The sequence below is a fragment of the Impatiens glandulifera genome, chromosome 2, assembly GCF_907164915.1.
Source record: "Impatiens glandulifera chromosome 2, dImpGla2.1, whole genome shotgun sequence".
NCBI lineage: Eukaryota > Viridiplantae > Streptophyta > Magnoliopsida > Ericales > Balsaminaceae > Impatiens > Impatiens glandulifera.
Window position 1 is genome coordinate 45,374,273 of NC_061863.1, and position 72,089 is coordinate 45,446,361.

The 72,089-nt window shown below is 30.6% G+C and overlaps 3 protein-coding genes across 5 annotated transcripts; all 3 read right to left on the reverse strand.

Moving 5' to 3' along the window:
• Window positions 1–36,175: 36,175 nt before the first annotated feature.
• On the reverse strand, window positions 36,176–38,040 carry LOC124926140. 2 transcript variants are annotated; one of them, XM_047466315.1, is made up of 6 exons: window positions 37,822–38,040; window positions 37,593–37,707; window positions 36,982–37,500; window positions 36,803–36,905; window positions 36,648–36,716; window positions 36,176–36,536 (listed from the first exon to the last, which is right to left on the reverse strand). In XM_047466315.1, the coding sequence occupies exons 1-5, from the start codon at window positions 37,902–37,904 to the stop codon at window positions 36,691–36,693; spliced, it is 846 nt and encodes a 281-aa protein (XP_047322271.1). In that variant the 5' UTR covers window positions 37,905–38,040; the 3' UTR covers window positions 36,176–36,536; window positions 36,648–36,690. The 2 variants fall into 2 exon arrangements, with proteins under 2 accessions (XP_047322271.1, XP_047322270.1); XM_047466314.1 differs by having other exon boundaries at window positions 36,176–36,540; window positions 37,822–38,039.
• A 2,157-nt stretch (window positions 38,041–40,197) lies between these two features.
• On the reverse strand, window positions 40,198–46,566 carry LOC124926627 (N-lysine methyltransferase SETD6). Of its 2 annotated transcripts, XM_047466891.1 has the most exons (12): window positions 46,458–46,566; window positions 45,048–45,128; window positions 44,811–44,933; window positions 44,385–44,682; window positions 44,111–44,229; window positions 43,514–43,646; window positions 42,723–42,799; window positions 41,927–42,124; window positions 41,305–41,494; window positions 41,006–41,187; window positions 40,489–40,583; window positions 40,198–40,379 (listed from the first exon to the last, which is right to left on the reverse strand). In XM_047466891.1, exons 1-12 carry the CDS (start codon window positions 46,473–46,475, stop codon window positions 40,241–40,243), a joined length of 1,653 nt encoding a protein of 550 aa, XP_047322847.1. In that variant the 5' UTR covers window positions 46,476–46,566; the 3' UTR covers window positions 40,198–40,240. The 2 variants fall into 2 exon arrangements, with proteins under 2 accessions (XP_047322847.1, XP_047322846.1); XM_047466890.1 differs by lacking the exon at window positions 46,458–46,566 and having other exon boundaries at window positions 45,048–45,500.
• A 7,714-nt stretch (window positions 46,567–54,280) lies between these two features.
• On the reverse strand, window positions 54,281–56,054 carry LOC124927456 (AAA-ATPase At5g57480-like). Its single transcript, XM_047467865.1, has one exon. The coding sequence runs from the start codon at window positions 55,966–55,968 to the stop codon at window positions 54,388–54,390; it is 1,581 nt and encodes a 526-aa protein (XP_047323821.1). The 5' UTR covers window positions 55,969–56,054; the 3' UTR covers window positions 54,281–54,387.
• Window positions 56,055–72,089: the final 16,035 nt, after the last annotated feature.

Here is a 72,089-nt window from a genome sequence, read left to right on the forward strand (position 1 = left end):
AGAGTCTATGACAGGTTGTGCAGTGCTGAGAACGGTTTTAGTCTTTAACCGGACTATCACCAAGTAGTGTGTGTGTTGTAAGCGGCCTCCCTTACTTAAAACCGGAAAAACACCCCCGGTCCTCCAAGGGCGTCCCCGATCCTAACAAGTGGTATCAGAGCGAGGTTCTTAGCACTCAAGTAACCAAAATGGTGGGAAGCATGACTCACAGCGACAAGCCGCCAATGCTAAACAGCGAAGCATTTAGCAGTTGGAAAAAGCAGATGTATCTACATCTGATAACACTAGATGATGAGATGAGCCGAGTCCTGAAAGAAGGACCGATCAAGATTAACAAGGAGGAAAGCCAGTGGACAAGTGAAGATCGGAGAAGAAGCAACCTGGACAACCATTGCATGAGGCACATCTATAAAGCCATAGACAACAACACTTTGAACAAAATATCAGAGTGCGAAAATGCAAAGGAAGCCTGGGAAACGATCATCCAGATCCACGAGGGAAACGAAAGAACCAAGGAAAATAAAATCTTGGTGGCTACGCAGAAGTATGAGAACATAAGGATGAAACCGGGAGAAAATATGAAAGAATTTAGCAACCGGTTCACCAGCGTAGTAAGCGAGCTTCAGACACTCGGAAAGAAGTATGACAACCGAGAAGTGATCATTAAAGCTCTAAGATCCTTGCCGAGCACGTGGGACATCAAGACCATGGTGATGAGGGAGTCAAGCACCCTTGGGCAGATGAAGCTGCATGATGTATTTGAGGACTTGAAAGCCTACGAATTCGAGATCAACTCTCGGATTGAAGATGAAACATCTACATCAACCGCAACAAGAGCTTTGGTCACATCGGTGGAACCGGCGGCTCCAGTATCAACCGCACCGGCTCCAGTCAAAAATACCGATCAAATAACCGATGATGTGATGGCAATGCTAGCCCAGAAATTCGGAAAATTCATGAAGAAGAGCCAGCCACCATCTAATAATGATTTTAATTATAACTATGTAGATAAATCAAACAAAAGATGCTATAACTGTGATGGTTTTGGACATTTCAGGTCGGAATGTAGAAAACCAAGAAGAGATGATAGAAAACCGGAAGGAAATTATCAAGGGAATAATTATCAAGGTAACCGGTATCAAGGAAACAACTATCGGGGAAACAACAACAACCAACGAAACGACTACCGAAGAAATGATGATCAACGTGCTGATGAAGGAAAGGAAATCCAAAAAGCTCTCATTGCATCAGACGGTGGAAGTGAATGGGCATATTCCGACGATGAAAATAGTGAAGAGAAAGTAACATGCTTCATGGCAAACGACGAAGAGGTATTTGATTTCTCTTCTGATGAATTTACTAAAGAAGATCTAGTTTCTGCACTCAACCAAATGGTTGCTGAGTTCAGAAATATATCTGCGTATATGCCAGCATCTGTAGAAACTAAAAACGAACAAATAAATGATGAAAACGATAAAATATATGAGATTAAAACACATGAACCGGATGAACTATTCTCGGATGATGAGAAGACAGTTCAACCGGGAATGGAAACTGATGAGCGAGCAATGTACGTTACGGCTGCGTGGGAGAGATCACGTCAAGCAGTAAAACAAATGTGCAATTATAAACGACATCCGAAATGTAGATATGGTATCGGCTATGATCCAAGTAAACAAAATGAAGTAAAACAATCTAACGGGATGAAACTAACGAAAAATAATCTTCCGTTCATAAAATTTGTCAAAAGTTCACAAACAGAAAATGAACTAAAACCGGAAGAAACGCTTAAGTACGTAGGTCCCAACGAAACTGAAAAATGGCTTCATCCTGAGAGAAAGAAAGCTAACCGGAAACCAAATAAAAATAATAAAAATCGATATCGAAGAAGTCCATCACCACATAAGGCATTCTTGAGCAATGACCAAGAAGTTAAGCCAAACATTATCAAAACAATAACCGGGAAAGTGATCCGACTAATTCAAGTCTGGATCCCAAAGGGACTAATCAACCATGGACCCAACTAAATGTGGGTACCAAAAAGTTGTAAATAATTATTTGCTGCAGGTTAGGAGGAGCAACCGGTTGAAGAATTCTGAATGGTACTTGGACAGTGGATGCTCAAGGCACATGACCGGAAACAAAGAGCTACTAACCGACATCAAATACGAAACAGGAGCATTCATCACATTTGGGGATAACTCAAAAGGTAAAACCGTGGGCAAGGGTAAGATTGTCCATGGTGAACTTTCCATAAATAATGTGCTATTGGTAGAAAAGCTAAGTTTTAATTTATTAAGCATAAGCCAGATGTGTGATGTAGGCTATAAAGTTGAATTTCATAAAAACTCATGCTTAGTCAAGAATCAAAATGATGAAATCTTGTTAACCGGTAATCGGATAGGAAACATTTACAAAGTAAACTGGAAAACAGATTTCGAAAAACCTGTGTGTGTGATAGCCGGAAATGATCCAAACTGGCTTTGGCATAAACGGTTAAACCACTTGAACTTCAAAACGATTAACTTTATCTGTTCCAAGGAACTAGTTCATGGTTTTCCAAATGTTAAATTTTCAAAAGATAAAGTATGTGCTGCATGTCAAATGGGAAAACAAGTGAAATCATCTTTTAAAAGTAAAGGAAACTATCAATCTGAAAGATGTTTGGAACTACTGCATATGGACTTGTTTGGTCCGGTTAGAGTAACAAGCTTAGGAGGCATGCATTACACCATGGTAGTTATTGACGATTACTCTAAATTTACTTGGGTTACTTTCCTAGCTTCTAAAAATCAAGCTGCTTCAAACTTGATTAAACTGATTTTGAGAATACAAAATGAAAAATCTATTCGAGTAAACAAAATTAGAAGTGATAGAGGAACTGAATTCATTAATAACAACTTAACTACTTTTCTTGATGATTCCGGTATTAGGCACGAGTTGTCTAGTGCCAGAACTCCTCAACAAAACGGCCTGGCTGAGAGAAGAAACCGAACTCTCAAGGAAGCCGCAAGGTCAATGATAGCCGATTCGGGTATAGCTCAAAAGTTTTGGGCTGAAGCTATCAACACTGCTTGTTATACACAAAATCGATCTCTTGTGACTAAACGGTTTTCGAAAACTCCTTTTGAAATTTATTTTGATAAAATTCCAAATGTACGGTACTTTCGAATTTTCGGTAGTAAATGCTTTGTTCACAATAACGGCAAGAAGTACTTGACCGCATTTGATGCTAAATCCGATGAGGGAATAATGTTGGGATATTCAGCTGTGAGTAAAGCGTACCGAGTATATAATACTAGGACTTTAACAGTTGAAGAAACCGCACACGTTGTTTTCGATGAATCGGTTGAGCGAAACACTGCATTACCCTTCGATCTTCACAACAGAATGGAAAATTTCAATATCTATTCTGATGATGAAGACGAGGTTCCGGTTTTTAGACGTTTTGTCAAGGACCAAGCGGTTGATGTTGAAATTCAACCTGATCAAGCTGCTTTACCGCAGAAAGTTGACGCTTCAGTTTCCACTGAAGAAATCGGTCGGTCTGACTCTGTTCAACCTACCGATCTGTCTAATCTTGATCAGCCAGCCGAAAGCTTGGTAGACACGTCTCGGATTAACCTCAGAAGGAACAAAAATCATCCTCTTGAACTAGTAATAGGTAACATATCCTCACCCGTCCGAACTAGGCAACAAAATTTGGATCACTATGGAAACTCTGCTTTCATATCACAAATTGAGCCGAAAAAGGTGGATGAAGCACTGTCAGACCCAGATTGGATCTTGGCAATGCAAGAGGAATTAAACGAGTTTGAGAGAAATAAAGTCTGGTATCTAGTTCCTAGACCGAAAAATAAACCGGTTATAGGCACACGATGGGTATTCAGAAATAAACTCGATGAAAACGGTTTAGTTACGAGGAACAAAGCCCGGTTAGTGGCTCAAGGATATAAACAGGAAGAAGGAATTGATTTTGAAGAATCATTCGCACATGTAGCTAGACTTGAGGCCATTAGAATATTTTTAGCATATGCAGCTTTCAAAAAGTTTAAAGTTTATCAAATGGATGTAAAAAGCGCTTTTCTAAACGGTAAAGTAAATGAAGAGGTGTATGTAAATCAACCTCCAGGTTTCAAAAATTCAGAACATGAAAATCACGTTTACCGGCTGAATAAAGCCCTTTACGGTTTGAAACAAGCACCAAGAGCTTGGTACGATACTTTGACTCAATTTCTTTTTGATCACAAATTTACAATCGGTTCAGTAGATAAAACCTTATTTAAATTTGAAAAAAGGAGCAAATTTTACTTGTTCAAATTTATGTTCATGACATCATATTCGGGTCAACCGATTCAAAGCTATGTGACAAATTTTCGAAAATGATGACTGATAGATTTCAAATGAGTATGATGGGGGAAATGAGTTTCTTTCTAGGACTTCAGGTTAAGCAGATGGAAGCCGGAATCTTTATCAGCCAACCGAAGTATACATCCGAATTGCTGAAGAGATTTGGGATGGATACTTGTGCCGAAGCGGCTACGCCAATGAGTCCTTCCGTGAAGCTGGATAAAGATGATGATGGTCAAGCGGTTGACATCACAGCATATCGAGGAATGATCGGTTCGCTGTTATATCTCACAGCTAGCCGACCTGACATTCTGTTTGCGGTTGGAGTATGCGGGAGGTTCCAGGCAAATCCAAAGCAATCTCATTATACGGCGACTAAGAGAATCTTAAAATATCTAAAGGGAACTCAAGAAGTGGGACTCTGGTATCCAAAAGACTCGAGCTTCAATCTAATAAGCTATTCCGATGCCGATTACGCGGGATGCAAAATCGACAGAAAGAGTACAAGTGGAACCTGTCAGTTTCTGGGTGACCGGTTAGTTACCTGGAGCAGCAAGAAACAAACGTCCGTCGCAACGTCAACCGCAGAGGCAGAGTACTTAGCAGCTGGAAGCTGCTGTGCACAACTCCTCTGGATTCAACAGCAACTCAGGGATTTCGGAATAGAGGCAAAGGAATCTCCAATCTTTTGTGACAACACCAGCGCCATAGCGATTACATACAATCCGGTGTTGCACTCAAGAACGAAGCATATCGACATCCGACATCATTTCATCCGGGAGCATGTTCAGGAGAAACACATCCGGCTGGAATATGTGTCAACCGAGCAACAAGTAGCGGACATCTTCACGAAACCACTACAGGAAGCTAAGTTTTCACATTTTCGAAATATTCTGGGTCTTACTAATTTAAATCAATTGACATAATCATGATGCATGTAAAACCGGGATATGTGTTCAGGGAGAAGCTAAAGCTTCTCAGTTTAATAGGCCATTAATAAAATCAAACATGCTAACCGGGAGGAAAACTCCGGTTATGCCCGACTACTTCATTATTTCAAATCAAATGTATGTTTACTTAACGGTTGAAATAGCCAGGTTGAAGTGGATAAGACAAATCCAAAACTGAACAATTGTTGATATCAATCAACTATTTTTCATAAAACGGAATTATCCTACTAAAACCGGTCATGGAAAACCGATTAGTACGCATGCACTCTGATCTGATGAAATGAATTTTTCCGGTTAACCTGAGATGACTAACCGAGTTTTAGTGCATGCTTCGATAAATGAAGCCTGTGATAAAATAAAAAAAAAAAAAAACAAGTTTCCCACAATCGAGATGACGACATGTGTCCATCATCAAGAGAGGGAGACTTACATCTTGTCAATAGATATTTTTCATCATTGCTATCTTAGTACTTATTAGATTTACCTTGGAAATAACCATTAGTTACTTCAACAAGTTAAGTCTATTTAATAGCTGATGACATCATCAGGCATGCTTAACTTCATTTAATACCGAGCCGAATCCACGGGCTATATAAACCATGCTTAATCCTTGTCAAAACATCACAAGTTTACTATTCAAAAGAATCATCCTTGAGATAAAACCACCCTCTCTCTCTCACAAACAAACATGAACTCCAACCCTTTAGCCAAGAAGATCCTACTGGCAAATTTTGAATCAATCTATCAGTATGAGGACCATGAAGTCAAGGAGATGTTCTTAGCCATTGAAAGGAGCGGGCTAAGAAGTTTCCTTGAGAACAGGTTTATCATCGACTACCTTGTAGTCGAAGAACTGTTCGAAACCGTGAAAGAAGTGCATCGAGAGATACTCGTTGCACAGGTTTACGGCCAAAAATTCCTTTTCAGCGAGACGGATTTCGCTGTCTACTGCGGTTTACCCAATGAAGGGGTAACCGACCTAACCTATTCATCGGTGACAATGGAAGAAATGTGTCGCCGGTTTTCTGGATCTAACATCCCGGTTAAGCCCTGGGGTGCTAAAAGTAAACTTTCTCACAAGTACCAGATTCTCTGCGAGATTCTGGGAAAATCTGTGTTATGCAGAGAGAAAAGTTACTACTACACTCAGAGGGTCTTCGAGATGATGATAGCTGTAACGGTTGGGACACCGGTCAACTGGTCCTGGATCATCTTCAGCAACCTGAAGAGGATGATTCTCTCCAACAAAACCGGATACGCTCCTCAGCTGAGCGGTTTCTGCGCAAGTCTGGAGATCCATTCTGGAGCGTTCGTCACTCTGCATCCAAGGCATGTGCTCACCAAAGAACGAGTGCAGGAGATGATCGACCGATGGGAAGCGGTTAAGGCGAGAAGAATTGAAGCGGCTGAGGCTTCAACCGCTCAAACAGCTGAATCATCGAACGTCTAAACCTGTCCTTTCTTTTGTCTTTCTCTTTTCCTTACAAAATCGGTATTCTGTTGTACCACCGGTTTCTGTACTTTAATTAATGAAATAGATTTTTCTTTCTTCCAAATCAAAATCTACAACATTAAATGCGCCGTATCAAAGCAAATCATTCCCTTCTTGGAAACATAAATTCTCAGTATCAAAAGCATGCCTGAATTGATTTGACAATACATACTTTTATTCTCTTGGGAAACCACAAAATTATTAATACCTAAGCATAAACGGCTACAATTTTAAATCCTTGCATTAAATGCTATCATTCATTCCAAGCTATAAAAAGGGGTTCAATCTTCATCTTTCAAACCACGCCTTCAAGCATCCCTCTCTCTAAGAATTCAAAAGCTCAAGAACCCTCCTAAGCCCTCTTCATTGTTCATCACCATGTCTGCTGAATTAAGAAACACTCTTATTATCGATTTTGAGGATATCAAGGAAAGTATTTACTATGAAGGCATTTTTCAGCATGTCATAGTTTCTGGTTTGAAAGGTTTTCTTAAGGGTTCGGACACCATTCTCGAAGAGGAGGTGTACGAATTCTTTAACAACGGTCACGTTCTGGATGATGGTAGCATTCGCACCATCATTGATGGTCAATTCCTCCAGTTCACTGAGGAGGAATTCGCCACCTTCTTCCATCTTCCTACCGAAGGTTTTTCTGACTTTCCTACGCCATTCCTGCCGGCTAAGGAAGACTTCTTCCAGATCTTCTCCTCCTCCAACAATCCGATTAAGGACTGTGGGAAGAAAGAGGATATTGCTCCTCACTACCAAGTCCTGCACGACTTGGTTCAACGGTCTATCATAGGCCGAATGCCAAACCAAAACTACAGCCGGGAGGCATTCGACATCATGATAGCCATCATCCGTAAAACCGACATCAACTGGTCATCATATCTTTTCAATAAGCTGAAGCTGCTTATGACCGGTAAGAGGGGAAAGATCAGCTACGCCCCTCAGATCACCCGGTTTCTTATGTCCAAACGTCGCAATCTCGGAACCGGTGTTCCGGTTGGACCATCCAACACCCTCACCACGATCATGATGCACAGGTGGATATCAAGGATTGAGGAACGATCACCTGAAAACACCTTTGAAAATTGGTATGTGAGGATGCTGGAAGGAGGGTGGTTCACCGAATAAATATCTTTCTTTATTCTCTTTTCCGGTTTCTGGTCATTTTGTTGTACGACCAGAACCGCTATTATGTCTCCTCTTTCCTATATTAATGAAATACTTTAAGTTGTTCGACTTTTCATCCTCATTATTTCATTCCGGTTTCTCAAACTCATACTCAAACTTAAAGTTAACTTAACAATTTCCGGTTAACAAGATGTAACAGAAACCGGAATCTCAAGCAAAAATGAAAATCTGAAAATCATAACCGCCCATGGTTTTACCTCTCAAAATTTACCGCCCATCGAATTTCCGCTTTTACCGCCGAAAGTTACGGCAGTAACTTTTGGAGGGAAAATTAGCGCCAAAAACTCCAAAGTGACGGTTCATCTTCAAAACTGCCTGGAACCGCCATCTATATAAACTCAAGACAGTTCATTTAACACATGCGCTTTCTCTCTCTAAAGATTTCCAGAACTTCAAAGAATCTCTCTCTCCGATCATCATCAATCTTCATCTTCATCTCTTCCTCAAAAATCATCAATGGATCTAGGCAAAGCCCCGTTTCAATGGATGCTGCAAGTTGATTTTGAAGACATCGACCAGCACGCTGAAGACAAGAACAAAGCTGTTCTTCAACTCCTTCGAGATTCTGGGTTGGAGAAGTTCCTCTCTGGTCCGTTCACCCTCTACCCGGCGGCGGTGACGGAGTTCTTGGCGACGGCGACACTGTTAAAAAGAAAAGTATCGGCTACCGTCAACGGGAAGGCGGTTCTTATAACTGAAGAAATTTTCGCGGAGGCTCTCGGTCTACCCAACACAGGTTCGGACCTAAAGTTCGACTTAACCGACGCAGAATCAAATGCTGCCCGGTTGGTTGTATCCCTTTCAGGTCAGGACCTGGTGCTCCACAACAGCCGGAAAATCAAGTTGAAACCGGAATACAAATGGCTAGTGACCATCATCTCCAAATCGCTCCAAGGAAAAGGAGGTAACTTCGACAATCTTACAAAGTTTAAGCTAAGAATGTTGTTAGCCATCGTTCGCAACGATAAAGTGGACTGGGGTTACGTGCTATACGAAGAGTTCTGTCAAATGGTAATCAAGAAAGAAGGCCGGGTGCAGGCCTATGCTATGCAAATCGTAAAGATTCTTGAGTTCCTGAATGTGGAACTAGGTGAAGGCGTACCGCTTCCGATATCCAACATCCTTGACTCTGAATCAGTGGCAGAGAAACCGGAGAAGACGATCAAGCCAAAAATCTCAAAATCAAAGTCATCCAAGGGAGCCAGCTCATCGGTTCCGGTTGAAGAAGAAAAACGACAAAAGAAACCATCCAGAAAAGCGGTTGAGGCAGAAGCTCAACCAGAACCGAAAAGGAGGAAGAAGGTATCAGCAAAGAAGAGCTCGAAGAAACCGGCGGACTCCGAGAGAACGCTCTCCTCAGACAACCCTCCTGAAAGAACCGTAGAGGTATTCCAACCAATCCCCATTAACACCGTTGTTCCAACTCCTATTCCATCTGATTCTCCAAAGCAAACCGAATCTTCGGGGAGCGAGGAGAACAAGTCAAATTCTAAGGAGGAAGCAGAAGAAATTGTTCAATCTGCAACCTCCAAGTCCCCAAGCAAGCAAGCCGATGAAGTATTAGCCGAAGTGGGCTTGAATACTTCTGAAGCTATTCAGAATGTGGTCCAGGAGATCACTAGAGAAACCGAAGAAGACGACGTTTCTAGTCGTCGGAAGCCAGAAAATCAGGTTGAAGTACCTGATCAAACAGAAATCCAACCGGTCGATGAGACGACCAAGTCAACAGAAACAGCACCTCCGGCTCAGGAGGAAAACATTGAAGAAAGGGAACCTTCCGGTTCCGCAGGAGACAAGGCAGCTCCAGAAGGTCCTACTCAGGCAGATAAAGGCAAGGGCATTTTGATTGAAGAACCAACTGAAACCGGAACGGGCACACTGCAGATCGACCCTCAGACTGAAACCACAACCGGAGAAGAATACCCATATACTTTAGAGCAAGAAAATGAGTTGTTCGATGAATTCATCCAAGATATGAACAAAGGTGCAAGTGAGGCACTAGCTCCATATATGCGGTGGGTGAAGCTCCGGACAGAGACCAAATTATCTGACATGCTTCCAGGTTTCAGTGGAAACAAGCAATGGGACGCTCTCGTCCAGCTAGAAGAACAGGCACTCGAGCTGGCTAACACCCAATTGATCCAACCGGCATTTTCCAAAGCTCCGGTACTTCTCGAAAACGTGCGGCTACAGGCAGTTGAGAACGCCTTTCAAGAAATCACAAGAAAGGAGCTGGAACAGATTGAAATGAAGATGGCGGAGCGATTTATTGGAGTACGAGAACGGCTTGTGCAAAGTTTCGAACGCCTTGATAAGAAATGGTGGGATACCTGCAAACGCCAATTCAACAATCCCGAGCAATATCAAAGTAGGCCTCTCTTTCTAAATGGGGAAACATCTGGCACTTCTGAAAACCGAGAACAAGAAGCCTTTCAACCGGCTAAGGCTCTGGACATCGAACAGATCAAACAAGCAGTGGTTGACACAGCTGATTCATGCCTAGGGAACTTCAAAGCGGTAACCGAAGAAAGAATCTCAGCGGCTGAAGATAAAATGGTAAACTCTCTACAAGCTATGATGGATACAACAATGCAAACAACGGTCCAAGCCATGATCTCCGAGTCTGTCAAAATCGCAACCGCTCCACTTTTGGATATGCTGCAAGCCATGGCAATCCAGATCGGTGAATTGTCAAAAGTTCAAGTCGGCTCAACCCAAACCCAAATCGAGAAAGATGCTGAAACCGCACGGAAGCTGCAAGAAGAAGAAATTGAAAGAGAACGGGTTCAGAAGGAACTGGAAGACAAGGATCATGAGCTAGCCCAACAATGTAATGAAGAGGAGCAGGCAAACGCTCATGAATCGGCACAGGGTCAATCATCTCATTCCATGAGCACACGGAACAAAAAGAAACGAAGCGCTGTTAAAGAAGTGATAAGAAGGGCAGAATTGAAGACAGCCGAACCGGTTGGACTGAATGCGGAACCGCTGGATGAAGAAGAGGAAGAAGACTCGGAGGAACTCAACAGACGGAAAAGAAGGTCAACCGGAGAATCCACCGCAACTCCAAGCTGCAGACCCTTGACTGTTCCATCACGTCCACCGCCAAAACCAATTTGTGTCAACTTCAACCTCAGGAAGAAGGTCCCCGGTCATTCAAGTGTATGGGCCGGTTTGGTAATCGATGCTGACAGACGTGCTAGAGAGCACATAGCAAGAATAGAAGAAGCAAGGAAACGTCTGGACAAAGAACTGGAAAAAGAGCAGGACAAGGGGGGATCATCCAAGCCTTAAAACTCTACTTCCATAATTACTTTAAAACAATTATGTCTTTGATGTGTTTCAAAACTTAGTCACTCTTGCTATCTTTTGTGTTTTTCAAAACATATTGTCTACGTTTTTCAAAACATACAAGTTCACCTATCTCTCATATTTTTCAAAACACACACTTATCAAAAATCAAACACATGTTTTTCAAACACATTCCTCTCAAACAAAATCTTAAAACCGGCCACACATTACAATTTTTGAATATTTATTCTAAATAATCAAAAAGGGAGAAATTGATAGAAAAATTAAGTAGATTAATTTTCTTAAAACCGGCCACACATTACAATTTTTGAATATTTATTCTAAATAATCAAAAAGGGAGAAATTGATAGAAAAATTAAGTAGATTAATTTTCTTAAACCGGCCACACATTACAATTTTTGAATATTTATTCTAAATAATCAAAAAGGGAGAAATTGATAGAAAAATTAAGTAGATTAATTTTCTTAAAACCGGCCACACATTACAATTTTTGAATATTTATTCTAAATAATCAAAAAGAGAATATAACGAGAAATTGATAGAAAAATTAAGTAGATTAATTTTGGAACCGGCCAGACAAACTAAACAGAAATTAAACTTCATGTGCAGGTACTGAACAAACCGGAACCGGAAATCGTGCATCAATAACCAGCTGATATCACATCAAAGAAACCGGCTTCAAGTGATCAAGACAAATGATCACAGGAACCGGCTTCACTTTCTCAAGCAACCGGTTAGCAAAGAACAGAAGAATACACTTCAAACCGGATCAAAATGCACAAAGACACAGAAACCGGAAAGTACAGATCAAAAGTCAGAAGATTCAAATCTCAAGAGTGACGCACTGTGACGGAGGAAACGTGTCTCGAAAAGATAAAAGAAGATCGGATTCGATCAGAAGCATGGGAGGAAAGCAATGATGCCTTGGTGATCCGATGCTGACGACCGGAAGCGGATGCTCAACACGTGTATCAATCTGAAAACCGGTTATGTCATCATCTGCTCAGAGTCACCTGCATGAATGCCAGGTGTTGAGGAAGTTGAAGCGTGCAAGAAATCCTCCTGCAGATAGGCGTGCTAATGATCAACCAATCCGCAAGAGAGAGAAGAAAGTAGCCGTTAGCTACTTTCAGCTATAAAAGGAAGATCAAACGTCCTCATTCAAAGCAGCAGTGATACGAGAAATTGAGTAGTTGAAATTGTGAAAGTCATAAAGCATTCAATTCTAGAGAGATAAAGCTCTACATTCTAAAGTCGGCTTACCTAAAACCGGAAATCCTTGTGTGTGATTATTGTGTTGTGTTGTATTACATCAAAGTGTGAGTTTGGTGTAACCGGCGAGTAGCGAAGTTGGGCTCGACCGGAAGTGTAAATTGTAACTCTAAAGAGTTAGTGGAGATCCTTCTCATAACCTGAGAAGAAGGGGTGACGTAGGAGGGTTTGCTCCGAACATCCATAAACAAATTTCTGTGTCTTGTATTCTTTCATTTCGCTTTCTTTTCCCGCTATCTTACCATAAAACCGCAAACCAATCATACTTTCAAAACCGGTCACTCACTCTCGTTATATATCCTCCTTCTTAAAACATCATCTAAAGTCGCAAACGTTGCTTCAACCTGAAATAGACACTTCCGCCCTTGAACACCGGTTCAAGAGTCTGTGACAGGTTGTGCAGTGCTGAGAACGGTTTTAGTCTTTAACCGGACTATCACCAAGTAGTGTGTGTGTTGTAAGCGGCCTCCCTTACTTAAAACCGGAAAAACACCCCCGGTCCTCCAAGGGCGTCCCCGATCCTAACATATTAGATCAACATCCTCAACCAAACCTATACCAAATCCGAAAAGAATATGTTCAAATGACACTCCGATATGTATGATTGCGAAAGAGAAATCAACATTGAACTTCATCAAGAAGTTATGGCTGAAGTGAGTTTGATTCAAAGTCAAATGGTTGATATGCAAGTTCATATGAGTAGAGCTGATGCTGAGCGAATGGAACAAGCTGATTCCTTTGCAAGACAAATTCATGCCGTTGAAGATACTGAAGCTGTTGCTAATAAAGAAAAGAACCTCATTTCTCGTGACAATGATAATATTAAAAAGGGGGAAGGAAGTTCTAGAGGCAGTGGTAGCAGTAGAGGAGGTGTGTCGACCGACACCAGATCTAAGAGAAAACCAACTGATGAAGGATTCAATTATCCGATCGTAAAAATGGAAGATCAATAATCTCTCTTCTTCTAAACTATCTTTTGTTGGCTTCTAAACTTGGTTTTTTAAACTTGGTTTTTGGAATATTGGTTTTTGGACCTATTTCTGTAGTTTGCGAACAAGTATCATTCTTTAATTTGATAGGTGTTTATCTAATTAATTGTGCAAAGTTTAAACATCATCATCAAAAAGGGGGAAATTGTTGGGTCAAATTATTTTAACTAAGGGTCAAATCATTTTGACTAACGGTATTCTGATGATGAACTTGTGTAAAACTTAAATAAGAAGGAAACTAAGTCGTCTAATTGTTTTTGTGCAAGTGCATTAAAACGTGCTAAGTTAGACTTAGCCTGAATCAAGTTCATTAGACGTATTGGTTATTAGACGTACGTAGTTAGACGTGCAGTCTAACAGACGTATTTAGACATGCAGTCTAATAAATGTAGTTAGACGTGCAGTTTAACGGATACGTAGTTAGACGTGTAGTCTAACAGATACGTAGTTAGACGTGCAGTCTAACATATATGTAGTTAGACGTGCAGTCTAACAGACGTAGTTAGACATGCAGTCTAACGGATACGTAGTTAGACGTGTAGTCTAACAGATACGTAGTTAGACGTGTAGTCTAACAGATACGTAGTTAGACGTGCAGTCTAATCGATACGTAGTTAGACGTGCAGTCTAACGGATACGTAGTTAGACGTGCAACCTAACAGATACGTAGTTAGACATGTAGTCTAATAGTTATGTAGTTAGACATGCAGTCTAACAGATACGTAGTTAGATGTGCAGTCTAACGGATTCGTAGTTAGACGTGCAGTCTAACGGATACGTAGTTAGACGTGCAGTCTAACGGATACGTAGTTAGACGTGCAGTCTAACGGATACGTAGTTAGACGTGCAGTCTAACAGACATAGTTAGACGTGCAGTCTAACAGATGTAGTTAGACGTGCAATATAACAGATATAGTTAGACATAGGGAGTCTAACTCCTTCCGACTAGTTTGAAGGGACACGTAGTTAGACGTGTCGTAGACTTGGTTGTCTAATGGATCCTGCTATTAGACGGAGGCGTCTAACTTCATTAGACTTGGTAGTCTAATGGAGCATGTCTAATGCCTCGCTTGAGCAGTTGCTTGATGTTAACATCCGTCTACCCACGATCAACTAGTTGTACGCTACTCCTGCTCCACTAATCCGTGCAGATCAGTACGACAATCAGTTGTATCCAATAAATTAATTCCACGTAAGCAAATATTCTTCTCACTACTTGTTTCTTACATGACAATCCTAGAAGAATATTCGACGCACTACCAGATTGGTACGGCCACGATCTTTGTGCACAATGTATGATGTACATGTGTACTATGGAGGCTGTCCAATGAGTGTTTGTTATGTGTTAATATAGAAGATTCGACCTTTGGTACCTATTCTCTATTTAAAGATCCTCAAGGACAACAGACGAGCTTCCAGTCTGCCGAACTTACAATCGATCTTACGAATTGCTCACTATGTTTGTACATCAAGAGAGAGAGATAATTAAAGTATTGTCTAGCTGAGTGATATTCTTCAATATACTGTAAGTTGAACAGAGTCTGTTCTGTTCAACAGTGAACTAGCATTGAAATTGTATTTGATTCTAAGAAAAGTATAGTGAATCCTTCCGGTGGTTGGAAGAAGGGGTGATGTATGAGAGTTTTGATTCAAACATCTATAAGCAACTCCCTGTGTCTTTTGCATTCCGTCCTTCATTCTTTCATTCGTTTTTAACTTCAAATCCAAGCAAACGTTTACACACTTGAATCGCTTCAAGAGTTTGCAAAGGTTTGTGAAGAATAGAAAGTGATATAAATCCCTAACAATATTTCTATCAAACCGTTTTCCAAAAGTTATCATCAATAGTTAGACACCTGTCTCTATTGGTGCCACCGATCCTTTCATTATCAATGGTCGATCCTGTGAGGAGGAGAATATTCTCTCGGTTGGTTAGGCTCTCGTAAAGCTTCATTCAAGATTCTCTTGTGAATCTTGCGAAGGAGAAATAAGTCGATCTCATACAGATCGACAAGAAGAAGTCCTTGGAGGATTAAGCGATGAATCAATCCATTGTTTATTCATTCATTCATTGTTTCTGAAAAGAAGGCGAAGTCTGGAAGATAAAGTGTTAGGAGGATCGCGGGCGACTTCTTACAACCTAATGGTTTGTTAGAAGTTTGGCCGGCGGTGGAGGAATTTGACAGCGCCGAAGATGCCATTGCGGGGGAGTTCTTAGAAAGCGGCGGGGATAGTGTCTCAATTGAACGAAGATAGTTCATCAGATTCGTCGTCTTCATCGATTCAATTGAGAGAATTCTTGAAGAAAGCGAAGAATGCGAAGAGGAAGGCAAGAAAGCTTCAAACAACCAAAACTGTGAACAATCGTCTCAACGTGGAAAACAACGGTTGGAATTAAACTAATTCCATTAATTAAATGGAAATGATATTTGGGTTAATGAAACTCACACCAAATTCAAATGTGAATTAAGTGTGAAATTAATCCAAATGAAATTCACATGAAATTCAAATGTGAATTAAAGTGAAATTAATCCAAATGAAATTCACATAAAATTCAAATGTGATAAAGTGAAATTAATTCAAATGAAATTTACATGAAATTCAAATGTGAATTAAAATGAAATTAATTCAAATAAAATTCACATCAAATTCAAATGTGAATTAAGGTGAAATTTCATCCAAATGAAATTCACATCAAATTCATTGTGAATTAAATTTGTTAATTGTTACAATTAACATTAATGCCTTAAATGAGGCAATTAACAAATGATGTTAATTGCTATTGTAACTACAAAATACTTATTGTTGGATGTATCTTGCAAATATAATGAAAAAGCAAGCAAGGATAACCGTTGGATGAATGGATGATGAATTAGTGGCCGTTGGATTAAAGAATTGATTATGAGTTTAATTTTAAACTATAAATATCCCCTCACCTTGATTCCTCTCCACACATTATCTTAATACTTCTCACTATAAAATTCTAAAATCTTTCATTGTTCTTGTGAGTATTCTTGTGAGTGTTCTTGTGAGTGTTCTTCGAGTTTCTTGACTCAATCATTTCTGTGCGAAACCCGATGATTGTGATTCAGGTACTTTTGTTTAGTTCGTTGTTATAGTGGTTTTCTATGCTAAATCATTGCAGGTTTCGTTGTACCCACCGACGAAACTCTCCAGCACAAACGGGAGACGGTGAAACTATTTTAAGAGAACTGTGATTCTATAGGCCTCAGAGCAAACGAGAAGATTTTTCTTCATCTCTTAAATAATCTGTTGTATCTGTTTTATTATCATTGTATTATTTTCATATATTATTTACGTGTAATTGTTACGAGATAAGATTACCAACAATCTTAAAACAATATCAAATATTACTTATCTAAAATTCTTACACGTTTCTTGTTTTGTTTCAGAAATGACTACCGAAACACCTACTTTCAACATGAGGATACCAGTTCCCGCTAACCATCTGGATAAGCCAGAAAAGTTTAATGGCTCAAACTTTAAGAGATGGCAGCAGGAGATGTTCTTATACCTCACGACCTTAAGTATGGAGCGATTCCTCACGGAGGATCCTCCCACTCCTAAAATCGATGAGCCAAACGTGGCTTCATCGTCGGATGCAAACGTGCATCCGAAAGTTGATGTGCAAGCGGCTTCGGCCATTGATGCTTGGCATCATTCAAATTTCTTATGTAGAAATTACGTGTTGAATGGTTTGTTAGATTCATTGTACAATGTGTACAGTGAAAAGAATACGACCAAAGAACTATGGAAATCTCTTGAACGTAAGTACAAAACAGAAGATGCGGGTGCAAAAAAGTTTATGGTCGGTCGATTTTTGGACTACAAAATGGTAGATTCAAGACCGATCATTAAACAAGTTCAAGAGATCCAAGTTATTTTGCACGAAATTCATGCCGAGGGCATGAATTTGGGAGAAACTTTCCAAGTGGATGCTATTATTAAGAAGTTGCCACCGTCTTGGAACGATTTCAAGAACTACCTTAAGCACAAGCGAAAGGAGATGAACGTAAAAGAATTGGTGATTCGTCTACGCATTGAAGAGGAAAATAAAAGCGCCTTAAAGAAATACTTTAGTAAACATGTGGCTAAAGCAAATGTGGCTGAGCATGGTAAGGACAAGAAGAAACACAATTCTTTTTCAAAAACCGGAGCCTTAATCCTAAAGGAGGAATCTCTAAGAAGTTCACGAGAAAGTGTTTCAATTGCAATGGCATGGGCCATAGATCTTCCGATTGCAAGAAGCCGACAAGAGTTCGAGAGGATAACTTAACTCAAGGATTATCGGATATGGATCTCTGTGCAATGATATCTGAGGTTAACTTGGTGGGTTTAATCCACGAGAATGATGGGTTGACACAGGAGCTACAAGACTTGTTTGATCCAACAAAGAAGTATTTTCAAGCTTAGAAGAAGTGAAGAATGGTGAAAAGCTATTCATGAGGAATTATGCCACTTTTGACATACAAGGTGAAGGAAAAGTGGTGTTAAGGTTGTCTTCAGGGAAAGATTTAACTTTGACTAATGTGTTGTATGTTCTGGAGATTCGGAAAAATTTGATATCCGGATCTCTTCTAAGTAAGCATGGTTTTAGAATTGTAATTGAGTCGGATAAAATTATTTTATCCAAAGGTGGAATGTTTGTAGGTAGAGGTTATGTTACTGATGGGCTTTTTAAGCTCAATGTAATGAAAGTTAAGCCAAGTATGAATGAAAAGAATAACTCTTCTATTTATTTATTGAAGTTTTCCATTTTATGGCATGGTAAACTAAGTCATATTAATTATGATTCGATGCATCGATTAATAAAATTGAAGAGTATACCTACATTTGAAATAAATAAGAAACCCAAGTGTGAAACTTGTGTTGAAGCAAAATTGACGAGATTATCCTTTCGAAACGTTGAAAGAAGTAATAGACCGCTTGATTTAATTCATACAAACGTGTGATTTAAAAGGAACACCAACACGTGGTGGAGGAAAATACTTCATTACTTTTATTGATGATAACACAAAATATTGTTATGTGTATATTCTTAAAAGTAAAGATGAAGCCATAGAGAAATTCACTCTCTATAAAAATGAGGTTAAAAACCAACTTAGTAAAAAGATTAAGGTGTTAAGAAGTAATAGATGAGGTGAATATGAATCACCTTTTGCTGAGTTATGTGCTCAACATGGTATAATCCATGAGACGATATCACCTTATTCTCCTCAGCAAAACAATACGGTTGAGAGGAAAATAGAACATTAAAAGAAATAATTAATTCACTTCTATTAGTTCTGGTCTACCAAATAACATGTGGGGAGAAACTATTTTGACAACTAATTACCTTTTAAATAAGGTTCCACGTAAGAAGCTAGATAAGAGTCCATATGAGTTATGGCATGAAAGAAAATCATCATATGAATACTTACGAATGTGGGGGTGTCTAGCTAAGGTAGCCATACCATTACCTAAAAAAGTAAAAGTTGGACCAAAAATTGTTGATTGTATATTTATTGGATATGCACATAACAATAGTTCTTATCGTTTTCTTGTGTTTAAATCGGACATTCCGGATATTCATAAGAATACAATAATGGAATCAAGAAATGTATCGTTCTTTGAACATGTACTTCCATATAAGTCTAATGAAGAACAATGTTCTCCAAAAAGATTTCTTGAACTAGATGAACAAGAAAAGGAGAATGAAATTGAGGTTGAAATTAGACGAAGTAAACGAGCTAAAACCGAAAAATCATTTGGTCCAGATTTATTACTTTTATGATGGAAAGTGAACCTCAAACGTATAATGAGGCAATTACCTCATCTGAAGGACCTCAATAGAAAGAGACAATTAATAGTGAGATAAAATCTATCTTGCAAAACCATACATGGGAACTAGTGGATCTACCTCCGGGAAATAAACCACTAGATTGCCGATGGATTTTCAAAAGGAAAATGAAAGATGATGGATCAATTGATAAATATAAGGCAAGACCGGTGGTAAAAGAATATCGCCAACGAAAAAGTCTTGATTATTTTGATACATATTCTCCAGTTATGAGAATAAATTCTTTTAGATTGATTCTTGCGATTGCTTCTTTGCGTAATTTAGAAGTTCATCAAATGGACGTAAAAACAACTTTATTAAATGGAGACTTGGAAGAAGAAATTTACATAAATCAACCTTAAGGGTTTTCTTCTCAAGGGCAAGAAAATAAAAGTTTGTAAATTGGTTAAGTCATTGTATGGCTTAAAACAAGCTCCAAAACAATGGCATGAGAAATTTGATCATGTTATGATCTCAAGTGGATTTAAGATCAATGAATGTGATAAATGTATTTATATTAAAGACACAAAAAATGGTTACGTCATTTTATGTCTTTATGTAGATGACATACTTATCATTGGAAGTAATGATAAAATGGTTAAATCCACTATATCATTGGAAGATATGTTAAATTTAAAATTTGACATGAAAGATATGGGATTTGATGATGTGATTCTTGGAATCAAAGTGATTAGAACATCGGAAGGGATAGTTCTAAGTCAATCACATTATGTGGATAAAATCCTCGAAAAATTTAACAAGGATGATTCTGCATTGGCTAAGACTCTGATAGATACGAGTCAATATCTATCTAAAAATTGCGGAGAGAGTGTTTCTCAATTAGAATATTCTCGAATAATTGGAAGTCTAATGTACTTAATGAGTTGTATAAGACCATATATAGCTTATGCAGTAAGCAAGCTAAGTAGATACACGAGTAATTCGGGTAATAATCATTGGAAAACCATTGTACGATTACTTAGGTATTTAAGAAATACTCGTGATTATGGTATGCACTACACGATACATCCTGCAAAGGGCACACTGATGCCAATTGGATTTCAGATATGAAAGACTCAAATCAACAAGTGGATATGTATTTACACTTAGAGGTGTAGCTATATCTTGGAAATCTTCTAAATAAACTGTTATTGCTAGATCCACAGTGGAATCTGAATTTATAGCTCTTGACAAATGTGGTGAAGAAGCTGAATGGCTACGTCTATTCTTAGAAGATATTCTGATATGGTCTAAGCCCGTACCAACAATTTATATTCATTGTGATAGTCAATCTGCGATTGGACGAGCTAAGAGTCATATGTATAATGGTAAGTCTAGACATATACGTTGTAGACATAATACCATTAGACAATTACTCTCTATTGAAATTATCTCAATTGATTACCTAAAATTAAAAGATAATATTGCGGATCCGCTAACCAAAGGGTTAAATAGAGAGTTGGTGTTAAAGTCCTCACAAGGAATGGAACTTAAGCATACAATAAGTTAATACGAATGGAAACCTAACCTATGATGACTAGAGATCCCAAGAACTAGGTTCAATGGGACAACCTAATTGTACTAAACTTGGTAGATTGCTATGGGTAAAAAATCCTACAATAAAATAGCATTTCGGGAAAGGATAATCACACAGGATTTTAATGATTCTTTATGAATAAAGAGATCACCTATGTGAGAGAGAAGTGTGGTCGCTTCGAAAGAATTGCACGGCTCAATTCTAGACCCTCTCACTAAACCAGACGAGTGTTCATGGCCAAATCGAACACAATCATGAGAACTGACATGTATCAGGAAGAATTCTATGTAAAAGTGTGTAATCGTTTACATAAAAGGCAAAATAGTTCAAGGACATCGAGTCTACTGATCGTTAGTAAAGTTATATACTTTCATAAAGGAAGGTTCAAAGGGTTACACCTACCTATCCTATGTAGAATTCAACTGTTTTCGCTGGATTAATCTTTCAATTTCAATTAATGTGGGGGATTGTTGGAATTAAACTAATTCTATTAATTAAATGGAATGATATTTGGGCTAATGAAATTCACACCAAATTCAAATGTGAATTAAGTGTGAAATTAATCCAAATTAAATTCACATGAAATTTAAATGTGAATTAAAGTGAAATTAATTCAAATAAAATTTACATGAAATTCAAATGTGAATTAAAGTAAAATTAATCCAAATGAAATTCACATGAAATTCAAATGTGAATTAAAGTGAAATTAATCCAAATGAAATTCACATAAAATTCAAATGCGAATTAAGGTAAAATTTTATCTAAATTAAATTTGTTAATTATTACAATTAATATTAATGTCTTGAATGAGGCAATTAACAAATTGTGTTAATTGATATTGTAACTACAAAATACTTATTATTGGATGTAACTTGCAAAGATAATGAAAAGGCAAGCAAGGATAACCGTTAGATGAATGGATGATGGATTAGTGGCTGTTGGATTAAAGAATTGATTATGAGTTTAATTTTAAACTATAAATATCCCCTCACATTGATTCACCTCCACACATTATCTTATCACTTCTCACTATAGAATTCTAAAATCTTTCATTGTTCTTGTGAGTGTTCTTGTGAGTGTTCTTCAAGTTTCTTGACTCGGTCATTTCTGTGCAAAACCCGGTGATTGTGAATCAGGTACTTTTGTTTAGTTCGTTGTTATAGTGGTTTTTCTGTGCTAAATCATTGTAGGTTCCGTTGTACCCTGGGAAGTAGCTACCGACGAAACTCTCCAGCATAAATGGGAGACGGTGAAACTATTTTAAGGGAATTGTGATTCCACGGGCCTTCAGAGCAAACAAGAAGATTTTTATTCATCTCTTAAATAATTTGCTGTATCTGTTTTATTATCATTGTATTATTTACGTGTAATTGTTACGAGATAAGATTACCAACAACAACGACCATCCAGGAATGTCGATTGTCACCACACCATTCACAAGAGAAAATTACTTTAGCTGGAGTCAGAGCATCATAAATGCCCTTATAGAGAAGTCCAAAGAGGGTTTTGTTGATGGTTCGATTGAACGCTCTAGCGATGAAGAGGATCGAGTTAGATGAGTCGAAGAATATTCACTGATGGATATTAATTCTTTGAAGCAAGGAACTCAACCCTAGAAAATGATTTTTCTCAAATGAACAGATTGTGGGATGAGTTTAGTTGCATAAACCCCTACCGAAATGTGACTGCAAAATTCGTGTTAACAAATGTTGCATTATCTATGATCAAGTTGAAGTACAGGATGTGAAGAAACGTCTTGCACAATTCTATATCAGGTTGTCAAAAAAAATGGAGGTTTGTTGATATGATTCGTCAAGACTAAAAAGAATGCTAAATTGGCTTTCTTTGAAAAATAAACGAAAGCTGCAAAGGTTGAAAGTTGGTGGCTAATGAAGAAAAAACAATTCATGATGATTGTTGTGGATTGGACTAACGAAGATTGATCTATCTATATTGGGTAGTTCGGAAAAAAATGGAGCTTGCTGAATTGGGCTTGCTCGACTGTCTATGTTGGGTAGTTGGAAAAAAATGGAGCTTCCTAAATTGGATTGTTAAAAAAAATGAAGCTTGCTGAAGACGATGGTTGCATGATGTTTCATCGACTTTTTTGTTTCTACTACGTTTCTCCTTCAATAATACAATTTCAGTTTATACTTCACAATTGTAAGTGGTGTGAATGCGTATTCATTTAACATTATTTTCACCCCTTGGGTCACAGACCCAAGTTTCCAAGCCCACATATTGTAAGTGGATTATAATCCATTATATACATAACAATATCTTCCTAATATAGCGATGTGGGAAAAAACATAGTTTTACATAAAAAAAAGTAGGTTGAACTAACTAAGTCAAAGTTCAGATAGAACTGAAAAGAATCCCTGGCTAGAAACACTGCAATTCTAGCAAGCTGTAAATATCCATGCCAATCCACTGGTGACCATTCTCAGACAATGTATCTCCACTAAGTCCTGAACCACAACCTACAATAATACAGGAACATTCCAACTGTTATTCCAATTTGCAAAAGCATTATCTAAATGTTAATAATACTTACAGTTTATATCAATCTTCAGCACAAATTTATAAGGAGACATGATTCAGATACATCTGGATGGAGATAGGGATTATGGATTCTCACCGATATCAAACAGTAAACTAGCAATAAAGTCAAATTAGCATGTGATGATTGTTAATTCTAATCTACACTATTGCATTTATAATTCTTATAGGGCTCAAAAGGTTTAAAGGCATGACAAAAAGACATAAAATTATGAGGCATAGAAGGAATGAACACGATATATAATCCACAAGCAAATAAAAATGTTCTGCAAATGTAACATTTCAATAAGTTAAAAGGATAACATTGAAATATAAACCTGATACAAAATTTTTGCAAGAAGATACTTCTAGTTCTCCTGCAGAAGGTTGATCTCTGTAATGATTTCTGCACAAACTCTCTTCCATAGCTGCTTGAATGAAGAAGTAAAATATTAACAACAATCAGAACATCAGATCAATAAAAAAAATATAGAACAGCTGATTACTAAAAAAATATATGATTACAAATATTTTCACATAATCTAAAAAAATATATAATCGTGTATATCCTATCCTAAATCAGACATCTAACCAAGACATTGTATATTTAGATTATCATTTTTTAGATCATAAAATTGAATGATTCTGTATATTTTCCTTCAAGATTTGCATTTTCAATTGAAGTATGCTCAATATCCTATTAATAATAATCTGAATAAAATCTTAAACTCAATATCATGTGACTTAGTTCAATATGGAGTATAAAGATTGGTATATATGCCATATGGACTTAATATCTGCTCTTGTCATTTTCAAAAGAATGTAATATTATTTTCAAAAGAATGCATACCAGCTAATCTGGATTATCAAATGAAAGGGGAATTATTTTCAAATTCTAGTTTATATTTCAGATCTTCAAATTCACCTAAGAAATCAAATGTCTATATTTCAACCAATCCATGTATTATATCAAGGACAAAAACTTAAGAAATCGGTTTATTTGATCAAGGACAGGAACTTAAGAAATCAAATGTCTATATTTCAATCAATCCATGTATTATTTTCAAATGTCTATATTTCAAATTCACCTATTCATGTATTTAATCAAGGACATAAACTTACATGGATGGGATATCGGAAACGGAGCGAGCTTTGGTGATCGGCGAGCTTCTTCTTCTTCTTGGGTCGGAGCCGCTTGAAGATGCCGGAAATAGGAGCTGGAATATCAGAGTCGTCGGTTGAAGCGAGAGGAGATCGAAGATCGAAGAGAAGAAAGATCGGTTAGGAGATCGAAGAGAAAGAAAGAAAGAAAGAAAGAAAGAAAGAAAGAAAGAAAGAGAGAAAGAAAGAAAGAATAAAGGATCGGGCTGCGCTTAGGACAAAATAAATGTTTTTCAATGAGGGCTTTAACGTGATACCCTCGGAGAGATTTTTATTAAAATCACCGAAAGCATAAAAGGAGGGTCCTCGGTGTAAAACTTTATCAACGAGAGCATAACTTTGCTCTCGGTGAGTCTTATAAATAATAGCGAGAGCGGAGTGTTTCTCTCAGTTATATTTTTATTTCCGAGAGATTTCAAACGCTCTCGGTTACTCTCCTCGGTGAATACACCTTTTCTACTAGTGCCTAATTATGAAAATCGTCTTTTAGGTTACATTTTAATGCTCTTTAATTAATTTTTTTATTTGTTCTTATTCTTATGTTTATCTTCATAATTTTTTCTCATTTCAAAATATCTATAATTTTTTTTCATTATAGGGACATCATACACAATATATCACGAATGGATTTGATATAATATCAACTAAAAAAAAGAGTGTTTAGATAGTTAGAGTATAATGACTTAATTAAAAAATTTGCCTCAAAAATTGCAAGAAAATGTATTTTTTTTTTGTTGAATTCGAATACTAGTTAATTGATAAATTATTATGGGTTTACAACTTATTATATTTATATTTTTGATATATATTTTGAAATATTTTTTTACACTAGTTAATATTATTATATATTTAATTTGTATATTTAAATTTTTTTATAAAATTTACCATTATTAAATTTATTTTAATTTCATGGGACCACAAAATTTTATTTTGCATTGGGCCTCCCAAATCTCGGAGCCAGTCCTGGATGGTGTGACTTTAAATTAGTTAGAGTTGGTGGATTTCATGAAGTAATAATTAAAATGGGTAGTTGCTAGCATGAGAAGCCTTCTCGAGGTCATGGATGAATTTCCATCAGCCAAGCCTCCACTTGGGGTTTGTGTGCAGCACTATTGCTTCACGGTTACAACCAAGATATTTTTCGATTTCATCTTCCTCTAAGTGAGTTCAAATTTTCTTTTAATGGTCCTCCAAACAAACTACTAGAAATAATCAGTCCTAAAATATTGTTCCATTTCAGACCGTCACCATTGCGAATCATGTTACTTGTGCTTTAGTTTACAAGACAACATAGACATGTTGTGTTCACAAAGGAGTGTGTTCTACGTGGAATGAAGGTAAATAATCTATTTAAGTATGGTTATTATATGGTGACAGTTTTATATGGTTAAATTAGTCTGTTAATTCAATTTTTGTCCCGTTTTAGAATTGTGTGCCTCTGGCTGAAAGCGGAAAATGCAGCTTGGCTCATATTTTTGTCAGACAATCGAATTTCAAGCTTCCTGCTGATAATAAAGTGCCTATCATCATGATTGGACCTGGTGAGGGGATTTTTGCAGGTTATTACAATCTTCTATCCATCTAAGCATGCTGTTTCTAAGAATCAAGCTAGCACATTCAATACCAGGAAAGGCGGCCTTGAAAGAAGCTAGAGTTGAGATCGGACCTGCCATTCTATTACAAATAAACTACAAACAATTAATTGGTTTAATATTTAAAGTTCATAATTATTTTCAAACTCAAATCATAATAATTTATAATTCTATTACAAATAAACTACAAACAATTAATTTGTTCAATATTTAACGTTCATAATTATTTTCAAATCCAAATCATAATAAACAATCTTGAAATAGTTTAATTGTTAAATTTTGTAGAATTCTATATTAAATGTTAAGAAATTATATGAAAAATAATTATTGTTATATAAGAGGTTAACTAAGCTTATAAAATATTTTCTAAACATTACACAAATTCTTTATAAACTTAAAATAATATTTAATAATTAATTATATAAATTAATAAATTTATATAAAAGTAAAAATATAACATAATTAACCTCCTTCAATATTTTTTTAATAATATAAAAGTAAACAACAATCTTAAAAAATAATAATATTTTAGGAAAAGTATAGAAAAAAGTAAATAATATAAATTATTATTATTAAAATAAAATATATAGTTCTTAATAATATAATAGTAAATAACAATCTTTAAAAAATAATATTCAAAAGAAAAAAAAAATATATAAATGAATAAAAATATAAAAATTATTATTAAGAAATGGATTAATAAATGGTTATAATTAATTAAAATAAAATTAGTATAAAATTAAATACAAATTATTATCAAAACCCTATGAAAAATATATTTTATAAACAATATTTAAATTAATAATACATATTTTAATTATTTGATTTTGAATATAAAATATAAAAAAATATTATTATTATATAAATAAAAATATTAATAAATAAAAAATATAGGAGTGTAAAGATTTAATTATACAAATTAAAATAATTATTTTTAATAAGAAAATATTAATAAAATTTAAAATAACAAATTCTTATATTAATAAATACATACAAATAAAATTCAATTATAAATTAAACACATTTATAAAATTTATAAAAAGGTAATATTTTTAATTATAAAAAGATAATAATATATATTTTAAGTAGATTTAAAAGTTATTATAAAACCGAAAATTAATTTTAAAATATTAAAAATAATTTGCTTCTACAATATAAAATTTTCTAATTAAAAATAAATAAATATATTAACTTTTCAAAATAATTAAAAGAAATTAAATTGAAAAATAATTTAAAAAATAAATAATTATTAATAATAAGAATTTTCATGATAAATAAATATTATTTAAAATTTTAAATAGTATAAAAAATGATTATAAAACAAATAAATTTATAGGTTAATAAAATAAAATATTATTATAAAAATATATAATATAAATTTAATAATTAAAATTACATAATTAGTTTTTAAATATAATAGTATTATAAAAAGGTTAAAAAAATAATTAAATAATATTCAAAGAATTAAATAAAAACCATTTAAAAAAAATAACTATGTAATATAATTGCAAATTTTAAAAAATATATATTATTAATAAAAAAATTAAAATTAAAATATTATGATAAATTAAAATTTATGTTATTTTTAAAATAAAATTTGAGTTAAATTATAGTTTATATTATTTTTAAAATTAAATTAACAATGAATATTTAAATATTTTTATCTTAAAATAATTAAATAAAAATAATATTATTTAAGTTTAAAAAATTAAAAATAATCAAAAAGTTAAACACTAATTTTTTTATTTTGTAAATAAAATATGTATTTAATAAAAAAAAATTAAAATATATTTATATAAATTGTTTTAATTTCAATAAAATACCATCAAATATATTAAAATAGAAAAGTAAATGAAAATTTAGAAAAAGTTAAAAACATTATAATAAAAATTATAATAAAAGTAAGAAAATTATGAAACTTTATGATAAATAAAATATAAAGTATAAATTAATTATATAAACTTAAAAAAAATACAAATTAAACTAAATATTTAGTTATATAAATTTTTAATAAAATAAATTTAACTAAAAATATTACTATTATTAAAATTAAAAGTAAATAAAATAATTAATTTATAATCTGTTTCAAAATAAAAATATATAAATTATTATTATTTATAAAAATGAATATAAAACCATATAAAAATTATAAATAATATCTAAACACAAAATAATAATAAAATTTTAAAATATAAAAAAAAACTTTAAAAAAATATAAAATGATTATTAATAAACTCTTTTAATAAAAATTAAATAAATAAATTTTATTTTAAAGAAACGTGATAAACATTATATAAAAATTAATTTTAATAAAATAACAATAAATATATATCTTACAAATAATTATATATTAAAATGATAAAAAATAATTTAACATATTATTATAAAAAAATTATATTATAAAACAATAAATATAAATAGTTAAGTGTTATTATTTAAAAAAAAATTATTAAAAATTTATTTATAAAATTTTTTAGAATATATATATAATTAATATTAAAAAAATAAAATTATTTCTAATTAAAAATAAATTTAAAAAAATTATATATATTAAATTTAAAATGATAAAAAAATTTAATGTAAATGATTTTAAATTTTTATTGGGTAAAGAAAATTTGGCAGTTTAACTTTTCATATAGATGTGTGTGAACAAATCTATTTATATATTTACTATTTAAAATATAAAAAATAAATACATAATTAATGTTTAAAAAATATTTTTTTATTAATAAAAATATAAAATATATATAAAATAATTATTTTATTTGAATTAAAATAATAAATTATTTATAAAATAAAATAATTTAAAATTAATATTATTTTTAATTTGATAAAAATAATTAAAAATAATTTTATAAAATTAATTAAATTTGTTTAAGAAAAAATTATATAGAAAAAATATTTTTGAAATTTATATAAAATATAACTTATTTTAATGATATTTTATTAATAGGTTTATAAAATGATTAAATGAATTTTAATAAATTAAATTGAAATTATTTTATTATAAGGATAAAAAAATTAAATAGAAATTATTTTAAAAATAATTAAAAAATGTATATAAACATTTTCAATTAAATATGAAAAGTTAAAGTAATTTTATTAAATTTTAATTTAAATGAAAAATTCTATTTAAAGGAAAGATTAAAAACATTTAATAAAATAAATATATTTAAAATAAAAATAACATGCAAATTAATTTAATTAATAAAATTACAATAAATTTATTTTATTTAAATAAAAATAGGTTATAAGTAAAATTAATTTAAATTATTATTATAAGAATTAATTTTTTTTTTAAATTACATATATAAAAATTGATATTATTAATTTTAATTGAAAATATATAAGAAAATAAATATAAAAAAGGTAATTTTATTTTAAATCTAATTACTTTGTAATTGAATAAAATAAACTAACGTTTTTTAAATAAGATATTTTATTTTTTAAATACTAAGTGCATAAAGAATTTGAGTAAAAAAAATAGATCTTTATTTATTTTTATTTTTTCAAATTAAAATAATATAAATGACTTCATTTCATTGAAACCATTCAAATATGGTAATACACTAACGAGTGATTACAAAATCTAATTAATTAATAAATCATATAATATATATATATATATATATATATATATATAAATATAAATATAAATATAAATATAAATGATGCTTAATTTCAAAAGTGTCTCGGATTAATTTGAATAAATATATATGAGAGTAAAGGATGAACAGTCTCATTCATAATGATAGAGAAGACGGCACACCCTTTAATAGGGGTTCTTTGCCACCTCCTTTTCCTCACAGCTCTTTTAAGTAAGGACGATTCTTTTCCTCACGGCGGTTATAACCCTATATGCATTTGTTGAGCTTCCCAAAAAAGGTTAAAGATTCCAACCGTTTTGGAAATACTAGTGGTGTGTTAAAAAATTATTTATTAAAAATGTGTAAATTGAGCCCGCTCTACGAAACAAGAGAGGTGATAAAGTCAAGCTATATTGACGAACGAGACGTTAGGCAATAAAGTGCTTTGATTTTTCACACTCTTAACTAGAAAATGTGTGAAATAAAATTAACTGATTATGTTTTTTTGTTAGGAAGAGTACACTAGTAAAAAATGCAAATTTATCGAGAATCATCGCCAAGAGTGAAACAATATCACCGAGGGTCAGGGGTGCTCTCGGTAAAAAAATAATTATAACTGAGAACAGAGGCTTGCTCTCGGTAAAAAAATAATTATAACTGAGAACAGAGGCTTGCTCTCGATAAAAAAGTTATATTTTGCCTCTGGTCGGTGTCATTTCTCTCTCTCTTATTCTCTCTTTAATTTTTTCGTTTCATTTCTTCTTATTTACCCTCTCTTTTTCACTTCATTATCCTAAGCTCAATCAGATTTAATCAAAACCACTAAACCAGATGTTCATTTAGCATTACGGCAGCGAGCATCAAAATCGCGTAGATCCCAATATGTTTTCTCTAGCGGCTCTTTGATATCTCCAGATCCAGATCTGAAGAAGTAGAAGATCCAGATTTTTAATGTCTCCAAAACTAGTCGCGAAGTGGTAAGAAGCTGTTGGCGTGATTTTTCTCTGATTTATTTGTGGCTTTTCCATGAAATCGTAAATTAGTCCACCATGATCGATTTGACCGAGACACTGAGAATACAGTTCATCTCCAGCCGCTCTTTCTCTCTTCTCCATGAAGTACAAAGCTCCAAGTGATAAAGTATTAAATAAATAAGAGAAATTATTTATTTATCTCCTATTATTTAGACTAAATATAATAACTAATTCCTAAATTTTCTCAGTTATGTTTTCTATTACTATTATAAATAGATAAACTATTGTAAAGATTACTCATTCAATCTATAATATTATTTCAATTTTTATTTAAGACTCAATCAAATAGTTCTTGTTTATTTTATCAACTCTAGAAATCAAACTTGGCATAATACTCCTCGTCATGGGATCTTTCTTCGTCCAAATTCTTAATTCACTCTTGTTGTCTACTCTGATGTTGACTGGGCAGGATGTCTTAATGATCATCGTTCAACAATTGGATTTTGTATTTTTCTAGGTGACAACCTCGTTTCTTGGAATTCTAATAAACAACAAGTAGTTGCTCGCTCTAGTACTGAATATGAATATTGTGCTCTTGCATATACAACTATTAATCTTTGTTGGATACAATCTCTACTTAGTGAACTTTGAGTTTCACTTTCTTCTTCCCCAATTCTATGGTGTGATAATATTGGTGTCGCATTCTTATCAGCAAACTCAGTATTTCATGCTCGCACAAAACATATTGAAATCGATTTTCACTTTGTTCGAGAAAATGTTGCTCGTAAACAACTACTCATCCAGTACATTTCTACTTAAGATCAAGTCACTGATATCTTCACTAAAGGTCTTTCTTCTCATCGATTTTCTCTTTTACGTAGCAAACTCACGGTTTGTGCATCACCATTTCGCTTGAAGAGGGATGATAAAGTATTAAATAAATAAGAGAAATTATTTATTTATCTCCTATTATTTAGACTAAATATAATAACTAATTCCTAAGTTTTCTCAAATTAGTTATCTTTTCTATTACTATTATAAATAGATAAACTATTGTAAAGATTACTCATTCAATCAATAATATTATTTTAATCTTTCTATTCAAGAACTCAATCAAATAGTTCTTGTTTATTTTATCAACTTTAGAAATCAAACTTGATATAATACTCCTTGTCATGGATCTTTCTTCGTTCAAATTCTCATTTCACTCTTGCTGCCTACTCTGATGCTGGGTAGAATGTCCTGATGATCGTCGTTCAACAACTAGATTTTGTATTTTTCTAGGTGACCTCATTTCTTAGAATTCTAAGAAACAACAAGTAGTTGCTCGTTCTAGTACTGAATCTGAATATTGTACTCTTGCATATACAACTGTTGATCTTTGTTGGATACAATCTCTATTTAGTGAACTTTGAGTTTCACTTTCTTCTTCCCCAATTCTATGGTGTGATAATATTAGTGTCGCATTCTTATCAGTAAACTCAGTATTTCATGCTCGCACAAAACATATTGAAATCGATTTTCACTTTGTTCGGGAAAATGTTGCTCGTAAACAACTACTCATCTAGTACATTTCTACTGAAGATAAGTGGCTGATATCTTCACCAAAGGTCTTTCTTCTCATCGATTTGCTCTTTTACGTAGCAAACTCATGCATCACCATTTCGCTTGAAGAGGGATGATAAAGTATTAAATAAATAAGAGAAATTATTTATTTATCTCTTATTATTTAGACTAAATATAATAACTAATTCCTAACTTTTCTCAAATTAGTTATTTTTTCTATTACTATTATAAATATTATAAATAGATAAACTATTGTAAAGATTACTCATTCAATCAATGATATTATTGTTTATTTTATCAATTCTAAAAACCAAACTCCAAGGTTCAACTGTTTGATTCATCCGTGTCTATTCTATAACAAAGATCAAGTTAGTCTTGTAAATGCTATGATTGTTGTTGCGCGCTTAATTCTTCAACTTGATTGTTCAATTAATCTTAATGTGAATCTACAGATTTGATGCTCAGCAAGGTTGAATTCCGATAAGTAATGTTCTTTATTCATGTATCTGTTTGCTTTGCTTGATTTAATATTTTTCTTGCTGGATTCGGTTGAATTTACTTTGAAATTGAAATTTCAGCGGCAGGTTGTGGATAGAAAAGAGGGATGGCGAGTTGTGTAAAGGAGGATGAGAAAAACGAAAGGAAACCCTAATATAAACCCTAATGGAGATTGGCGGAAGAATGATATGAAGGAAGGAGGGTGAAACCAAATGGAGATTTCAAAATTATTATTTACGAGAGTATTTACTCTACCTTTGGTAAAAAAATTAAAATTATATCTGAGAGCCACAACTACTCTCGGTGAAATCTATTTTTTCTTCACCGACAATACTATCATCGACATTGTCCAAGAGCATTTATCGCCCTCGACGAAAACAATCACCAAGAAGATTTTGGCTTTCTCCACGAGTTTATGCCTTACCTAATAATTATATATATATAATACACTCATTTTTTACACTAAATTGTATAGTTTATATATTTTAATAAATGCCTTTATATATAAAATCTTCTTATTTCACATATTATTCAATAAATAATTGTTTTTTTAGAGAAAAAATTAAAAATAATTAACGTATACTTTAATAAATAATAAAATATATTATAAGTTAAATTTGAATAATAATAATAATACTCATTATTCTACTTATTTTTGAAGCGCGGGAATAATTAATTTATGACAAAATAAATAATAATTTAGATTTAAATAATTTAACTCAATATATTTCATTTTTATTATTAAATAAATAATTATTTTATAACTATTGTTCCATTTCAAAAATAATGTTTTCGAACAAATAAAACCCAATTATATAACAAATATATAAAAATATATAAGATAAATGATGGTTAATATATAAATGAATTTGAAATTAATTTATTTGTAAATATTATAAAAAAGATTAAAAAAATAAAAATGACATAAATTAAATAATAATTGATATATAAAAATTAAATAATATTCAAGTAAAAGAATTAAATAAAACCAATTATTTTAAAAAACTACTACTTGATAAAAAAAAAAAACCTAATATAATAATATAATTGCAAATTATTTTAAAAAAATATATTATTAACAGAATGTTTTAAAACTTTAATAATAATAAAAGAATTATGATAAGTTTAAATTATTATTATTTTTTAAATAAAAATTAATTGAAATTTATTATAACCACATAAAGATATTTTAATTGAAATTTTATATTATTTAAAATTAAATTAACAATGAAAATTAAACTATTGTTTATATTATAATAACTAAATAAAAAGTAATATTATTAAGTGAAAACAAATTTAAAATATTAAAAAGTTAAAACTTAATTTTTTTTTTTAAAATCAAATATATTTGTAATAACATTTAAAAATAATTTTATTAATTAAAATATATTTTTAAGAATTAAATATATTTTTAATAAATATTATATATAAATGATTAATTAGAAGAAAATTTTCTATTAATTAATTATATATATATTAAATAAAAATATATTTATGTAAGAGGATTTAATTTAAATAAAATATCATAAAAATATATAATTCAATTAAAATATATTTATATAAATGGATTTAATTTAAATAAAATATATTAAAATAGAAAATTATAAATTAATTAAATAAATGAATTTTTTTTTTTAATAAAGTAAAAAATATAAAACATAAGAATAAGTTACAAAACATTATAATAAGATTGTTAAAATATGATAAATAAAATAAAATGTATAAATTAATTATTTAAATTTAGAAAAAATATAAATTAAATATTTTAGTTAAATAATTTATTAATAAAATAAATTTGAAATTATTTAAATATAAATATATTATAAAATAAAATTAAAAAATGATTAATTATTAAGATATTTTATTAAATATATAAATAAAAGATGTAAATAAAAGGAGATGACAATTATTAAAATTAAAATAAAACAATTAAACTTCACATAATCTTTTTCTAAATAAAAATATTTAATTATTTTTGTAATTGAATAAAATAAATAAATGTTTTTAAAATATAATATATTTTATTTTTTAAATAACTTAATACATATAGAATTTGAGTAAAAATCAAATAAATTATATTTATGTTTTTTTAAATTAAAATAATATATATGTAACTTGTAAATTTCATTGAAACCATTAAAATATGGTAATAATTTGATGAGTAATTAAAAAAATCTCATTTATTAATAGATCGTAAACTCAGTGTTAGAATTTCACAACTATAAATTCATACAAAACTTTAAATATAACACTATTATTCAAACATAGAAGATAGATTTAAAAAATCCTAATAATTATAAATAGATCTAATAAAAAAGAGAAAGAAGAGGAAGAAACCAATTAGGTAGTGATTTTAGCCTCACATCACCAAATATAATACCTTAGTTTTTAAGAAATTTTAATTGGTATATTTTAATTAATACCTAACTTATTTATAATTACCTGTAAAATTAATTATTTAATTATTTCAATTAAACTTATTTAATTAATTATCATCTCTAATTTAATCCCATACTCATAACATGTTATAAAATATATCTAATGATCATATATGTCTATCTACAACCTATTCCATACTCTTAAAAGTATATTTTTTTTCTAATTAAACTTAAACTTAAACTTTTAACATATAAATGAAAATATTTATTTATTATGTAAGATAAAAATAATTAAATTAAAAAATATATATAATAATATTATTTTTTTATCTCATATTTTCAATAAATAAGATAAAGATATTTAAAATGATAAACTTGTAATATATTTATGCAAAGAAGGGAGGAGATGGGCTCAAGCACTTTTGTGCATATCCAATTTATATCTCTGAAATTAATTTGGCCCAAAATGAAAGAAAAAATAGTAATAGTAATTCTTAATAGCATATTTAAATTCGAGCTTAACTTTTATTTATTTTGAAGATTAATACATAGATCAGTCTTGAATTCTAGTTAAAAGTATGTATAATTTTGAAATAAATTATTTATATTGTTAAAATGGTAATATCCCTTCCCTCTCTATCTCTCTATGTACCTTTCAAGTTTATAAATGAATGTTTAAATGTCAATTTTAAGTTGTTTTGAAATTTTGGTTAATTTATATATTGGCTCAATATTAGAGGTGAAAGCCATTTATAATCAGAAACAAGATAAACTAGATCCACTTGGTCAAGCCTTTCGAAGTTGAAGATTAACATAAAATGGTAAAGATGTTGTTCAGAGGGTTCAAAATATGTATTACTTCTGAAGATGAAAGTATTAAACACATCGCTTCCAAAGTTTGAGAAGCTCTAAGAACCGGGGGAGGGAGAATAATATTAATCGATACAAGAGTGAGTGTTGGCTTACTCATTTTGGTGGTATGGTTCTATTACTAATTCAACGGAGTATCCATAAAAGTCATCGAAGACAACATTCTCTCTATGCATAGGTTTTTGACAGAAACGAGTTCATTGTATTGAAAACTTCAAATAAATCCTCTAAATCCTAAGTACAATCTCCTTGACATCTTTAATAGAAAAACATTACAATGCTATAAGGTATCTTACTAATCCTATCAAAAGACTATACTTAGAGGCTTAAAGACGGTCTTCATGTTTCTCCTAAAACATTTGTGCATGATTCTTGTTTATGTTGTTGTTTGTCTACATGAATTTACAAACTGTTGTCATCTTCCTCGCCAGAACCTTTCTTCAAAAGAAAATTAAATAAATTTGAGACTAATTTCTTCAGTAACATAAAAACACAAAACTGATCTAAATCCAACCATCTAACATTAAAAAAACTACATTTCTTACCTGGTTTAATAATATGCTGAAATGTTACCAGCTTTGCTCTGGCTTATGTTGAATATAGTATAAAAGGCACTGCAAAAATAGTTTTAAGTAGTAAGTAATTTGAACATACCCATAAGATGTTATGTTTTGTCAGATATGATGTAATTGGAACATACCCATAAGAAACGCAACCAGCGTTAGTGCAAACTTCAACCGAGCTGAACTAAATTGAAAACTTAGAGGAATAGTTTGCAATTCTCTTAGCCGCCATCCATGGATCTGTCAAGCCAGACAACTATATTAATCAATGGAAGAAGAAGAAGAAACAGTCCACATAACAATAATATATATTTACCTGATTTAGGCAGTTGTTAATCCTTCTGAAACGCAACCAATTTGACAAGAGTGGTTTTGATTCCTTATCTTTAATTAGCATCACCTCAAAGCTCTGAAGTGGTGATTCTTTCCTTTCATCGTCAGCAACTCCAATTTTCCAAGAACCTGTAGTTGGTGAACTCCATGTTCTTAGTTGTGTATCATCTGATGTTCCAGTAAACACTTCTTCTTCCTCTTCAGGTTCTATATCTATGACACTATCACTACTACTAACGATAATTCCTTCTTTTGGATTAATCTGTGATGTCGGAAGAGACCCAGATAGAAAAGCAGCTAAATCGTCGCGATCATCTTCATCTAAATGTATCCACCTAAGCGGTTTCTTCCCATCTTCAATTAAAAAGTTCCTTAAAGCTGTTTCCACCCGAGAAATCTGATTTTCAATAACATTAATGAATTCTCTATGTCTTGTTGCAGCTGTATCATCACTGCTGAGTTTTCTGTAACTCGACCTAACAGCTCTTTCAAACTCATCCAACTGTTTACAGTAATTCCATTTGAACAAAATAAGCTTTTTTATCTATATAGTAAAGAATAAAAATTTGTTTGAAAAATAGAAGACCAACAAACCTGCCATTTTGCTGTTCCTAAAGAAGTTTGAAGCTCCCTGCACAGTTCATCCAAACCTTCTGCTGCTAAACCTCCAATTTTCATCCTTTGCCATGTCCTGTATGATGATTCCATTCTGGAATCATCACCATCAATGATTTGTACGAGAAATTCTATTAATTTAAACTAAATTTCAATCAAATCAGATACTGAAACACATAAACCCTAAATCGGAAAACGAAAAACATACATATCGGCTGATTGCTGAATCTCTTCTGCAGCTGAAAAGAATGCATCTTTTTGCCATTGATCAAAACTGTTAGCAAGCAGCATCGAGGGTTTTGGTGGAAATCGTGTCTAATTTCTGAAACGCTTAAAGGGTTAAGATGTTGCTATTCTCTTTCTTCTTTCCCCTTTCTCTCTTCTTTACAACTTGCAATGGAGAAGAGAGAGAGAGAGAGATTGAGACGTTCAATCAAACTCCAAACAGTATTTATTATCTTTCTTTTTTTTTCATCAACCCTTTTCCGATGATATGTGCTTCTTAATTTATATCTGTTACCTCGCTGGCATCGAATTTTTCTAGATACAAATATTTCCTTTTTTTTCATAAAGAAAATATTTTTGATTTTTTTTTGTTTTTTAAAAGTATAAATTGCATTATTTTTTGGATGAATAATTTTAGAGTCAATTAAGGTATTAAAATAATACAATTATATAGAGTCAATTATTGGTCTAAGAGAACATTTTGTCTAGATTTAATTATCTTATTTTATGTATTGTGTTTTTCATATTATTTATATGTTGTCATTTTCCTTAAATTATTATTATAATGTCTTACCTAATTTCAATTTTAACTTAAGAATAATTTGATTGAAGTGAAAAAAAACAGATCACAACAAATAAAAAAATGAAGCTATTTTGTGATTAATTAATTAGAATCATATCTAGTTAGATATCATTTCTTCAATTTCATTTGTAGTATTTCTTAATCAATTTATTAGCTTATTTTGGATTGGTTAGTTATTTTATTTTAAAATTTACTGTGAATAATGAATCTATTTTCATACATCTTCATTATTTATATATAAATATTTTATTTATTTAAAAAATTGTTAATAGTGATTAATTTTGAAAAATTATAATTTATTTATTTTTGAAAAAAAAATAATATATAATAAAATAAAAAATAAATGATATTAATATTAAGTAATATAGGTAAGAATATAAAAGGAGATTGTATGGGATGATCTCTCAATTACATAAGGGAATGTCTCTTATATAGACATTAAATTAAACTTATAAAGAAACTAATATAATATCGATATTATCACAATTTATTATATTGTGATAATATATATTATATTTTGATTATATTATATTGATTAATTATTAATTAATGAGAATATGTTTGATTATAAAGTTTAAAAAAAATATCTTTTAATAATTATCCATTATTCGACATTAGAGCAATCTTTAGTTAGTTAAGAACATCTTTAGATATACATAAGATCCCTCCAAGTTTTAAAATCTTAAGATGATGTCAAATAGTTACTCTTTTAGTAAAGCTTTTGGGTGGAAACTTAGTTGGATTATGTGTTTTCCACATTGGATGGGAATTGGGATTCATTCAAGTGGATTAAACAATTTTAAAAAAAATACTTTCCATTTCCTCGATTATTCGAAACTTTCTTCCCTTCCCTTCCCTATTTTCTAGCAGTTTGCCATAACTGGATAAGTATTTTTTGTCATTTCCCCCAATGAAATTTACCATTAGCATCAGTTGGGTGAGAGTCGGTAGTGGGTCATGGAGGGTGAGCTGGTGAGGAAGCAACGTATGACCACTATTAGTTTGGCAAGAAGAGTGTGTATTTCGTGTGGGTCACACTCACATTCAACAAACAAAAAATCACAACCTGTCTTTGCGAACCCACGATTTAAATTCCTCTTTCGATATGAATCTATCTCACAACAAAAATACGCCAATACCAACAAAAAGACAACCATTCCTGTTCCAGCTTGTTTTTCTCACCTGTTTGCTAATACCGACAGTTTCATCATAAAGGTCATTGCAACTAGACACTTTTGTTTTGCAATATCATAATAAACACAACACCACTCAAGTCCCAACCAGATACTTTTGTTGTTTCTTAATTCAATTTCCCATAGTGGTTCACCCATTTTCAAAAGCAAAAAGAAAATCACCTATTTAATTATATCTAATTAGTAAAAGCAAGATTTTTCTATTATGAAATATGACCACATGTTGGTATCTTATGTGTAAATTAGGTGGTCACACTACCACCACCAGCTCTATAATGAAAAATAATTCAAGGGAATATCTTTCTTTCTAAAGTTGGTACCATTTTATATCCATATAATAAATTGCATACAGTCAACTCCTCTTTCCAAATAAAATACTAATATCATCTTACAGTTACCACAATCAACTCTAAAACCAAATAAAATACACCTCTTCTTCTCCTTTTTTTTTAATCCCACAAAAGAATAGCATAATTGTGGGATAAGCCCTAATTTCCCCTTAAAAAATAATTGAAAAGAGTGAGACTCTTAAGGGAATTCCCTTAAAGATTATTATCCATAAAGAAAATTGTGGCTTTGACATTTTTTTTTAGTTCCCTTCTCCTTGTGCTAGGGTTTCCCTAACTCTAAGACCCATATTTCTGTAATTCATTTTGCACTAACTTGATACCAGATGAGCAAGAGTTAACTACTGATGAGACGGTTTTCCTTTGTAAATCTTTGAACTCCAATGCTAACTTTACGTCCCAACTGGTATTTTCAAGACTATCAAGAGAGAAAATATTCTAATTTAGAAGCAGAACTTGTAATTGCATCTTTAAGAACACAAAAATGAAAAAAGAGGGTAGGGATCTTCTACATGGAGCTGTGTTACCTGTCATCATTATTTGTTTGTCCCAGATTTTCCAACATGTCTTCAAATGTAGAGCTGAGGACCTCTAGAATTTCTAAGTCAATTTCTAATCTCTCCTGTTTACCAGATTAAACAAAAAAAAAAGTGAAACTGTTGAAAGCAAAACAACAGGGAGAAATGCCCAAGTAAAAAAGTGTCATTACTTTTTCTTTTTTTTACATTTTGAAATATTAAATACAAAGGATAGTGTTTAGTGATTTAACCCAAATAATCCATCTTTTTTTCTCAATCAAACAAGGTTTCTTTCAAAAAGAAAAAACAATTTATTTCAAAAACAAATCCTACATCAAACAAGCTCCTAGATACTCCAATAATAAAACAATTAAATCACATCCTTCTTTTCCTTTCCACCTTTCTTTATCTTAGGATGGTTGCTTGTATGATTTGTGGTCAACCAATATTAGGACAAAGCTTTAATTTTTCAAACATTTCAATCACATACTGCAGTAATGAAATACAGAAAATGAGAAACAGTTACCTGGTCATTGGTTTTGGTTTCATGTGAAGAAGATTGAACTCTACGGAAATGATCCAACAAAGGAATAGGTAGCCCATAATGAAAAATACCATGGTTCTTTGCAAGCCAAGTGCCTCGTAACATGTGTGTAGTCCAGCCAGACAAAGAAGGTTTAGTGCTGACATCTGATCCAGCATCTATATCTGCAATTAATGTTTACATCCATGAACTGAGACACACCGTGGTGATAATTAAGGAACTGTAGAGAATGTAAAGCTTTTAATAAATGAACATATCATATGTTATTAATTATGAATTACCAAGAGGAATTGTATCATGAAGATTGACCCCATCTGGTAAGAATCCATAGAAGGTAACAAGATGAGAGCTGGAGAGGCTCCCATAGCTGAGGTAACATTGTTCTCCAGCATTACATGGTCTTGAAAGAGGAAACTTTAGCGAATTTGTGGTAGAGTCTACTTTACCATAGCGTAGTATGTGTGGGACAATCTGCCATGATAATTATATAGAACACAGGTTGAGCAAGGTTCTTCAGCAAAATATTAGGATGGTAAGAAGCTAGAGAAATTAATGAAACATATCAAGTCCATGATGAATGCATGTATGTACATAATCAGCCCTAGCCAGCTAGACATAACAATGACTGCGCACATACATACACAACATTCTTATCAGTATGATGACACATCTTTTTGTTTTGGAGGAATTTGGGAAGAGCTTATAGAGGCAGATTGATTATATTTTCAGGCATACAAATGATGGTTCATCCAAACAGATGCATAATTGCTGCCATCTAGTTTTGTACTAACTTGAAGTATTTCAAGTATCTTTTAAGAAGACATATCTACAAGCGTTTTAGACAAGAGATTTTTGTGACCGTTAGCATAACATAGTAGAACAGACATGTAGAGGGTAGCATACATTGTGATTGAGAAAGCCTGCCACAGGAACTAAGCAAGTCCGCAACTTGTCATTAGGAAACATTACTTTCATGCCATTGGAGTACCAAAGTTCACATGCCCATAAGAACTGCTCCCATGTGTAAATTTCTGCTGGAAATATATCAGGGTATGTGTTGGTTAATGTAGGAAATAGCTCATTATACTGAGTCCGCAAGTGCTGCAACAGAACAAAATCACAATTAATAACTGCATCATGCAATGCAAATGTAATATCATATGAAGACAAATCCACTGGAAGCATATAAAATAAAATCCAACCTAGAGTTGGAAATATACATCACATAGTTGCCCACAATCTCATGATGATTCTCAGTATTCAAACAAGGACATTTCATTTTCACATGACAATGGAACTAAGAAAGCACAAGAAAATGTATATTCAAGAACGATGTGGAGCTGGATGAACAGTTAAGATTGTCCTTGTCTAAGCTTTCACCATATCACATTTAGCATACTCATTATTAAGGTCATCTCAGATTCTTCAGTTACTTATTTTAGCAGACAATAATTTTAAGACCCTAAACTTTGGCTTTTCTCAATATTGCCACATTTCTTCAACAAAGGAAGTTATCCTGAGTTTCAAAATTTCTTTGAGAAATATAGCATCCCCTAACATCTCTAAGAACTTTGATGCATGCCTAAGCAAACAGGTTCAAGAAAATGTAGTTATTCCATTTTCAGCTGCCTGCAAGGCAATGAAAACCAAACATCAAATTTATAAGGAATAGTAGATTAAAAAGGTTTATAAATGCAACCTCTTTTGCTTGAACTATCTCTTCCAACAACAAGGTTCCATCTAAAGCCATTATTGCATCCATGCCAAAGCTCAGACCTGTCTTAGAAAGGTAGGGCCAATTGAGAAAGAGAAATCAAGAGCTAGATACAAGTTACACAAGAATAATAGTTGAAATTTTGTTTAACAAAATTATATGTCAAAGAACATAAATAATGTAGGAACTCATAACTGTGCCAAAAGAAGATAGAAAAGAGAGCCAAAAAATTACTATGCGTACAAAATATCAACAAATTTGAGTAGGGAGATAAACTTATTCTTTTGTTTTAAACAACATGTGTTGCTTGTACATAAGAGTTATATGTTATCTTGCTCAAGAAAATTGTTCAAACTTAAGTTGAATTAATAACAGGTTTTGTTAAGACGCTAACATAATACATTAGATTAAACATCTTTTAGCAATTTTTTATAAGTAAACAAAAGCATTTCCATCTCTTATGAATAATTTCTGATTTAATTTTATTTGGTAACTATGTTCTCTATATCCTCTGAATTAGCATATGAAAATAATAATTACTAGTGCATACAGAATTGGTGGGAGGGAAATAGACAAACTACAACCAAAAACAAAGATTTGTGTGTGATGCTGCAAAATGGAAAGCCACCAACTACGTTTCTTCCTTTTGGGAGGTTGATAATGTATCACCCAAATAGAGAACCCAAATGGTATCAACATGTGTCAACACCAACTTTTTGTTTACCACTAATTCAAAAGGCAAAAATATCAACAATCACATGTTTCAGCCATATTACCTGTGTTGAATGTCTCTGGTAACGAATCAAAATAGCTCTTGAATTTCGAATTAGCCCTGTGTTTCTCCTTCATGCTCCACAACAACAGCATTGTTTCAAGAGAAACACCATTAATCAGTTCCAAAATGGGGGCCTGAAATGAAGGGGAAAAAATAATATAGATTATTAACGACTTTTGATACTTCTCTTCAAGTTAACATTCAAAAAGTCAATCAGTCTAGGAACCATTCACTAGCGTGACTACTGTAGAAAAGACCTAAAAGGGTGGGCAATGATTGAAGTATGTCCTTCCCCCATTCTAAAAGTTCAAAATCCTAAATCTATGTAAGGTTAAACACACACAAAATGACATTTAATCAACAACTAAATGTCTATTCGCTGCTAAGTACCTTTAGTAAAAATAATAGTCTCATGCAATGAGCGCACCTCGCGCTACTAATCTTTTTTAATACAATGTTGACCCTTTTTCAAAAAGTATAGTAGTCTTTAAACTTTTATTTCAAGATAACCTTGGGTTGTTTTTTCTGTTTTTGCAACCAAATATGTATAGGATGATTGTGGGAGTAGGCATCCTAGTTTGGAAGGAATCATCCATACCATATCAGAAACATGCAAAAGCTCCTCAGAGATTATTGCAGAAACAGGGACTTCTAATGCAACATCTCCAACTTTTAGATCTTCTTTGGCTATGGCTCCTCTTCCAGCTCCTTCAACATCTGTATAATATCATTGCAAATGTTTTTAGAACTATAAGATGACTGTTCTGTTACCTCCATATCTAGTTTGGCTGTTAGCAAATTAACAAATTTCCTAATTGTTGTACCACAAGATGATATGCAAAAAATGTATCAGCATCATGATGACGACTTACAAGCTACCTCCAATTTTGTTTGAACACCAATAGCTTCACCCCATTGTAGTAGAAGCTTTTCCTTGATACAACTATTTATAAGAACTTTAGTCTTGTCAGAAAAATTGTTCCCAACCTCTTGGATCTTTTCAATAGTGACATTCCTTAAATCATGCAGAACATTATCCATCTTATAGTTACTACTAGTGAGAATTTTGTCAATAGCAGTTAGTATTAAATGCAAAGCCTCCAACTCATTTCTTGGATTGTGATACTGAAGTGCAGAATCTATGTCAGCTCCATCAAAATAAAGCTCGGTCTGCCAACAATGACAGTTCTTAGATATAGTATGATCTAGAAATTAAAAGAGCTGCTTCATTTTTTCAGATATTTGGACCACGAAATCCTTCAACTAAAACATTATTATGCTGAGAATAAATCAATTACCTCATCCAAGCATATAACTCTTGCTCTTTGAAGCAATGCTTCAAGTGATGTGCTTATAAAATTTGAAGAGATCTTCAAGGACAAATGCCTCTGGGAATTAAAGCTTTCATCTTCCAACAATTCCTACAAGAACAACAGAGAATTTGTTTCTTAGTAAATGTTAATTAGTTGTCAAACAAATAAACATAAATTAAGGAATGCAGTGTCATCTCCCATTTTCTGGAATGAACCTCTCACCTTCTTTCTCTGATGAAAAGGATCTTTCTCAGGAAGCTCGAGAGTTATTAAACTTTCAATGTCATTGAGATTGCGAGTTACCTGAAATATTGGGCATGTCATTAATGCTCAGTTTACCAAAGATACACATGAAAGGAGATGTACAATGTGAAAGTAAACTAAGTTGGGAACCTGTATATTTGGAAATATAAAACAAAACTTTAACACATTTCACAGTGTATTAAGTACCAACTGGAGGAGAAAATGTCTGAGAAGTAGACATAAGAAGAGAAAACGGAAGTTGTCTAGTGGAAAAACAGGTAAAGACTTGTTGCAATCTGTTTTTGGATAATCCAAGGGTTACTGGGAATAATTGATCATTAGAAGAAAAAATTAATTTTAAGTAAATCGTCTTAATGTAAATTGAAATAGGAGTGGACAATATAAATACTTGTCAGGCATGGGATAGCATCTTAGATTTAGGTCACCTCAATACCAGGTATTAGTTATACAACAATATCCCAAGTCAAAAAGCCCATGTAATGGTTATGCTAGAACCCAAAGGTAGAAGCACAGTATGTTTTTCTACATGGACAAGGTAAAAGTTGTACGATCTTATCCCAAGTCAAGAACCATGTAAATGGCCATGTTAGAACACAAAAGGTAAAAGTAAAGCTGTTGGTAATCCTATAACAACCTCAAGCTTGATACTAGAATCTAGCTGCATCCAGAAATCCACATAATTGAGTTCATATTGAAACTTGGAAGTAATATTTAGGTCAACTTTTGAAAATAGACTCCAGGTCATGTATTATAAGCCAAAGTCGGTGCAGGAAGTTGGAAGTCAATTCCAAATAAAGCCATAAATAGATTATCCAATGCACAGACTGGGACAAGTGCAGGTTTTACTCCTATCAACTTACCTACAATAATTTGTCCTAAATTAACTGTGTCAAGCACTTTGGGAATTGAAGAAATAAGCCATCTATCCACCTGGCTTGTTATATGCAAGAAAAAATAATCTTTGATTTGCTAACAGAAGAACCAAAGACCAAAAGAGGAGAATCTATTTTCACCACATCATTCTCCATCAAAATATCAATGTAATTCAACAGGGAGATACGTTACAAATTGATCACTTAAATTGAACCTAAGTTCGATTATGTCTATCCTGATACTTACAACTCAACTCATAGACTTCAATTCCCTACTATAATATTTGCAACAGTAATATGCTCGATTTAAGTTCAAAACATATTGGGTAACTGAAACACATGAATTAATTCCATGATAGCAAACAAAAATGATTGAAGGATGCCAGGAAAGAAGAATGCAAATCCATGATAGTAATTAATTCCCAAAACACATAAATATAGAATGTAAACTGCATTATCTCCAAGAATTAGAGTCAACATAATGAGCTCAGAGAACCTGATTGTTGTCCTCCATGAAGATGAAGATGAAGAATCTCAGCAATCAGCACAGAGAGTGTAATTGAGTGAGTGTGTATTGTGTTGTGAGCGCGCCTAAGAAAATGTTTGGATTTCAGAATAGATGAAGATGATGATGATCTTAGTCTTAAAAGAACACAGGCCCATTATAGAGAATTAATTAAATTCAAGTCCAAGTCCAAGTCCAACATTAGGTCTAGTATTTATCTAATGCTTATTTCTCTGGCCATACTAAAATTATTAACTTTTAAATTTTCAACATATAATTTACTCATACAAATTAAGAAAAAAATTATAATTAAGTCAATTGTTTTTTTCAAACTCTCCATGAAGGATGATACACTTGGGCTTGTTTGATGAACGAGTTAATAGGATAAAACCTAACTTTATCTCAAAACTTAAACATCATATCAACTCTCTCATTATTAATTTTATCTGTTTTATTTAAGTTTGTCTTTAGTCTACTTAAGTTTCGGTGAGTTAAAATCGAAAATTGATAATTTAATGTTAAATTGTAAAACTCGTAAAAACTCATTAAGAGTTTAGTTTTTAAAAATATTAATTATATATTATTATATATATATATATAATTTAAGTGTTTTATATATTCATAATTTTAAAATATATATATATATAATTAAAAAATAATAAATAAATAAATAAATGATATTATAACATAGTTATATTTACCAAACTAATTATATTAATTTATTTATTTGAATAAATATATTTTTTAATTTTAAATATAAATTTATTTATTTTTCACGTAAGATGGTATAAAATCGTAAAATCAAAATTATTTATAAATTTAAAATCGTAAAAATTAAATATTCAAGAGTTTACCTAAAATTAAATTCGTTATTTTTATCAAATATAGCAAAATATTAAGAATCAACAGGAAATTTTAACTATATTGGACAACCTTGAATATATATATATATATACTTTTTTATTTTATTTTTATTTTTCACTATCTAACTCTCTTTAATTAGTGCTAGTACAACATGAGAATTTTAGTCTATTAAACATTAAAACATTGAATTAATTGAATAGAACTATCAAACAAAATCTGTTAATTTGAATAAACTTAGTTAGCACTTATGCTATAAGAAAGCAAACACATTCTACACAAATTTTGAAACTCCAAATATTCAAGTAAAAAGGCCCTAATCCAACATTAATTTTTCTTTTTAATGGTTAATTAATCATTTTAGTGTATTTTTTTTGTTTACTTTATGTTTATGTTGTGCTTAAATAATATTTTGTAATGAAATGATATTTCTTCACAAAAGAAAATGGTTAATTAAGCATTTTAGGTTTATTTTCCTAAAATTTGATCCTAGTTTAAAACACCATATTAAAATAAGAGATTGAGATGGTAGATTCACTCGTAAACAAAATGGTAATAGTAACCAAAAATATCAACTTGGTCATAAGATCTTGGTTACAAAAGAAAATTTGTTAAGCCTCCAAAACTATTTATTTGCAAATTCAATATTAACAAATATCGAGTAAATTGTATGACGATATATTTGAACAACATATAACGAGACGACTTTTATGTAACATAACATATATAGGTAAGTTTGAGCTGGCATTGATTGTTGTATTTATGGGGAAACGAGTTTGCTTCAAAATATGAATAAATTCTCCACATGAATATGAGCAAAATGATAGACCAAATTGAGGGTTCTAATTCATAGACAGATCAAGTGATGAATGGTCATGCGTGAAAGGGAGGGGTATTGATTTTCCTTTTGTTATTGGAGTAAGAATAATCCTCTTTTGACGGTCACAATATTAATGAATGACTTATTTGGTATTTGGCATTAGATCCTTTCTCCTAAAGTTGTACATTTTCTACACATAGTTCAAAAATCAGTATATCCCTCCTCATAAACTTCGAGATAATTTATATTGCAATTTGTGTATAACTACCTAGAATTTTATCTCCACACAATTAGGGGTAGAAAGAGTCGACCTAAGAGATCAAAATAATACAAGTTTAATTTCCACTTAAACCTGACTCGGACATTAAATTATTGTTACGATCTTCCCAATGTGTGCAAGACTTTCACAATATTTTTTTTTTACTTACAACAAATGATGACAAAGCGTGTCAAAAGTGTTTATAAAAAGTCTGAGTCATAATTTGTTTTTTGTTTTTTAAGTATGTGAAAAGGAGAATAATATTGTTGTAAGGCATTTATTTCATTAGACCATTCAAATATTTGAATTAATATATTCCACCACTCTTGACATCTAGGGCTTAATCGTTTCACACTAACTTTTCTTTACTTTATGAAAATTAAATTAAAATTTGGTGATGTAAGATTTTCATGAACTTACCAACAATCATAAACTGTTTTTTTAGATGCTTATATAGGCTTCCTTGTGAATTTTCTTGGTTTTTCTGATCTATTTTCTTAGAGCTTGATTGATATTAGGTTATTTAGGATTTTTATTTTGTTTTTGAAAGAAAAAAAATATTTAACAAAAAAGTATGTTATCTAGATTTTGTTGTAAGGTGAGAAATAACATAATACATCATAACATGATTTTCATTTCTATTTAATGATTGCTTTTTTAAGTGAAAAAATGATTAAAGTAAATTAATAATATTTTAGTTAATAAATTAAATGACTAAATACTTTAAAAAAAAATAAGATGTCATATTTTTGTAATTGAAATTATTTTTAAGGTTGGTTAACATGTATAACCTTTTAAATTAACAATTTTAGTGGGAATTTAACTTAAATGTTTTAATATTTTAATTCATTTAACTTGTATGGTTCATGTTCGTGGATGATTTTGATTTTTATTTTTTATGATTTTTTTAATTAAATGAGAACTAGTTTGACGTCTGACGCATCACAAACATGGTCCTCCGTTTAAACTTAAAGCGTTTTTTTTTTATGGAATCGAACTCGTAACATTTTGATCTCTTAACTCGACTCTTACGATAGGTACTTTTATATTTTTATATTTGGTCACTTCCAATCTTCACCATTTAATTATAATAGCACTCTTTTTTTAAAGATATTAAAAACATATATACCTGAACTCTTAACATATTACTAATTAATTAAACAACAATCAATAACAATTTTTAAAGTAATCTTACTTGTTATATATATATATATAAATAGTCAATGAAATCAAACAAATAGTAACCCTAACCAACAAATTAGATCTCATCTTTCTAATAAATGTGGTAAAGTGCGACTATCACTGGACACAAAAAGTGGCAATAATTTAATAATTTATTTTCATACATGTATTTTACTTGGTGTGAAATATGTTTAGTTTTTGTAATTAATTGAGATTATATATGAATTAAAGGCGAGTGCATGCATGATTCAATTATTTATTGTCATGTCTAATTAAAACAAACCCATAACAAATATTAAAACCATCTTTTCTGTCACAATGACATATATATGAGTTTGCATGAATTTGTTTGTATTAAAATATAGCAAATATATGTTTATAAAGTTATCTAAAAAGTAAAGTGAGTCTGAACATATCCAGAAATTGATTTGCAAACTGAGTCAGCCAAACTCTTAAATTAAATATCACAACAATTACAGGAAGGCCCCTAATCTTTTGGGTGATACCATATATAGCCAAAACTTCATCCATTTTTCTAACTTAGCGACAATAACAGATTGACATCTCCAGCCTCCTTGAGGTCCTGAATTTGATCCATAAAAAAAGACCTCTACTAAGATCGGCTAGAACAGGGCTCAAGTCAAAAGGAATTACTGAATAACTTAGTAGAACTGATATGACCGCTATAGATGGTCCGATACTGAATAAAGTAGTCTCTCGGAGAAGATCCTTCTTGAAAAGCAGTCCCATCTGCTGGAGCTTGTTGAATCATTCCCAAAGGACCAGCTGGTTAAATGATTAAGTGTGTTTACGGGCTATGTGTTTAACCCGCGGAAATTTATCGCACTCTAAATGATAGAATTTTCAAAATAAAAATAAAAAACTTCAATAATACGATGAATTGCACCTACAAAAATATTTCATCTTAATTTTCACTCACTTAATATATATAGTTGACATAAGTTTTGAAATAAAAATTAAACTTATGTTAATCAAATTAATTATTATATTGTAATCGTCCCTTCTTTCTTATATATTGTTCTGATTCTATATAGAATATATTAAGAATTTGATCGGATATTTTATGTTAAAATTATGAGACAAATTCACTAAAATAATTCAAGTGATAAAAATAATTTTAAAGATATTAAAATTTACAAGTTCAATATACACTTAAACGTTTTAAATAAAGGTGAAAGTTAACTCGGTAATATATCTTCCAACATTTTATACTCGGATTAGTGTGAGTTCAAATAGTATGTGGAAAAATTGGTTTAGATATAGAACTATAACATTTAAAATTCTTTAAGGACTTCTTTGCAGTTTGGGAAAAAGTTAAAAAAAAGGCCATCTAATTTCCAAAATAAAAAAGTGATAGAATATTTATTATTAATATTTGAAAATAAAAATAAAATGAGGTTTAAACTAGCCGACTAGACTAAAATTGGGTGGCATGCAACCGTTCCTTTTTCTCTGTCACTAATTTGTATATTTTCGAAAGTAGGGAAAGTTGGCTGTTATATATTATTTTATAATAATAATAATAATAATATAAATATATATTATATGGATTGCTACCAATGAATAATAATGATATGCATAGTGGACTTTAACTCATACAGCTCACCCACAACCAAAACTTACAACCTATAAAGCTTGTTTGATATGTTTTTTTTGAAAAATTGGGTTATTAATTTGAAATTAATATTATGTTATTTTCTTTTTATCCCTTTCTTTGTCGAATCCAGGCTAACTATAATTCTAATTTATTGTTTTGTTTTACTTTTTACGTAAATTATTTGAATGGGTAAACTAAAACTCATTTAAACATAATTACAATTCTAATTATTCACCACACCATGTAGTATGAATCGGCTCAAGAGATCAAAATATTACGGGTTCAATTTCAGCTATAAATGCTTAAGCGGAATCATGGTTGTAAAGTGTCATATTAGTTCTCAATTAATTAAAAAAAAAATTAGTTATTCTCGTGCATGCAAACACACTATTTGCTTTTATTAAATAGAGGAGAAGCAATAAAATATATTAATTAGCTTTAGATTTGAGCAACGTAGGCAGATGCATGTCTTTTTATTCTCTCTTTTCACTATTTATATATATAATGTCTCTCGTGCATGCAATAAAATGAAAAGGAGAGATAATAAAAAAACAATTATAGTAGACATTTGCCTTTGCTTTTGATTAACCCTAGTTCCCTTTTCCCAACATAAATATATATATTGGGATTTGGTCTCACCTCACATAATTATTAACAAATTCTCAACCCTATCCATTCTCAACTCTTCTCACCTGGACCTACCTCCTTTTCTTTTCTTTTTTTTCATTTTATTTATTTATTGATTTCATACGTATGGGCTTGTTTGATGTTTCATTATTTGGGATAAAACTCAGTTTTTATCTCAAAACTCAAATATCATATCAATAATTTAATCAATACTTTTATTTATTTAAATACAAAAATTACTCTACAATTTATCCTTTCTCTCAAATACATCTCACTTAAACCATATCCTCTAAAATCAAAAGATAAATTAATCTTTAAATTTTAAAAATCAATTTTTTCCTACTTTTATTCAACAAAGATTTGTATGAGAAAATTCAGATAAAACCCAAAAAAACTCATTCCTCGACCAGTTGTAGTTATATAATAAATTGGCTTAGTATATATGATATCCTTCTTCTAAATAGATAAGTTCTTCTCTCATTTCATTGACATGTTTCGTCTCTTTCTTTGCAGCAAAATAGATAATATTATCGGATCTGAATATTTATTTTTTCTAATATATAAAGAGTTTTTAAAAATTAGTTTTTATCTGAATGTTCTTTATCATATTTACTAATGATTTATATGAATTTTTATTAATTTGATCATATAAATAAATAATCAATTTACATTTGACATAACTTTTTTCAACATTACTTAGTAACATTTGACAAATTAAATTTTATTAAATAGAGATTATTCTGACACACCGCTTAATTGGTTTGCTCGGTTTGATTTTCTTCATCATTTATTATTATTATTATTGAGTTCAAATGAATCCGTCTTTAAAGTAAAAAAATATTGTGTGATTGGTGATCATATATATTCATTATAATTTTAATCTCTATAAATTTGTTTAGAACTTTATTTGGTTCATTTGATTTTTTAAATGTTATTTTTTATTATTTATAAATTAATATTTTATATGTAATTTTTTATTTAATTTAATGAGAATTAATTTTTTATTTAATTTAATGAGAATTAATTTTGTATTTAATTTTAAAAAAAAGGTGAATTAATGTTTAAAACTTGATGGGATTTTGAGTCATATTCAAAATGATTAATGATCATAATTATAATATAAACTTGTTTTCAAAAAATTACTTAAAGTAGTTATTTTAAATTTCAACTCAAATACTTTCTTTTGTTTTTGTTGCTTCATAATACATTAATACACATCGGTAAATGGTAATGAATAAGACAGCTGGAAACCACACACCACATGCAAATATATATGAGTCCTGACTTTTTTTTTTTTTTTTTTAACCTTTTATAACGTTGTTATTATTATCGTACAAAACAAAAAGATAATTTATTTATAGCATAGTTCCAATTTAACCTTCCTATACAAATATTTATATGGTATAAAATTATTTATAGAATGTTAAATTATAAAATGACCCTCAAAGAAGTAATATCATCATAAATTCAGCTGATTATAAATATACATAAACCTTTCATGCTAACTTGTCTCATTATAGGATTAAACCCAACATGTGGCATTCTGCCAATATATATATAGTAAAATAATTAATAGACTGACAATGGAAAAAGACAATCAACTAACATCTATTATAATAGCTAACCTTTGTACTCTTCCTCTATTTATCATCATGATGGCTAAAATTAGGTCTAAGCAAATTTTTATTAAAAAATGAAAAACTTAATTGAATTGAACATGAAAAAATTAGGTTTAGTTTATGTATCTTTTAATTCAGGTAATCTGATTAGAAAAATATGTGATTTTTTTTTTACTCATTTGAATTGAATTTGTGGTTTAACTTCATTATTATTTTGTGTTTATGTCATTTTAATTTATTTGCGATTTTTTTTTTACTCATTTGAATTGAATTTGTGGTTTAACTTCATTATTATTTTGTGTTTATGTCATTTTAATTTATTTGCGATTTTAATTATATCGAGTTAAATCTGGTTGAGATCAGGTTAAGTCAAGTAGGTCGGATTCGGGTCAATTTGAACAAATAGGTTAACAAATTAATAAGCTTATTCATATTTTTTCTTTCAAATAAACTTATATATTAAATTAAGGCCTCGTTCGGATAGGAATTATTTAAATAACCTGGATTATTTGGGGGGTGAAGGGTCTCATTGTCCCAATGACGACCTAAACAAAATCCTGACAGACAAACCCTCTATGAAAGAAAAATGTTCATATCCGCAGGTATTGTTTATCATGATTTTTGTGATCGAAAAACTCAAGGTTAAAAGTGTAGTCTCCTCGAAACTCTTTGAACCTACTACATTGCCGACTTAGTTAATACTCTACATACCGCGATAAAATAATATTTTGAAATAATGTATTTTGAATTTGATTATTGACAATTTAGAATAAACAGTTTTGATTATTCAATTAAGAAGGAATGAATTAAAATTTGTTTTTTGATTTAGAACTTGAGAAAGGATAAAAAATTATCCATATTTCCTTCCTGTTTAAATAAACCATTTCCAAAATACAAATAAAAACATGAACTCTTCTCCAATTATACAAATAAAATCAGTTAGGCTTGTCACTTTCATCATCATCTTCTTCACCAGCAGCACCTTTCTTGCAAATCTCTGATCGTAACTGATCATCAATTTCATCAGAGTTCAGATCAATCACACTATCCAAAGCTCTCTTCTCTTGTTCCTCTTCCTCTCTCCTTATTCCATCTTTTCCCCTGTTCTTCTCCGATCTCCCTTTCAAAACCTCCATCAGTTCCGCAACCGCCTTAACTCTATCCCGTCGATTCTTTATCAATACCTCACTCACATCCGCCGGCGTCATCTCCGCCTTATCAATCACATCCTCCAATTGCTTCTCCACATTCTCCGCCAAATCTCCATCTCCGTAATCCAGATAGTTCTTCAGTAATATCTTCAACGAAGGAAACGAACAGTAAGACATGAATATATGCATATCCATTCTTCCACTCCTCAACAATGCCGGATCTAGTTTCTCGATATGATTCGTCGTGAATACGAATATCCTCTCGCTTCCACAGCACGACCAGAGTCCGTCTGTGAAGTTTAACAGTCCGGATAGAGTAATCGAGTTTCCACCTTCATCTGCACCGGGGAAACCGCCTCGTAACTCCGGCGGAGGTCCGTCGTATTGCTCACGTCCTCCACCGCCACCGCCACCGCCGATCTTCTTCTTACGATGAGTGAGATTGATCGAGCAATCGATATCCTCGATGACTATAATCGATTTGGAGCTCGTCTTCATGAGTAACTTCCTCAACTCGGAATTGTTATGCACCTCTGTTAATTCCAGGTCGTAGATATCGTAGCCGAGGAAATTAGCCATGGCGGCAATCATACTCGACTTACCAGTTCCTGGAGGACCGTATAATAGGTAACCTCTCTTCCACGCCCTACCTGTTTTCTGATAAAAAGACTGTCCGTTAGCGAAATCCTTCAGATCCGCCATGATTTGCTGTTTTAATTTTGGATCCATAGCTAGGGTATCAAATGTGCTCGGATGCTTAAACGGCACAGATTCCCAAGGATGTCCTCTAGAATCGAGAGATCCGCCGCGGGAGTTTGTGTAAAGAAACCGATCCTGATTCTTCCTTCTGATTTCATTCGCCTTATCCATGATATGATCGAGGTAAGGTTCGAGAATGAGACATTTCTCTCTTTTCCGAATCCTGAGAGTGAATCCGCGTTTCTCATCGGGAAGCGGTCGCCAGGAGAGCGTTTGCGATTGACGCTGAGTGACGACGTGTTCCCAAAGGACGGGTACACCTCTGAAGACGTCGACGAGTCGGTCGTTGTTGGCGAGGCCGAAGGTGACTGCGGATGAGTTAACGGCGCGAGTTAGACTGAGTCGACTGGTGCCTGTTGATGAGGCGGTGGTTGAAGCGGCGGATGTGCTTAGGTAGAGTTGAGCTGCGTTGTAGAGTTCGTTTGTGTTGACGCCGTCGATTTCTGTGATGTCGTAAAAGCAGTAGGATGAACACCAGTTGAAGAGACGATTGAAGAGCTTTGCTATAGCAAAACGGAGCTCCGGTGGAAGAACAGTGTGAAGGAGACTTTGACAGAAAGCCCAAACTCCCATCATCGATGCCAAAGAGGTCCAGAATTCCTTCATTTTTGTATCAATGGCTTCTTTTATTTTCTTTAATTAATTAATTAATTCTCTCTCTCTGTAGGAAGCATTCGCATGAATGAATGATGGATGGATGGAGCAGTAGTTTTGAGTTCAAGACGTCGCTATATTTATAGTCGAGGGTAAAATGGTATCCAGCTCTTTTTTCTCTCTTTTTTCTTTTTCTATTCTTTTTTATCTATTTTAATTCTTAATTATATTTTTTTAAACAAATTTAAATAATATAAAATTTTAAAAACCTTAACCATTTGTCACATAACCCCTTATCAAACAAGCTTGTAGCCTTGTAGGTTTTTTTATTAAAAACAAATTTCTTATTTGAGGTAAAGAAGAGTGAGTTATTTAAGTAAAATAGTCCAAATATTTTAGTCAATTTTCATTTTCTAGAAAATGGAATTATATATTTGTTTAGACACGACTTGTGGAGAAAAAACTTATTTATCCCTCCTTCCCCCATTAATTTATGATATTATTAGTTTGTTTGGATTGGGTTATTTGTATTTTTAGGGTGAAAAAAACAATAATTTTAAAGAGGCCATAATTATTTTATTTTATTTTTTTTAAAATGACATAAATGGTATTGATATACATATATATAAAGAAAATGTTACCATAAAGATTAAACACATAGCTCGCAAACACATTTAACCCGACGTAGACTCGAACCCAGTATCTTTCAAGGAGGCTGAAAAAATAAAACATATTTCAAATAGAAGGTATTTTAGTATTTTGTTTTAATGAATTGAATGGTATAAAGAAAAAAAAATAAGAAATGAAGTAATATTTGATTAGTTTAGATTATTTAAATAATTCAAACCAAACAAGATGACTGAGAGTTTTCTTTTCTCTTTATTTTTTTTCATTTAACTAATTTGATTTGATATGGATTTTTGTAAGGTTTTTATAAAAAGAAAATTTAAAAATGTCTCACATTATTATTATTAAATTATTTATTTTATAATTAAAATATGTTTTTTTTTTATTAATTTTGAATATAAAATAATATTTTAGTAATTAAATTAATTACAAACTCAATTTTTTATATGTATAAAATATTTTATTATTTAGTAGTATATAATGTACTATTAATTTTTTTTTAATTAAATGATAACTAGCATGACACTTCATTGTTACGGTTCTCGTTTAAACTCAAAGCGTTTCCATAAATAATTTAAACGTTTATGGTTGTGGAAAGAGATAATATATTCTGTAATCAAAATTGATTATTGTGCCCCTCACAAAAGAGATTGATGTGACTAAAAACGCATTAATCTTCAATGTGTGAGGACACAAAGATCCAGAATTATTCTAATTCTTGAGAATTAGATCCTAAGTTTGAGATGTTCTAGGTGGAAAAAATTTATTATTTTTATTTAACTTGTATGCCATATTAAAATATATAATAGTTTTATAGTTAGATTAATTAATGTATTACAATCTAATTGGTTAAATTTTATAGCAATACTATTAAGTTACATATTCAAATCTTGTAGAAATTATTTATTTTTTTGGCCTTGGAAGGGTGATACTAGTTTATTTCTTTTTAGAAAATAAGTATAAGTATCATATTTTTCTAGTGTGACAGTGATTTTTATACATTTTGATGTAAGAAATCTGTACACATATATACAGTGTTTTGTTTTGTTTTGTTATTATTTTCAGGAATCTTAAGTAGTTGTACCTAGCATGTTAAAGATGTCTACGATGTGTTATAATCAAAGAAAGAAAATCATTTTGTGTGTTTTATAATTAATACCAATAATAATGTATAACTCTGTCACTGAACCAGTAGTACTACTCTTCTGATCATAAACCAGACCAGACCAATTATATATGACATGTATCCTTTAACATTTGTCCAATCTTTTGGCCATTCGAGTGGATGAGGACCCTATATAGTACATACCTTTGTTTCATTCTATATACTTTTTTTTTCTTTTCTTTTTTTTCAATATCATCATATTGAAAAGTTCATTTATTTACTGGATTTCAACTTTTATTAAATTTGAATGTTACTAAAATGTAACTATAATAAGATTCATTTACCTTGGTAGTGGAATAAGAAGATTAATGTTATATTGTATCATTTTGAATTTTCATGATTATTTTAAAATATATTTATTATTGTTGTATTTGTCTTTAAGAAAAAGAATTCAAGCTTATCTGACTTAACAACAACCAAACAAATAAACTAAATCACTTTACAAGATATTTTAATATTCTGAGTTAATAATTAATTTCATATAATGAAATATAATTCAATCTAATCTAGATCACATGCTCCAAAAGATTAGGTATTAAAATGTTCAGAGTGAAAAAAATAATAATTTATTGATAATTTTAAGGTGGTAATGGTTTTTTTTTTTTTTTTTTTAAAAATTTAAAAGAGTATATATATATATATATATATATATATATATAATAAAATTTAAAATAAAATGTATTTTAATATTTTGTTAATGATTTGAGTGATATTATAGAAATAAAAAATTGAAATTGCAATATTCTTGTTCCTTAGAGTTTGTTTGATTTATTTTTTTTTACCTAAATTTTAATATTATTCCATCACTTTTTATATTCATCTAAATACCAAAATATTATTTAATATATTTTCTCTCATACTTCTATCTCATTTATTTATAGAGTAAAATAATCAATTAATTTAATTTTTTTATTTATTTTTAAATTAAGTCAAATAAAGATTTTATCCAAGATATAAATAAAACCCAATATCAAACAAGCTAAAAGAAAATATAAATGAAAAGACTAGCTAGCTAGCTATGGTAGCTCTACATGGGGTTAGGAGCTTGGCTGGCGATGGGGACATCCTACACAAATAATATAATAATAATAATAGATAAATAGATAGCTGAAACCAAACAAGAAACAAAAGAGAAACATTATTATTATGTGTTACATTTTACTAAAGTCCATATAAAATAAAAGGACTAGAAAACAAATTGAATATTTGGCTTGTTTTGAGTTTGAGACACAGTGGAGGCCCCAGGGCCTTATGGGGTCCTGGACTTTGTTGTTTTAGACTGACCCTTTTCCTTCACACTCAACATCATTTCCAATTAATTAAATAATTTATTTTTTTTCCGTATAAAAACATGTTAAATAATTTTAACAAATCATATCATAAAACCATTTAGACCAATATATATATACTACAACCGCATGTAGATAAAATCAATATAATGATTCATCAATCATATATATTATATTGATCCATTAATCATCATTATAAACCATTTATATTAATACATGATGAATTGCATAAACCATTCACATTCATTGCATGTATATATAGAATAATAATTATGATATTTGTTTATATATATATATATATATATATATATATATATATATATATATATATATATATATATATATATATATATATATATATATATATATATATTAAATTCATATATTGAACTCCAGTTGTATTCAAGCAAAAAAATACAAATAGAGAGTTAGAATCAAATTATGTTATCAGCCAAGTGTTACAGGCAACTTTCAGCCATAGCCATGTGTTGAGAGTTTCAAAACACATCAGAAACCATGTAATTTACAGTTTTTGTAATCAATTAATGAAATTGTTTTATCATTTAAATAAAATAGTTTCAAATCTCAAATAATTTAAGGGTTAGCTTGATTCAGCTTATTGACGTTAGCTTATTCGTGGTAAGTTTTGATAAGATTTCAACTTATTTAATGTTAAGCTTGGGTAGGTTTGATTCAACTTATTTATTTTTTATATTTATAATATTATTTAATAATTAATATTATATATATTTATTAATTTGATTTTAATATTAATAAATGATTTAAATTAAAAAATAACTTATTTAAATTATATTAATATGTTAATTTTTGTTAATATATAATTTTAAATATTAATAAATAACTTAAATTAAAAAATAATATATTTTAAAATAAATAATATTAATATATTAATTTTTATAAATTTATAATTTTAAATATATTCAAAAAATATATATATATATATATAATATAAAAAATATATAAATATATATAAAAATATTTAATAATATTTTAAATTTTCCAAAACCTCTATTGAAAATCACTCTTTTGTGTCTATTTTTATTTTTATATTTAATTTTTTCAAAAAACATTTAAATGATTCATTCAATTATTGAAAAGTAATTTATTATTATTATTATATATATTTTTATTTTTTCACATCCTTTTACCCAATCTTTTAATTGTCAATTTTATTTTTGGCATCTCACCCTCCTTCTATTTTATTTAATCAATTCATTTCAATTATAATATATACTTTTATATTATTAATTAAGACTAGTTTGATCTTTAAAACTATATTTATAAATTAAAAAAATAAAAATGTATTTATATTTCATATATTGTTTTATTATTTTATATATTAAGATACATATATTATAAATAATAAATAAAAATGTATTTAAATGTATATTTTATTATTATAATAATTTTATATAAATATATAAAATTATTAGAAATATATGAAATAGATGTGAGAGAATTAATAAAAGGATTATAAAGAGATTAAATAGATGAGAGAAATTAATAAAATAATTAGAAATGAATTAAATAAATAAGAGAAAATAAATAAATAAAAATATTTAAAATTAATGAGAGAGAAAAATGTTGAGATTATAAGCTTAAAAGTTGATTTGATGAGAGATCAGGGAGGTAGAGAGAAAATTAAGTTTAAACGCAAAAATATGTTTAATTATAATTTTTTGCATGAGCTTATTACGCAAACACAAGCGCAGCTTTAAATGCTGAATCAAACCAGGCCTAAATTAGTAATTAAAATATTATAATTTAAAATATATTAATGAATTTTATTATTATCTGACCTAAATAATATATATATTATCAAGCCTTGTTAATTGCATGTCTTTTTTAGAAGACAAGTCTTATTCAGATTTCAGACAAGTGAGATTATGAAATATCAATTTATTGGAATGAAAGGGTACGTACGTAGTATTTAGTTTTCCAATTATTAATAGATATTTTTATGTAATTTTTTAAATAAATATATTTGATTTTCTTAATTATCATATGTTTTTTTTTTCTCATTTTCTATTATTTATTTACAAACCAAAGTTCAAATAAGGGTGTTTGAACTGGATTTTTAAAATATATAAATATAAAACAAAATATTTGATTTTAAAGTGTTTTAGAATAATCTGGTTTAATTTTGTCTCAAATAACATTATATTTAATTCAAATATTAAAATTTTAAATTTTTATAAAAAAAAATGTATTTTGTCATTATAAATTTATATATCTAATGACTTTTTCCAAATAATTCAAATAAATAGAACAAATGATTTGAAAAATTCCCTAATTAAATAACTCCAAACAACTCATAATAAAAAATATATCTGCATTATATATTAGGGCTTATTCGGATTAAGATTTTTTAAAAAACCTAGAGGAAGAAAATAATAATGATTGGTGATGATTTTGAAAAAGTGATGATTATTTTTGATAAATGACTTAAAGAGTATTGATATATATAAATAAAATAAAAATAATAATTTAAAATAAATAGTATTTTAGTATTTTGATTAATAAAATGAGTGATATGATTGTTAAGAAGTGATGGATTGGAAAATTGATTTTGTTTGAATTTTTCAAATAAGCCAAAGAAAACAATGCTATAACAACAATACAATTGTACAATAATAGAAAAAGTATTATAATATTCAATTGATCATTTAAATTGGATAAAAAGTAATTAATAATTAAGCATCATTTTTACATTGAAAAACGGGTTTAATTATAATGTGACTGAAAAGTTGACTTTCAGTCAAATCGGTATTGTCATGATCATCCACCTCAGAGAATCAATTGTATTTTCATTTAGGCTACCTATATATTAATTGAAAAAAGATTCTAGAGCATGTTTGATGTATTTTTTATTTAATAAATCAATTATTTTTATATTAATAAATTTTATTTTATAAAAAAGTAAATTACTTAAAATAAATGACTAAACTATTTTTTTATATTATACAATTATATATAATAAAAAAACTTGATAATTTAAATAATTTTCAAAAATATATAAAATTAATAATGTGATAGTTGTTTTTTTACTAGGTTCATTGTTTTTGTTTTTGAAACATGAATAATTGAATATTACTTTTATAATATTTTGAATGTAATTAACAGACAGATAATTAATATTGTTAGATTACATATTTTATAATAAAAAAATATTTTTAATTAATTGACTTGATATGTCACGTTAGAAATATTTAAAAATAATGTATTTAAATTTAGTTTACTTAAATAATAAACTAATTCAATATTATTTAATTCATCGTTTCATATTATATCACTAAATTTATTAATTAAAATGTTAAATACTCTATATTTTAAACGAGGAAACATAAGAGATAATGATACGTCAATGTATCAATGAAAAGAAATAGAAAAAAAAGAAAAATTTTGTTATTTTCAATTAATAATTAGATTCCTTCTTATTCTCTCTCCCAATCATTTCTCATTTTAAATATTAATATCTTTAAAGAATAATTATAACAAATTATTTTTTTTCGAAATCATTTTCAATAATAATTTTTTAAATAATTTAGGTTATTAAAAAAATTGTATAAATTCCAAAAGCTTGTTTTTATCTATGGTTATCTAAGAATATATATGATTTTAAAATTTTGTTAGATGGAGAAGTCTATTATTTAATATAATTTGGATTAATTTTTTTTTTAATAAAATTATCATAAAATATTTTAATTTTTAATTAATAAATCAAGTGATTTAATGATTAAAATAATATATATAATTTTTGAAATGTTTAAGAGGCTAAGATCAACCAAGCTCTAAATCACCATTTTATCCACAAATCAAAGATTGTTTGCTAGGTGTCGCGGAAAATGATGTTATAGTTTAGAAATATTGTTTGATGATAAAGAGAAATAAATGAAAATATTTAAGTTTAATTTTTAAAATACTTTTTGAATTTAATATTTAAATATTTTAAAATTTAAAAGTATAGGTAGTTCAATATTTTTAATAACTTTATTACAGGAGTGATAGATAATAGAAATGAAATATTTGAAAATATAAGATATTTTTCATAGCTGAAGGGTATTAATATATAATATAAAATAATAAATTAAAATAAAGAGAATTTTAATATTGTGTATAATGAATTTAAAATTTTTAAATAATTCAAATTGAACATTGTGGGCATAGACAAATTGTAAAATATAGACAGTAGCATGCTGTATTTGTTCTATTTTTTTTAACCTTAACAAATCTAAATAGACTTAATTAAACTTAACTTGTGATTTTTTTATTATCCATAAAATATTTATGTTTTAATTTTTTTTAGCATAATAAATTTTTTATATTAGTTATCTAATGGTTTAAAGATAAACTGAATACATTTTGTCATGTATTTAATTTTACTCACATGCATGTCATTTTTTATATTAAGTTAAAATCCTCCCAAACTTATTTATAAGTGTAATAATTAACTTTCTTTTTCATAAACAATATTCACTAAACTAAAGAACTTATCCATTTAATAAATTTAAAACAACAAATTTCTATACAAATACTATATATATCACCAGTTAATTTAACCAATGCTAATATGTCCTTCCACCAGTGGTTTGCCAAACAAGTTTGAACTTCAACTTCCGAAATTAATTTATTTTGGTTCCTTCTTTTAAAATCATTTACCTCATTTCTTAATAATTTTTTTAATTTAATATTTTTATTAATATTATAACTCATTATTAAATATATTTTAAATTTAATTAATTAAAATTTTATATTTATATCTATACAATTAAATTATTATTTTTATATAATATAATTCTTATCACAACTTTAATTTCTATTGTTTATATTTTAATATTTGTAAAATTTAAAATAAATAATTTTAAATTTTAAATCATTATATTAAATTATATTCATATTATAAAGTTAATATTTTTTTTACATGGTTAAATCTACTTTTAATAAATAATAGTATGTGAAATATTTTATAAAAAAATAAATAAATGTATCAAAGACCATCTATTCGAACTAAAATAGATAAATCATAAAGACCACTCGTTTATGAGAAGGGTAGTTAAAGAAGATCTTATTGTGTTATAATTATTAAAATATTTAAATTAATTATGTATTAAATAAAATAATTATAAAAAATATTAAATGTTATAATATAATGTACTATATAAAATTAATAATTTTAAATATATAAATAATTAAATTTAGAATATATTTAATAATAAAATAAAATATTAATAAAATATAAAATAAAAATAAATAAGATAACTGAGTTTTAGAATATTTTTTTATTCAAGTTTGTACTGGAAATTTAGTTTGTATTGGAAATTTAGTGTTCATTGAAAAAAGAAGAAAGTAGTCATTTTGTAACGAGGTCAACTTCCACTATTAAATACGTACAATTATCGAGAATTATTGCTGATAGCGAAAGAATGCTTTCGGAAATATTAATATCACCGAAAGTAAATTGTTGCCCTTTGTAGATAGTTGTTAATATTACCGAGAACAAAGGGTTATCGTTAGTGATAATTATTATTATCGAGAGCAATTGGACGATATTCATTTAATATTATCACCAAGAGCACCCGACTAGAGATGACAACGGGTATCCTACCTGCCGGGTCGTGAAGTACCTATCTTCGAACCCGACTTTCATTATAATACCCGACCCCGAGTCCGATGGGTATCTATACTTCTATCCCCATCCCTGATTCATCAGGTACTCGATTCCCAACGAGTACCCCATTACCCGATTAAAAAACTTATAAAATTATAAAGCTTGAAGAATAAAAACATAACTTTAATAATTTTAAATTAGTAATATAGAAATGTTAAAAGTAAAAATAAAACAAATACTTACCTACATACTTATTTTGTAAATCTTGAGAAAAATAATCTAGAGTAGAGAAAAAATAAAATATAATTGAAAAAAAAGTTAGAGAAGGAATATGAAGAATGACGAGAGATAAACAATATTTTGTTAATAAAATAAAAGTTGAAGATTTATGTAGAGAAATATATTTTTGGGGAATAAAATAAATTTAAAGTTGGCGTGTTGTTTATTAACGATGATGTTTAAAATGGAGTGTGGATAAGACCAAATTAAATGATGTATATTTAATGATATTTGTAATAATGACGAATTTGAAAAATTACACATTAAAACTAATAAAAAAATTAATATTAATATAGTCGGGTATCGGATTTGGGTTTTGCACACTCCCCATCCCCGTACCCGACCAGGTACCTTCTTCCATTCTTCATGCCCGACCCTGAACCCGATTTAAAATACTCAAACTCGACCATCAGATACCTACGGTATCGGGTATAAGGGTAACCATTGCCATCTCTACACCCGACAATGCTCTCGGTAAAAATATTATTATTTTCCCCTAGTCCGCGACCGCCTCTTTCTTCTTCCGCTCGGTCGCTCTTTCACTCCCCGACGCTTTCCAACTCTTAAGTTCTTACTTTCTATATTCGATCTTTTTCAAATTAGCTATGACTTGTGCATTTCTCTCTAACACGTTATTATTGTACATGTTCTTGTCTGTTTAATAGATATCTATTGGAAGAACGAACACCGATTGATGTGTGTTGGTGAGGCCTACACTACTTCTGAAAGAGATCGCTACGAGAAATTGGTAAATTCCATCTTTCTCCTTCTCTATTTTCTCACTTATATGAGAAATCTAATATACTACCTTTTTGATTCTGTTTGAAATTAGATCTAAATAGGTCAAATTAGATAACCATTCATGATTCATCCATATTGACTTATCAGATAACTAGATTTGACAAATAAAAGTGTGAATCAATTTATGAGTTTTATTTCACTAAGAACTAAGACTAAGACATGATTTAGGGTAAACATGTGAATCAATTTCTGAATCAAAGTCATATATATATACCTAGATTTATTTGGAAACTTTGATAAATAAATCTCTATAATGTGATATATACCTAGATTTCATATTCATTTGTTCTAATTCTGTATCTTGATTAGTTGTTAATTTAAGCAATTTTTGATGATTTCTTATGTGGAAAGGAAAATCAAATGTAATATGGTGTTAAAAATTAAGTTATGCAGTGATTATGTGGGGATGATTTTAGTTGATGATGGTTTTGGTTATTGTTTATGTTAATTTTTGTATTATAATAATGTTTGCTAGGTCTAGCAGCATCGATAGAGATTATATATTTATTGTGTTAGAGACGATACTGTTGAAATGAAAATTCTGGACAAAAGTTGAATGCTCTTACGTAATCATCCACAATATATGAAAGGCGTGGAGCAATTCCTAAACTTTGCCCAATGCACTACTAAAAGAGAAAAGATTGTGTGTCCTTGCATTAAATGTGCAAAACGCACTATGAGAGTGTTAGTGTTATGAAGACACATCTTATTATACATAGTATAAGAATAAACTACGATTTTTGGTATTTTCACGGGGAAAGGAGGTCCACAAATGATATTGTTGATGATGGCGTTGATGCTGTTGATAATGATGATGATGATGAATCAAATAATGAAGATGATAACGAGAATATTATAGAAGAAGAGAATATAATGTTTACCAAAGAAACTGCTAACTATAGTGATGACCAGTATATGAAAGATAATCTCAATGATTTGTATCCCAATATTCAACACTCTAGTTTTGTAGATCCGGTTGACGATGATAAAACATTATACAAATTGTTGGATGATTCAAAACAACCTTTGTATGAAGGTTCTCAAATTTCAAAAGCTTCCACGTTATTGAAGTTGCTTCATTTTAAAAATTTTGGTCAATGGACAAATACATCATTCGACCTATTGTAAATTTTCTAAAAGATGAGATTTTACTAGTAAATTTTCATATGCCTAATTCTTATTATGAGTGTAAAAAATTGATTACAAATATCAATCTTACATATGAAAAGATCGACGTTTGTAATAATAATTGTATACTTTACCGTATGTAGAATAATGATCTGCAACGTTGCAAGGTGTGTGACATCTCGAGATGGAAGATTGATAAGTCAAGTGGTGCAGTTCAGAAAAAATAGAATGTAAAACACATTTCAACTAAGGTGCTATGTTATTTTTCATTGACACTAATGCTGCAAATGTTATACATGTCTTAAAAAATGGCTCTAATAATGAGATAGCATAAAGATAGTTGAGTAGATGACGAAGTCATGAGGCATCCCGCAGATTCTTTGACCTAAAAGTCATTTGATGAACACTACAATTATTTCTTTTCCGAGCCCCGATACGTAAGACTTTGTTTGGCTAGTGATAGGTTTAAGCCATTTATTAATGGAAAACAATCGTACAACATTTAGCCAGTTGTTATAATACCTTACAATGTACCACCGACAATATGCATTGACTGAAGTAACTTCATGTTGTCCATGTTGATTCCTGTCCCTAAGAGTGTCGGTGATGCAGTTGATTTTTCTACAACCGTTGTTGAGGAAATGCATCCACTTCAGAGTATTTTAACATGCGCGCTATATTATTATGGACAATTTTCGATTTCCCTACATATGCAAATCTAATAGGTTAGAGTACTAAGGAAAATTTGATTATCCGTGTTGTAATAAGGGTACTGCTTCAATGAGATTGAAAATTTGATAGAAAAAGTGTTATATGTGTCACATGCGTTTTCTTCTCTTAACCACATATTCTAGAAAAAATGTGAAGCCTTTGACGGTAATACATAATATCGAATGACCCCCCACTATTGTCTGGTATAAAAGTCTATGCAAGCTCATAATTTAAAAGACGTTGTTTTAAGTAAACATCATTCAAAAAGAACAAAAATCCTTCATGATGTGCGAGGAGATAATTAGAACAAATTATTTATATTTTTTACTCTACCATACTAGAAAACTCTATTGTTGAGACATAATCTAGATGTCATGCATAATGAGAAAAACATTTGGGATAGCATTGTCGAAACAATGATGGATGTGAAAGAAAAGACAAAAGATAGAACTCATTACACCCCGTGGAGGTCGATGGAGTTCTCCAATGTCCCGTTGCTCCATACACACTTTCTGCTAGTCAAAAGAAAATATTTTTTGAATTTTTGAAAAAAATTAAAGATGCAGGAAGGATTTTGTTCTAACATTGCAGGCTATGTTGAATTGGATGAAAAGAAGATTCGGGGTTTAGAGAGTCACGGTTGTCATATCATATTAGAATATCTCATTCCTCTAGCGACACATGGCTTCATTTCGAAAGATGTCTACAATGCAGTTGTGAATCTATCAAAAAAAATTCGGTTATTATGTTGTAAGTCTTTGAATAAACGTGACTTGGACCAACTTCAACTTGATATTGTTATAACTCTATGCAAGCTCGAAAAAATATTTCCGCCATATTTTTTCGACATAATGGTTCATTTGCTAGTACATCTAACATTCAAGGCTTGTTTTGGAAGACTCATACACTATTGATGGATGTACCCTATTGAGAAGTACGTGAGTACATTGAAGAATTATCTTAGAAATAAAATTTTACCGACGGTTCAATCAGTGAGTGTTATCTGGTGAATGAAAGTATTGGCTTATGTACGAGATATTTAGAAGATCAAGATCCACGCGTACTTCAGTGCAAGATTTAACCATATCTGTATTTATATGTTTGTAAGAATTATCAAAGAGAATTAAATACACGTACGAATTGAGTGATCCAGAGAGACTCATTCATACATATTAAGGAACTGTTCGGAGGCATAATCTATTTACAAGTAAATGCTCAATTACTTGTATATTTATCTTCCAATTAGATGCATGGACTCAAGGTTTTTATTCAAATTGTAAGCAGTGAGTTCAAGCGAGAATATGATAATCATTTCATACCAATTGATGAACGTGATAAACGTTATGTAACTTATTTCAAAACAAGAGTGAGTTACAATTGTTGTATAATTTTATTGTATTACATTATTGAGGTTAATCTTACTCATCTCTTATTAGGTTGCTCAACTTGGGGAAAATATTGATAAGAATCTAGGAATATTAGGAAGTGGTTCTCCTAGCTATGCGGAGATATTTGTGTCGTGTCGAATTAATGGATACAAATTTAACATTGAGAGGAACGATGAAGACTTAATCACTCAAAATAGTGGTATTACTACGGAGTGTTGATGGACATTATAGAAGTCGAATATTTTAGTCGAAGACGAGTGATTATTTTTAAATGCAAATGGTTTGATGTCCATTCAGGAGATCGAAGAATTAAAATAGACAAACGTGATTTTATAAGTGTTAATGTAAACTGCACTTTGAAAAATCAGAATCATGAACCGTTTATCTTAGCAAGTCAAGCGAAACAAGTGTTTTACGTTCTAGATATGGCATCGAGGCCGGATTGGAAAATTGTGACAGCAATAAACACACGTTATTCGAACATCTATTTAAGGTTTCATGGTATTTTATTTTAATTTAATTAGTTAAAATTATGTACATTTTTTTAATAGAGAAGATGCCACCCATGTAGAAGCAATCAATCTATAGAGGAGGCATGTCTAGGAAGCTCAAGGATCTCTAGAGGAGAACCAATCTCTTCAAGGCGGGTGGCTCTAATGAGCCAAATGGCTCACCCGACCATGTAGATCCGACGTTTCCGAAGGTTGAGATGACAAAGACATCATTCTCCCAGACAGATATATGTTATAAATATTCAAATACATAAAAATTCAATTACTAATATTGTCTAATACTTTTGCAGGATCTACATCAAAGAGAAAATGTCAGAAAAAAATAAGAACACTATCCTCTCGAAATTGACCCCGAGTCAAAAAATAATAATACAATGCTCGCCAAGTGGAAAGGTGTGTTGCGACAACAACACAATATATTCCATAAATATTGTGATCGTGGTTCGGGACCCCACTGTGATATCACATCACCTGCTGCATTGGTCAGACTTGAGCTCCACCGACAGAGAGCATCTTTGGAAGCCGGTAACGACAAATTTTTAATATCTTATTTTATTAACTTTCATTCTTTGATACATAATAATAATAATTAATGAATAACGTAATCCTGTGTCTTTGCAGAATCATTTTGAGGCAATGCAAAAACCTGTCGAGCATTATCGACAACATGTAATAAAACATTTTAAGGTGATTTATGATATGTTCCACTATGATGTCAACCGAAATCATGTTAAAGCTCATGATCTGTATTAAAAGATAAAAGATCTTCAATTCTTGACCAATTTAAGGACACTCAGTCCCCAACGACCGAGTCTTTTAGTACATAGACCGAGAAATAGGACAAAAAATTCTCGGTCCTGACCAAAACTAGGGACCGAAAAAATCGATCTAGGACCAAGACCAAGGACCGGTGTTCTTGAGTCTGGACCGATATCTAAGACTAGTGTTCTTGAGTAAAGACCGAGGATTATGATTGAGGTTGCTAATCTCGGACCGAGACTCCTAAGTCCACGACCGAGCCTCCTGAACCCCAAGATCGAGCCTCCAATCGCTCGACTGAATAGTTCGAGTTCGAGATCGAGCCTCCCGAACCTAGGACTGAGCCCTTCGGATCCATGGACCCACGCTCCCGAGCCCTGATCCAGACCTCCCTGGTCTAGACCGAGCATGTTAGAGACCTTCCTAGCCCAAATCGATATAAATGGACCCAAGCCCTAGGACTCTAGTCCTAATGTCGGTTTGTTTCCACTTTTCAAAATTCAAAATTATTTTTATAATTTTAGGAACCCCAATCCATTTTCAATTAATCCCAAAAGGTTAGAAAATGATATTTAAATATTTTCGGTATATTTCCTAAACAAATATTTTGGGCTAAGGCCTTATTTGGAATTTATTTTAAATTCTAACACTTTTCTGATATTTTTTAGGGGTTTTATTCAGTTATATCAACGTAATCACAGATACGCCCTTTTAAATAATTTTTGTACAATTATTTACGTAATCTAAACTTATCATTGTTTAAGACCCCCAAACTACTAATTAAAAATATGTTATAAGTAAATATTGTAATAGCAAGACTTCGCTTTAATAAAATAAACCGTCATTTGACGGGCGCGGAGGACATAGCGCGAAAACCCTTTCCCAAGCGTAACCAAAATCCGAACCCCTTATAGAGACTCTAGTATAAAGTATGTTTGTTTATACACGTACCTTTTACTGATTTTTCTAAAATTATTTGACTACTATGTTTTCAAATAAATAATCTTTTAAATTAGTTATGCTTGATTAATTTAAACTAGGTTTTAACCAAACTGTTATTTGCTCCCCAAATTATTAAAATTTGAATAAAATTAATTATTTATACATGATAAATTTCAAAAGCTCCCAGATATTCTCAAAATCTTTTAAAATACTTTTTTCTTTTAAAAGACGCTTGACACGCAAACCAAAGTTGAAATGCATCGAACCTCGAGCCACCCTGCGATCCCCGTATTGCCACGTGTCATATAGACATGTGCTAAGCTACAGAAGGGAATTTTCGTGGGTTACAGCATCCTTTTTTTTATAATGTAACTAAGTATTAATTGATATTTTCAAAAATAGGTAAAATGTGAGCAAAATTCTAAGAACATGAAGAATGTTTGATTGACACATCATGCGGAGAGTGTGTCATTTTCTCAGGTGACAACAAAAATGTTAAGTATATTTATTTGAAAGTCAATAATATGTTAGCTATATTTTGATAATTAACATTAACATTAACATTTAATCTTCATAGAAGAGGACTATGGGTAAAACACCATCACACATTGACATTTTCTACGAGAACACAATAGAAAATGAACAAGAGAGGACTCTACTCGTGTAGTGATCCCCATGCACACAAGAAGATTGTAAGTGTACTTCATATTTCACTTACTTATAGATGTTATAATTAACTAATCAACTTTTATTTCATTTTCTAGTATGCGATGCGTTAGAAGATGGAAAAAAATCCCGATATGTTCGAGTATGAGCTGACCGAGAACGTTTTTGGATGACAAGGACATGGTAGGGTCATTGGGATGAGATCAGGAGTGAGGCCCATCCTGTTTCGAGGAGATT

Excerpts from the sequence above, each read along its gene's own strand:
- LOC124927456 (XM_047467865.1), bottom strand. The coding sequence starts at position 55,968 with ATGAAGGAATTCTGGACCTCTTTGGCATCGATGATGGGAGTTTGGGCT.
- LOC124926627 (XM_047466890.1), bottom strand. The coding sequence starts at position 45,149 with ATGACATGCCCAATATTTCAGGTAACTCGCAATCTCAATGACATTGAA. Across the intron at positions 43,647-44,110 it reads TTTTGCATGTTTCTGATATG|GCCCCCATTTTGGAACTGAT; the intron begins GTATGGATGATT and ends CCTTCATTTCAG. Across the intron at positions 42,800-43,513 it reads ACCAGAGACATTCAACACAG|GTCTGAGCTTTGGCATGGAT; the intron begins GTAATATGGCTG and ends TTTCTAAGACAG.
- LOC124926140 (XM_047466315.1), bottom strand. The coding sequence starts at position 37,904 with ATGCTGCTTGCTAACAGTTTTGATCAATGGCAAAAAGATGCATTCTTT. Across the intron at positions 37,708-37,821 it reads ATTCAGCAATCAGCCGATAT|AATGGAATCATCATACAGGA; the intron begins GTATGTTTTTCG and ends TGATGATTCCAG. Across the intron at positions 36,906-36,981 it reads TTAACAACTGCCTAAATCAG|ATCCATGGATGGCGGCTAAG; the intron begins GTAAATATATAT and ends CTGGCTTGACAG.